Source organism: Dromiciops gliroides, chromosome 1 (assembly GCF_019393635.1).
Source record: "Dromiciops gliroides isolate mDroGli1 chromosome 1, mDroGli1.pri, whole genome shotgun sequence".
NCBI classification, from domain to species: Eukaryota; Metazoa; Chordata; class Mammalia; order Microbiotheria; family Microbiotheriidae; genus Dromiciops; species Dromiciops gliroides.
Window position 1 is genome coordinate 669,434,761 of NC_057861.1, and position 71,745 is coordinate 669,506,505.

Consider the following 71,745-nt stretch of genomic DNA (forward strand, 5'->3'; position numbering starts at 1 on the left):
GAGGAAAGACATTAAGCTCACAGGGCTCCTGATACAATAACCCCAAAAATAGCAATAAAAGAACCCTTGGGGCAGAAAAACACACAAAAATACGGGCTGAGAGTTTTCTCCAGCTATAGATAGATTTCAGGGGGCTGTGCTGGGCCACGAATAAAGCCTAACCCCACAATCAAGGCGATACACTAGACACCTGCCAGAGGAATTTGCCCCAGTGCCTCTGAATCGGCTGCAGCACCGGCGTCTTCTGGAACCGAGCAAGCGGTCGGACTGAACGGCTGGCCTGGGGGGGTAAGTGCAGGGGTACCAGTGGATTGGGGGGAAGGATTCGACTGTCCCACCCCAGCGGGCAACCAGGAAGAAATCCTGAGCGGCGGGAGACCCAGGTGGGGGAGGGGAGCAGGGGAGCAGTTTCATCGGAAGCTGAGAACCACACCACAGAAAGCTTTGCTGGTTGGTTTCTTAGCAAATAGGCCTGAGGTTATCTCTGGACCTGAGAACAGTCCAGGTGAGATTAAAGCCTGCCCCCCCTCAACCCCAAACACCTGGGACACTCTGAAGCTGAGAACAGGAGTGGAGCTGAGAAGCAGCCCCCCCCCCAGTGGAGAGTTAAAATCAAATGAAAGCGAGGCCAGGAAGGCTGAGAAGAAGCCCAACCATCGCCTGGGCCATGCTGTAGCTTGAACAGTGTGTCCTGGAAGCAGAGCCACACTTTAAGAAGTAGTTAAAAGCCAAGAAATAGTAAGCCAGGATGAGCAGGCAGAGAAAACAGAAGACCATCGAAAACTTCTTTCGGGGTAAGGTAGACCACAATACAACCTCAGAAGAAGAAGATAATAACAGGGTCAAAGCTCCAACATCCAAAGCTTCCAAGAAAAATATGAACTGGTCTCAGGCCATGGAAGCTCTCAAAAGGGACTTTGAAGAGAAAGTAGGAGAAATAGAAAGAACATGTAAAGAAAAGGAGGAAAGAATGGAAAGGGAAATGAGGGCGATGAAGGAGAGTCATGAGAAAAAAGTCAACAGTTTGAAAAGCCAAATGGAAAAGGAGATTAAAAAACTGTCTGATGAAAATAACTACCTAAGAATTAGGATTGAACAAATGGAAGCTAGTGACTTTATGAGAAACCAAGACACAGTAAAGCAAATCCAATTGAATGAAAAAATAGAGGGCAATGTGAAATATCTCCTTGGAAAAACAGCTGACCTAGAAAATAAATCTAGGAGAGATAATTTGAAAATCATTGGACTACCTGAAAACTATGACCAAAACAAAAGCTTAGACACCATCCTCCAAGAGATTGTGAGGGAAAATTGCCCTGATATTCTAGAAGCAGAAGCTAAAATAGAAGTTGAAAGAATCCACTGATCACCTCCTGAAAGAGATCCCAAAAGGAAAACCTCCAGGAATATTATAGCCAAATTCCAGAACTCCCAGGTAAAGGAGAAAATACTGCAAGCAGCTAGAAAAAAGGAATTCAAATACTGTGGAGCTCCAATAAGGATAAAGCAAGACCTAGCAGCTTCTACATTAAAGGACCGAAGGGCATGGAATATGATATTTCAGAGGGCAAAGGAACTGGGACTTCAGCCAAAAATCACGTACCCAGCAAAACTGAGTATAATTTTTCAGAGGCAAAAATGGGATTTCAATGAGAAAGAGGTCTTTCAAGCATTTGTGATGAAAAGACCTGAACTGAATAGAAAATCTGACTTTCAAATACAAGATCCTGGAGAAGCATAAAAAGGTAAATAGGAAAAAGACTTCATGAGGGATATTAAAAGATCAAACTGTTTACATTCCTACATGGGAAGATAATACTTTGAAATCATAAGAACTATCTCAGTAAGAAATTCAAGGGCAGCTGGGTGGTGCAGTGGATGGAGCGCCAGCCCTGGACTCAGGAGAACCTGGGTTCAGGTGTGACCTTGGACAATTGACAATTGATGGCTGTGTGACCCTGGGCAAGTCGCTTGGCCCCGGTTGCCTCACCAAAAAACAAAACAAAACAAAACAAAAATTCTTCACAAGAAATTCACAGAAGACAGGGCTAAACTGAATATGAAGGGAAGATATCTGTAAAGCATTTATGTTTTGTTCTTTGTGGGGCAGACAGGGAGGGGTGTCTTATGTCTGGGGCTGGATTTGAGCTTGGGGGGCCTCCTGGGTCCAGGGCTGGTGCTTTCTCCACTGTGCCACCTAGCTAATCCATGACAACATCATTAAAATAGGGTTGAGGTGTAGGAGGAATAAACTGGGGGGGGGAGAAGGGGAGAGATGGTCTGGGGAGAGGTATTTCACATGAAAGAAACAAGAAGAAAGCTTATGGAGGAGAGTAGGAGAGGGGGGAGGAGTTGGGGAGTGAGTGAACCTTAATATCATCAGAATTGGCTCAAAGAAGGACTAACATACATACTCAAGTAGGTATAGTAATATACTTTTGCCCTGGGGGGAGGGAGGGAGAAAGGGGGGGGGAGAAGGGAAGGAGGAAAGGAGGAAAGGGCAAATTGGGGGAGAGAGCAGTAAAAAGCAAAACACTTTCAAGGAAGATGAAGATGTTCTGTATTACTGCATCAGTATGACATATTGAATTGCTTGATCTCATAGGGAGGGTTGAGGAGGGAGGGAGGAAGGAAAATTTAGAACACAGAACTAGCTCAGGGACCCTGATCTCATTGGAGTGGGCTCATGGAGGGAATAGCTTTCATACCCAGTTGGGAGGAGCAATCTATTTAACCCTGCAGGAAAATAGGAGGGGAAGAGGACAAGGAAGGAAGGGTGAAAAAAGGGAGTACAGAGCAAGGGAGAGGATAATCAGAAGTAAGGCACCTCTGGGGAGGAATAGGTAAAAAGAAGATAGAGTAAATGTCATGGGAAGGGAGTGGGATGGAGGGAAATAGTTATGATGATTTATTATAATGGCAAAATGTATGGTACCTACTTTGCTGGGCTTTTGTGAAGAAGATTCTCTGTCAAGCTTAAGGTTAATATAGAGGTTGTGATGAACAGGATGCTATCAGGAAAACCTGGAGAGACCTACATGAGCTGAAGCAGAGTGAAATATACTGTATACAAAATAACAGCAATAGTGGGGGATAATCTGCTGGGAAGCATGTGGTTGTTTTCAGCAAGGCAATGATCCAATGTAACCCTGAGGGACTTATGAAGATTGCAGCCCATCTGCAGAGAAAGAACTGATATCTGAAAACAAATGGAAACACATTTAAAAAAAATTTTTTTTTCATTTCGTCTTTGACAATTCCTTAATCTGAAGTGTTGGTTTTTTTGACTGTTTTCTCTCACAACTAGCTAATATGGGAATTTTCCCATGACTACTCATGTATAACTTATTTTGAATTGATTGAGTTCTTATGGGTGGGGGGTGGAAATGGAGGGAGGAAGAGAAGTTGGAACACAAAGCTTTTTAAAAATTGATGTTAAAATTTTGTTTTTACATATATTTTGGAAAATAAAATTCTATTCAGAATTTTTTTTAAAAAGTGTATATGCAGGGACAGCTAGGTGGCGTAGTGGATAAAGCACCGGTCCTGGATTCAGGAGTACCTGAGTTCAAATCTGGCCTCAGACACTTGACACTTAACTAGCTGTGTGACCCTGGGCAAGTCACTTAACCGTCATTGACCTGCAAAAAAAAAAAAAAAGAAAAAGAAAAGAAAAGAAAAAGAAAAAAAGAAAAGTGTATAGACATTTTCCCTCCCTGAAAACTTGAGTTTGTCAAATATTTGTTAGCATACCCCTCCCTATGTGTGGAAGGCAACACACGAGTTGAAATTGGGAGTCAGGAATTTCCCCTCCTTTTTTAGAAAAAAGTTTAGATTTTTACTAATATCTTTTGTTCTTATATCATCTTCATTTCTGAATATATCCTTCCCCAGTGAATATTTCCCTCTACCTAGTAAACCAACCCTTGTAACCAAAAAACCAAATGAACAAAAATCTAAAAAAAAAAAAAAAGGAGAAAAACAGTTCAGCAAAACTAATGAATATATCAACCAAGCCTGCAGTATTCCATAGTCATAATTCCCCACCTTTACAAAGAATGGGGGGAATGGGGCAGCTAGGTGGCGCAGTGGATAGAGCACCAGCCCTGGATTCAGGAGGAACTGAGTTCAAATCTGGCCTCAGACACTTGACACTTACTAGCTGTGTGACCCAGGGCAAGTCACTTAACCCCAATTGCCTCACCCAAAAAAACCAAAACAAAACAAAACAACAAAGAAGGGAGGAAGGTGCGTTTTCTCATTTCTTTTTTTGGTGACAAGCTTGATTGTTATACTTGCACAGCATTCAGGGGTGATTATTGTTTTTCCTTCCATTTACATTGTAGTCATTGTGTGTTTGATTTAATTGGGTCTGCCTAATTCACTCTCCATCAGTTGATATGTCTCCCCATGTAAGTTTCTCTGCATTCTTCCTACTTATAATTTCTTAAGATGCAGTGATAGTTCATTATGTTCATGTGACATAGTTAATCTAACTATGCCTTAACTGAAGGGCATCTATTTTATTTCTAATTTTTTGCTTCCATAAAAAGTGCCAGCATGGATTTTTTAATGTATACTGGACCTCCTTGGATCTCTGGGCCAAAAAAGTATAAATATTTTAGTCACTTTCTTAGAAAAGTTCCAAATTGTCTTACAGAATAGTTTTACCAATTCATAGGAAAGACAAACTTTCGGAGAAGTGGAGGTTATGGGAGAGAATCTTCTAGGCATGAGGAATAGACCATGCCAGGGTATTGATGCTGAAGATGGAATGTGGGAGCTTATGAGAGCAACAAATGGGATAGTATAGAAGGAGGAGATGAGAGAGGCCAAGACAGAGACTTGAGAAACACCCACAGGTAGTAGGTATAATCTAGATGAAGATCATCTTGTCAGGTAGGAAGAGAACAAGGAGAGAGCGATGTTATGAGAATCTGAAGAGGAAAAAGAATGCAGGAGGAGACAGTTATTGATAGTAGCAAATACTGCTAAGACGTCGAGAAGGATGAGGATTAAGAAGTCATTAGATTTGGGAATGGTGGTTTATTTACTAGCTGTGTGACCCTGGGCAAGTCACTTAACCCCAATTGTCTCACTGAAAAAAAAAAAGGGAATGGTGGTTTATGATTGTGACGGAATACTATCATGCTAGAAGAAATGAAGAGCAGGATGATTTCAGAAAGTCCTGAAAAGACTTACATTAACCGATGCAGAGTGAAATGAGCAGGACTAGGAGAACACTGTACATTGTAACCACAGTTTTTAAGGATGATCCTCTGTGAATGACTTAACTGTTTTCAGCAATCAGCAATGATCCAAGACAATTCCAAAGGATTTATGATGAAAAATGTTATTTACCTCCAGAGAAAGAACTGATGGAATCTGAGTGCAGATTGAAGCATGTTTTTAAAAAACTTTATTGGGGGGAGGGGAGTTGTCTGTGTTTTCTTTCACAACATGACTAATATGGAAATAAAATTTGTATGACTGCACACCTATAACTTTATCAAATTACTTGCCTTCTCTATGATAGGAGGAAGGGAGAGAGGGTGGGAGAGAATTTGGAAACCAAAATTGTAAAAAAAAAAAAAAAGTGAAGGTTAAAACTGTTTTTAACATCTAATTGGAAAAAATAAGATTTTAAAATTCAAGAAGTGATTAGATCTGGTAATTAGGAGATCACTGGTAACTTTGAAGAGAATAGTTTCAGACGAATGATGAAAAGGTTGAGTCAGATTGCAGAGGGTTTATAAATGAGTGAGAGGAGATGAAATGGAGGCACCTAATGTAGACAGCAGGGCAGCTAGGTGGCATAATGGTTAGAGCACGGGGCCTTGAGTCAGGAAGACTCATCTTCCTGAATTTAAATATGGCCTCAGACACTTAGCAGCTATGTGACCCTGGATAAGTCACTTAACCTCGTTTGCCTCACTTCCCCCTGTTTAAAATTAGCTGGAGAAGGAAAAGGCAAATCACTCCAGTATCTTTACCAAGAAAATCCCAATTGGGGTTATGAAGAGTCAGACACAACCAAAAAATGACTGAACAAAACAATGTAGACAAAGAAAGACAAAGACAGCTTTTTTGAGTTTAGTCAAGAAGGGACAGAAAGATATAGGACACTATCAGACTGCTTTCTGTCTTGGGGAGGAGGGAGGGAAGGGAGGGGGGTTGAAAAGAAAAATTTGGAACTAAAAATCCAGTGTAAACAAATATTGAAAACTATCCTTACATGTAATATGTCACTGGAAAATAATAAAAGAAAATTTAAAAAGAAAAAAGATATATGATGATAACTAATGAGGAGGTCAGATCAAGAAACGGGAGATGTGTGACATCAGGGAAGGAGTCAATGGATGATGAGAAATTGAGGGTTAGTGTAAGAGAGTTGAGATATCAGAGGGGCAATCTGCTAGGGAAAACAGGAGGAAATTAGATCAAAGGTGTATGTTAGTGGGTTTGACTTAGCAAGGCAAGGGTGAAAGATGTCTGAATGGTGTAGGATGAGATGGGAGAACAGAGAGCTTTCAGTGAATGGCTTCAAATTCTTTATTGAAGCATGAGGCAAAGTCCTCAACTGAGAGAGTGAGGGGAGGGAGTTTCAGGGGAGGTCTGCAATGTTTGGAACAGTTGCTGTGGTGAGTGGTTAGAGAATCAATTAAAGAGCTGTAAAAGTATTGCCTTGCTACAGTGAGGACCCAGCAAAGGTTATATAACATACATTTGAAGCATACACAATGAACACGGTTTCATGATTTTCTTTCTCTCTGTTCAGCAGTACATGAATAGAAACAAAGAAGGCAGGTGACGGAAGTAATCCAGGTTGGGATTTGGTACAGTAAAATCAATGTGGGATAAGGGGGCAAGGGATGAAAATGTAGAGGATGGTAGAGTTAAAGTGATTTAACAAGGGGTAAAAAAAGGAGGGAAGGGAGGACAGTGCAGATGGTGCAGAGATGATGGATGGTCTGGGAAAGAATGAAGGGGGTGGAGAGATTGGAGGTCATGGTGAGAATGAAGAACAAGAATAGGGTGGGGGCCTACAGAAAGACTAAATGATCAAATATGATCAAACAAAGGGATTTGGGAGATTCATGAACATAGAAGTGGAACAGATGTCAGTGAAGACAACTTCAGGGGTATGACTATCTCTGCGTGTTGCTGAGGGGGAGTGGGAAAGTAGGTCAAGGGAACTGAGAAGATTGAGCAAATGAGAAGTAAAAATGCTTGAGGAGCTACCAGTTTATACACCGAAGTTCTCTGGTACAGGATTAAGTGATGGAGAGAAAGCCTGAATCAGGCACTGAACTCGTTAAGGAAGGAAGTGGAAGGTCCTAAGGGTCAATAGATGCTGTCTGCCAAGATCTGGATTGGGTGATACATTTGTATAGCATGGACCTCAAAGGCAGATGGACAGTTGGGAGGTAGCAGTGGGGATTATCAGGGGTTATGAGTGAAAGTGCCCCCAGCACTAGAATGGGTGGCCAGGCATGCCGTGTCATCAGGAGGAAGACTGGTTTTGGTGATCGAGTGAGGCTGCTCAAGATCTTTCCTCAAGAGCCAACCTCCCCTTTTATAAATGATGGGCATGAGGCCCAGAGATGTAAAGGAACTTGTGAAAAGAACTTTGGGAAATGGAAAGAGCACTGGCGGGGCAGCTAGGTGGCACAGTGGATAAAGCACCGGCCCTGGATTCAGGAGGACCTGAGTTCAAATCCAGCCTCAGACACTTGACACTTACTAGCTGTGTGACCCTGGGCAAGTCACTTAACCCCAATTGCCTCACCAAAAAAAAAAAAAAAAAAGAATGAAAGAATGAAAGAGCACTGTTACGTGGGGCAGGTCATTCTACTTCTCTGAGCACCAATTTCCTCATCTGTAAAATGGGATGAAAAAATGGATGCAAAATACTAATCAAATATCAGCCACTCCTGTTGCTATTGTTGTTGCCCAAGGTCTCACATGGATAAAAGGGAGAAGAGCCAGGGCTTCAGGCTAGATCCTCTGATGCCAAGTCCAAGGGCCTTTAAGGTCCCCTGTACTAGAGGACTCTGTAGATATGGAGAGCTGAGGTGCCCTGTACTAGAAGACTCTAGAAGGATTTCTGAGATTCCCTGCACTAGAGAACTCTAAGGAGCTCTAGGGAGCTCTAGAGGAGTGTATAGAGAGGTAGAGCTGAGGCCCCCTGCACCAGAGGGCTCTATAGGAAGGACACTTTGGGTAGCTACACTTGTTGGGATGCTAACTCTGGTGTCCTTGGGCAAGGCCAGAGCACAGCTGCCCAACCCTAAGGAGCAAGACCTTCCCTGCTGCAGGTAGATGGGGGTCTGCATCATTCACCTCCCCAAGCTTTCTTCCTCCTCCTCCTCCTCCTGCTGCTGCTGCTGCTGCTGCTGCTGCCACTCAGTGAACTGGGTGAAGGTTCCTTGGGGACTGAGTGAAGGAGGGTCCCCAGCCTGGTTATCTCACCTTCCCTCTCTGACCCTCCCTGCTTGTCTGTTATCTGGTTCCCACCTTCCTCATATTCACCTCTCCCAAGAGCTTGGGTCCTGGACTTGGAATGAAGCCCACAGATTTGGGCTTGGGTCCAATCTTTGACAGTTTTGATCTGTGTTGTTTTAGGAAATTTCTATACCTGGAAACATGCCATCAACACTCATGGCCCTTTACCATTTGAGTTTTCTCTTCCTTTCCTCCTTAAAACCCTGCCCCCCCCAACTTCCCTTCCTCATTCTTCTTCCTCTCTTCTTCCCCTTAGGTGGCTCAGACAACAGTACTAAGCCCATAGTTATCTCTGACACCACAACCATCACAAGAGGTCTAGAGTGAATTAGGAATTCTTCCCAAGAGCTGGAATATCTGGCTTGGGGGGAGAATGTGGTCCTGAGGACTAGAATGGAGCTGGAGTTTGGGGGACACAAGTTGCATTGCTAGGAATGGGCATCCTGAGGCAGGGGCAGGGGGAAGTGAGAAGAGGCTATTATGAATCCGCTGGTGGGGGGTGGGAAGTGAATGGACACTGACAATAGCCCTGGGAAAGGCAGGACACCCAGAGGTGCTATTCAGTGATCCAGAGCATGGTCCCTTCTCTCATTGGTGTGAAGGGAGTCTCTCTCCCCCAGGTATTCTCACTAGCAATTAGGGATGGGGGGGGTAACCCCCATGTTTGAAACTCTGGGATTATCTTTGATTTCTCCATCTTTCTTTGCCTGCCATGTCCAAGCCATCTGGAGTCTGCCTCTGAGGTACCCCAGACACCCATCCCCTGTCCCCCATTCTCCCTGCCACAGCATAGCACTGGCTTCCTTCCCAAAGGCCCCATCTATTGCAATCGCTAATCCAGCTGAACTGTCTCCTCTGCCTCTTCCCTCTTATTCACCCCTATATTGCTGCCAGAACGATCCACCGTCTACATTGATCTGGGCATGACACTTTGCTGTGCAAAATATCCTTGAGGGTTCCCTATTGGGTCAGCTGGGCTGTACAGTGGCTAGAGTGCTGGGCCTGGAATCAGAGAGACCTAGGTTCAAATTCAGCTTCAGATACTCGCTAGTTGTGTGACTTCGGACCAAGTCACTTAATTTTGTCTCAAGCTGAGTTCTATCTCTTTTCATAATCACAACAGATAACACTGGAATCATTAAATGAGATAATATGTCACATATTATCTCATTCAATCTTCATGCCGCTCTGTGAGGTAGGTGCTAGTATTATCCCTATTTTTCAGATGGGAAAACTGAGGCTGACAGAGATGAAATTATTTGCCCAGGGTCATACAGTCTTGAGTTGGCTTCTTGCCTCCAGGTTGATCCTCTATCTCCTGTCCTGGACAGCCAGGTACAGTGCCGGAGAACCCCTCCTCCAAGGGAGGGTCCCAAGGGTGCCAGACCTAGCCCAAGTTCCTTTGCACTGAAACATCCCTGTAATAGCAAAGCAGGGAGGAAGCCAGTTGGCATCTCCAGCTCAAGGAAACTCCATGTGCTAGATTCTGTGGCTTCACTTTTATGGCTTTGGGGTAGCAGTTAATTTGCAGGAAGGGCTAGCGTCCTGAGCATGGGCAGATTGCTTCCAGCCTTCTGAAACTGGGTCCCGGAGCCTCAGGGCACGGCTGAGCTAAAACCAGGCAGAAGGTGATGATGACTGGGAGGTGACTCCGAGGGGGCCCATCGACTTTTGGTATATTCCCAGCCTAAACAGTCGATCATCAGTCATCACCAAGACTAGTGGTGCAGTCTCTGCTGTGGGGAAAGGCCAAAACTGGACTTCAGAAAAGGTACATTGTCCCATCCCATTCTTCTCCATCTGGTAGAGCATCGTACAATGAGGGCTGGGAGGGGAGAGAAGAGTCATATTCCCTGCCTTCATGGAAGTCCTGATCTAGAAGTAGTTCTACCCTAGAGGAGTCGCTGGTCCAATTAGAAGGGGATGATCCCAATCCCAGGGAGCTCCCAGTCTGAGAAAGGACAAAAGTCTCCCTTAGGCTGGGAAGCCCCTAGGTCATCCATCTCCCGGTCAGCTTAGTTCAACATTTTCTTAAGTGCCTACTATAGACAAGGCCCTTGGTCTCCTTCAAAATGACTCAATCAAGCAACAAGCATTTATTAATCACCTACTGTGTGTCAGGCACCCTGCTAGGCTCTGGAAATATGAAGACAAAAATGAAATATTCATTGCCTTCTAGGAGTTTACATCCTTTGGGGGAGACTTGCATACATGTTGTGCACACACACAATTATTCAGAAAATGCAAAGTAATTGGCAGGGGGGAGGGGAAGTACTAGTATCTGGGGGGGGGGCGGCACGGAGGTGGGAGTTACCTGTCCCATGTGATGAAAAGCAGAAAGGTCAGTGTCCTCATAGACCCTATCATGTTCAAGATATGATCAGTCCAAAGACGGATGTGGTACAAGGGAGAGTGGGTGAGAGCCTGCGTATGTAAGACTTTAAAGGGCACCAAGAATTTTCTTCACAACCTCCCCAGGAGGTGGGTAGCCCAAGCACTACGCCCCTTTTATAGATGAGTAAACTGAGGTTCAGCAGCTCCCCTGCATTTGTATGGCTAGTGTCAGAGCCACAGCATGTATGTAGGCAGATGTCCTGATTCCCCATCTAGCCCCTTTCCCTTCTTCCTCCCTCTGGCCACATGTGGCCATCGTCACCCATTGGAATGGAAGCACCAGAGAAGAAATGGCCAAGGCAGGTGGTGATGTTGTGGTTGTTGAGTTGTTTCAGTCTGTCTGATTCTTCATGACCCCATTTGCTGTTTTCTCATCAAAGATCCTGGAGTGGTTTGCCATTTCCTTCTCTAGTTTATTTTACAGATAAGGAAACTGAGGCAACAGGGTGAAGTGACTTGCCCAGGGTCACACAGCTAGTATGAGTCTGAGGCCAGATTTGAACTCAGGAAGATGAGTCTTCCTGATTCCAAGCGCAGTGCTCTATCCACTGCCCATGGCAGGTGAGCCTGCAGATTAATAACCAGCATATTTGTAGAGACTCTCTCATCTCCCCAAAGTGGATATTAACCACTGACCACTGCATCTTTGGGTGAGTTGGCCTATTCCCAGGCCACAATAATAAGTGGGAGGAGATATGTGGTCAGTCCATCATCACTTAATACTATGGAATGATCATCCCTAGAAGCTGGGTCCAGCACTAGGCGTAGCAGGGGGAGGCCAGAGAGATGAAGATCCTCTCCTTGTGTACACCTAGAAGGAGGCTGCCCAACAACACCCCCACCACCACCCCCATTCATTTATAAGCACTTTTGGCTCACCCTCCATAGTCGGAGCTTTGTGGCAGATCCCTGCCTCCCCAGAGCTTAGAACATTACTGGGGAGTCAGGACATAGAGAGAACCATACGAGGCTATGTATGGCCCAGAAGTGTACAGGAGAAGGCTAGAGGAGTTAAAAGAGGGAAAGGAGAGAGCTACAGGGCTGGGATGGTCAGCAAAGGCTTGTTGGAGGAAATGAGACTTGAACTGGACAGACCTTAAGAAAGCAGAGAAAGAAAAAAAGGATATTGTCAGGAAAAAGTTGTACAAAAAATATTTATAGCAACTCTTTGTGATGGATAAGAATTGGAAATTGAAGGAATGCCCATCAATTGGGGAATGACTAAACAAGCTGTGGTATATGATTGTAATGGAATATTATTGTTTTATAAGAAATGACAAGCAGGATGACTTCAGAAAGGCCTGGAAAGACCCATATGAACTGATGTATAGTGAAGTGAGCAGAACCAGGAGAACAATGTGCACAGTGACAGCATTATTGTTCTATGAGAAATTGTGAATGACAACTACTCTCAGCAATACAATGATCCAAGATAATGCCAAAAGACTAATGGTGAAGCATACTATCCATCTCCAGAGAAAGAACTGATGTTGATTGAGCACAGACTGAAACATGCTGTTTTACGCTCTTTTTTAAAAATTGAGTCTTTTTGTATAAAATTACTAATATGGTCATGTTTTACATAATTTTGTTTGTTTGTTTGTTTTGGCAGGGCAATGAGGGTTAAGTGACTTGCCCAAGGTCACACAGCTAGTACATGTCAAGTGTCTGAGGCCAGATTTGAACTCAGGACCTCCTGAATCCAAGGCCGGTGCTTTATCCACTGTGCTACCTAGATGCCTCCATGTTTTACATAATTGCACACGGATAACCTATATCTGGTTGCTTGCCACCTCAAGAAGGGGGGCGGGTTGGGGGCAGCTAGGTGGCACAGTGGATAAAGCACCGGCCCTGGATTCAGGAGTACCTGAGTTCAAATCCGGCCTCAGACACTTGGCACTTACTAGCTGTGTGACCCTGGGCAAGTCACTTAACCCTCATTGCCCCGCCAAAAAAAAAAAGAAGGGGGGAGGGTAGGGAGGGAGGGAATGAGAGAGGGATAGAATTTGGAACTCAAAACTTTAAATAAATAAATACAATTTTTAAAAGGAGGATATTATCAGCCCCAGGTCTAGTCAGAGAAAGCGATGGATTAGCATGAATGGAGGTATAAGGGATGGAGTCAAGTGTGCAATATGTGCATGTAATGAGAAGGAGATGAGTTTTGTAGGAGCTGAGGATAATAATTAACATTTATATAGGTTTTCATATATAATAATTTCATGTGATACAACTACCTTAGGGGGTAAGTGGCATCATTATCCCCATTTTACAGAGAAGAAAACTGAGTCAGAGAGAGGGTAAGTGACTTTTTCAGGGTCGTACAACTAATAAGTATCAGAGACAGGATGCAGGCTCAGGTCTTCCTGACTCCAGGTCCGGTGCTCTGTTGTGCTGAATCTGGTGTGAAGCTGGTCTGAACATGCAACTGAGGCAGAGGGTGATTTATCCCTCCAACCCTTTTGCATGAGAATGGTCCTAGCTTTTTAAGAATCAGTTAAAGCAATAGAAAGCATGGTTTGTGTTCCCTGGGATCTCATTCATGCAACAGCAAAGGAAGCCAGTGCCACTGGGTCAAAGGGTACATGTGTGTACATAGTAAAGGGTTGGGGGATGGAGGAAGTGCCTACTAAATGTGCTTTTACACTGTGCTAGGTTCTTGGTTTACAAAAACCATAGTAAAACAGACTCTGCCCTCAAGTAACTTACATTTTAGCAAAGGATCTATCAGGTTTATATATAACTATAGGCTGAATAATTTTTTAAATGAATACAAAATAAACACAAAGGTGTCATTTGTCCTTCATTTTCAAAGAGGACTAATGACATCACAGGTTGATGCCTTGACTTGCCTTTGAATTGGATATAAGTGAGGCAGAGTTGCACAATCATCAGCCTCACCCTCTCTTCCAGGGTCATCAAGGTCCAGTGGCAGGACAAAAGTCAGGATGAAAAAACAAAAGCAAAAACAAAAACTTGGGGCAGCTGGGTAGTGCAGTGGATAGAGCACTGGCCCTGGATTCAGGAGGACCTGAGTTCAAATCTGACCTCAGACCCGTGACACTTACTAGCTGTGTGACCCTGGGCAAGTCACTTAACCCTCATTGCCCTGCAAAAACAAAAACAAACAAACAAAAAAAACAAAGCCCAGGAATTTATATTTATACTAAAAGTATAATGACCCAAACAGGTTGATAGATAGTGCCCTAATTGGATTCCATATGCATCCGGGCACCACATTTTAGGAATACGAAAGAAAAACTCTATCTTTTAGGTTTCAAGTTTCTCAAAGACAATATACCTCTTTATTTCGCTGTGTGTATCTGATATATATATATATATGTACATATATAGTCAAGTCAGTAAATACTGATTGAGCATCTATTACAGGTCAGATATTGTGCTAAGTGCTAGAAATACAAAGAAAGGCAAAAGACAATTGCTATTTACACTTCCAGGTTTACAGTCTAATGGAGGAGTCAACATGTAAACAGCCATGTATAAACAAGATACATTCAAGTTAAATTGAAAATAATGGATGGGGAAAGGTATTGACATCATATGAACACATATGTATGTATATAATATATGTGTATATATTATATATGTATATATTCACACATACAAAATATACAAATATATTTTTCCCAAGCATTGCTGTGTAGAGGGAGATTCAAACTGCAGAATCTCCACCCTGACAATCAAAATGCTCCTTCCCAATTGTCATGCAGTTTATAGTATTCAGAAACAAGGACAAAATTCCACAGTCAAGATTCAACAAGGTTTCAGAGTTTAGGTAACAGTCTTTTATTTATTGAACAGAGGAATCAATACTCTTAAATACCCTGTCATACCCTGGAGAATCATTTTCCTAAAACCAGTGACTCCCCCTTTTATGTGCTGCCTCTGAGGATTTTCCATTTCACCTGGTTAAGAATGAACTCTTTCCTTCTAATTACTTCATGGAGGAGTCCTTCCTGGACTGATCAATCTCTTTCTCTTTAGAAACTGATTAAGCCCCATTCAAAATAACTTGAAAATGCCCAAGGTAGCTGGGAATCATCTACCAAATGATTGATGACTGCTGCTTCACGATGCAAGTTGAGATTTGGCATTGCAACGCCCCTTTAATTTATGCTTTTTCTTGTTATTTCCCTTGAGATTTTAAATCTATTCCTCCTGTTATTACACTGTATAGTTGTATGAAGTATCCCCCTAATTAACTGATAGGTACAGCAACAAATCAATAAATGAATTTAAATAGTTAGAAAAAATGATTTTTTTTTTTTGCGGGGCAATGAGGGTTAAGTGACTTGCTCAGAGTCCCACAGCTATTAAGTATCAAGTGGCTATCGTCAAACACATTATACACAGACATGCATTTTGTATGTAAAACCATTCTATACATACTTGTATTTATCAGTTCTGTCTCTGGATGCAGATAGCATTTTCCTTCATAAGTCCTTTGTGGTTGATTTGGGTATTTATACTAGTCAAAATGACTTAGTCGCTCAAAGTTGTTCTTAAAACAATATTGTTAGGGGCAGCTAGGTGGAGCAGTGGATAAAGCACTGGCCCTGGATTCAGGAGGACCTGAGTTCAAATACGACCTCAGACACTTGACACTTACTAGTTGTATGACCCTGGGCAAGTCACTTAACCCTCATTGTCCCCAAGAAAAAGAAAACAATATTATTGTTAACGTATACAACGTTCTCTTGGTTCTGCCCATTTCACTCTTCATTATTTTGTGTAAGTCTGTCTATCCATGTTTTTCCAAGATCATTGAATTCATCATTTCTTATAGCACAGATTCCATCGCATTCATCTATCACATGTTCAGCCATTTCCACAATTGACAGTTATCCCCGCAATTTCCAGTTCTTTGGCACCACAAAGAAAGCTGCTACAAATATTTTAAACATAATAGGTTCTTTTTCCTTAACCATCTTGGGAAATAGACCTACTAGTGGTATTGCTGGGTCAGAGGGCATAGGCAGTAATAACTCTTTGGGCATAATTCCAGATTGCTCTCCAAAATGGTTGGATCACTTCACAGTTCTATCAACAGTGAATTTAGTGTCTCAGTTTTTCCACATCTCCTCCAACATTTGTTGCTTTTCCCATCAATCATTTTAGTCAATCTGATAGGTATAAAATAATATTTCAAGGTTGTTTTAATGTGCATTTATCTACTCAATAGTGACTTGGAGCATTTTTTCATATGACCATAAATTGTTTTGATTTCTTCATCATAAAACTGCCTGTTCTTATCCTTTGACCATTTATCAGTTGGGGAATGACTCATTTTCTTATAGATTGACAAAGTCCTTTATATATTTGAGATATGAGACCTTTATCTGAGATTCTGTCTATAAAATTTTCCCCCGATTTTCGGCTTTCCTTCTGATCTTGGCTACATTTGTTTTATTTGTATAAAACCTTAATTTAATTTAATGCAATCACAATTATTCATTTTACACCTAATTTTACTATCTCTTGTTTATTCATAAATTGTTCACCTATCCATAAATCTGATAGGTAACATATTCCATGCTCTTCAAGTTTTCTCATAAGAAATCTTTTTGTGGCTAGGTCATGTATCCATTTTGATCTTATCTTGGTAAATGGTATAAGATATTGGTCTATGCTCAATTTCTGCCAGATTACTTTCCAATCCTCCCAATAATTTTTAACAAATGATGAATGCTTATTCCCCAAACTTAGTTCTTTACATTTGTCAAATACAATGTTACTATATTTATTTGCTGCTGTAAATTGTATGTCTACTCTGTTCTACTGATCTAACTTTCTATTTCTTAGCCAGTACTGGATAGTTTAGATAATTACAGTCTTATAATATAGTTTAAGATCTGGTACTGCTCACCTCCTTCCTTTACATTTTTGGTTAGTCATTTTGATATTCTTGACTCTTTGGTCTTCCAAATGAATTTTGTTATTGTTTTCTTCTAATTCTGTAAAATTTTTTTGTAATTTAATTGGGATGGCATTGAATATATAAATTAGTTTAGGTATAATTGTAATTTTTATTATATTGGCCCTGCCTACCCATGAACAATTAATATTTCTCCAATTATCCATCTGATTTTCTTTGTATAAAAAGGTTTTTTTTTAATATAATTTTGTTCATACAGTTCCTGGGTTTGTTTTGGTGGGTGTACTTTCAGGCATTTCATACCATCTTAGAGTTATTTTAAATAGGGTTTTTTGGTTTTTTGTTTGTTTGTTTCATTTTAATTTTTTAAATATTTCTTCTTGCAGAATTTTGTTTGTGATATATGGGAATGCTGATGATTTGTGTGGATTTACTTTATATCCTGCTACTTTGCTAAAAACATTGTTTTGACTTACTTTTTAGTTGAGTCTTTGGGATTTTCCAAATATATAACTACATCATCTACAAAAAGAAAGTTTTATTAGCTCATTATCTATCTGATTCTTTCTAATTCATTTTCCTCTCTTATTGCTATTGCTAAGATTTCCAATACAACGTTGAAAAATATTGGTGACAGTGGGCATCCTTGTTTCACACCTGATCTTACTGAGAAGTCTTCTAGTTTCTCCCTATTAGAAATAATGTTTGCTGATGGTTTTAAGTAGATACTTTTTATTAATTTAAGTAAAAATTCATCCGTGTCTATTCTTTCAAGTGTTTTTAATAAAAATGACTTTTATTTTATCAAAAGCTTTTTCTTCATCTATTGATATAATCATATGATTTAAAAAAACTTTTATTATTGATAAAATCAGTTATGTTAATAGTTTTTTATGTTAAACCATCCCTATATTCATGGTATAAATCCTACTTGGTCATAATGTATAATCATTATAATATATTGTTGTAATCTTTTACCTAGTATTTTATTTAGGATTTTTCTTCCATATTTGTTAATGAAATTGGTTTATAATTTTTTTCTGTCCTTACTCTTCCTGGTTTAGGGATCAGTATCATATTTGCTTCATAAAAGGAGTTTGATAAGATCTCTTCTTTGTCTATTATTCCAAATAACTTATGTAATATTGGAATTACTTAATTGCATGTGTATAACCTATATCTGATTGCTTACCTCCTAGGGAGGGGAGAGGGGAGGGAGGGAAGGAGTTTTGGAACTCAAAACTATAAATGAAAATGTTTATTTAAAAAAAATATTGGGGGGGCAGCTAGGTGGTGCAGTGGATAGAGCACCGGCCCTGGAGTCAGGAGGACCTGAGTTCAAATCCAGCCTCAGACACTTAACACTTACTAGCTGTGTGACCCTGGGAAAGTCACTTAACCCCAATTGCCTCACTTAAAAAAAAAATTGGAATTAGTTGATCTTTAAATGTTTGATAAAATTCACTTGTAGATCTGTCTGGCCCTGTTACTTTTTTCTTAGGAAGCTCATTTATGGCCTGTTTAATTTCTTTTTCTAAAATAGGTCTATTTGGATATTCTATTTCCTCTTCTGCTGATCTATTTATAGAGTATAATCTCTTTATATTTTTGTAAGTATTCTTCCATTTCACTTAAATTGTTGAATTTATTGGCATATAATTGGATAAAAGAACTCTTTCAAATTGCTTTAATTTCATCTTTGTTAGTGACATATTCACCCTTTTCATTTTTAATACTAGTGATTTGGTTTTCTTCTCTCTGTCTTTTTTAAATCAATCTTAGATCATTTTAGAAAGTTGTCACAACCACTTCCTCAGAGTAAGCAAATTCCTGGAGAAGTCCATTATTTGCCTCATCACTTGCCCCAGCTGATCTCTAAATGTTCTGTTGTTTTTATTCCAGACCCACCCTAGCTCCCCCTTCCCAGCACTCCCCAAATAATCCCATAAGCAAGGCTAGTGTACTAAATTTATTCTATATATTAAGGAGGATGAATTAGAACAGAAAGAGGGAAGCTAGCAGACTATTGGGGGAGGGGAGAGGTGAAATGTTTGGTATATACAGTGGAAACCTAGCAGTCAGTGGATTTTTGACTGCAGAATAGGAAGAGACTTCCTGCCTAGATCCCAGAGAGGGGGCAGATAATCAGTGCCTTCTCCTTGGGCTCAGGGCCACTGGGAAGGGAGAATGTTTAGAGATGTGGGTCTCACCCTAACCAGATTCAGTCTGCAACATAAGTGGTCACATCTCCTGTGCTCCACAACCAGGGGTTCTCACACTCTTCCTGGATACAAGCACTGGAAAGGAAATGAGTCCGACACTATCCCACATGAATAAATCTCTCTGTCTCTGTCTCTCTGTCTCTGTCTCTGTCTCTGTCTCTCTCACGAGTTTGCTTCTCTCAAATTTAGTGCCTTTATTTTACATTGGCAGGAAATAAGGCTTTATTATCCATGCTTTTCAAGTAGGGACGTCTTGTCCTGGAGAGACTGGCAGTTACTTTGGGTTTGTAATTTCTTTCTGTTCCTCTTTTCTCAACTCTCATACAACACCCCCTCTTCCTCTCCCTGCTAAAGACATAGCCTCACACTTTTTTGTTGTTGTAGTTACTAACAAACTGGATGCTAAAGGATCCAAGGAGATCTCACCAGGCTGGGATGTTTGTTGTTTTGTTTTTCAGGCATTTTTAGTCGTATCCAACTCTTCATGACCCCATTTGGGGTTTTCTTGGCAAAGATACTAGAGTGGTTTGCCATTTCCTTCTCCAGCTCATTTTACAGATGAGGAAATTGAGGCCAACAGGGTTGAGTGACTTGCCCAGGGTCACACAGCTAGCAAGTATCTGAGGTCACATTTGAACTTGGGAAGATGAGTCTTCCTGATTTCTGGTCTGGTATTCTAGTGTGATACCTTCTTTTCTCCTTCTCTTCACCTCAAAATCCTTTAATATCATCCCCTGCCCATTTTCTTCTCCTTTATTTCATAGTCCTTCTCATCACCAAGGCCAACCCCTCTTCATACACTCTTGGTCTTATCTATCCTTCTTCAACAAGTTGCCCCCATGATCATTCTCTCTCTCTCTCTCTCTCTCTCTCTCTCTCTCTCAGAAATGAGGGTTAAGTGACTTGCCCAGGGTCACACAGCTAGTAAGTATCAAGTGTCTGAGGCCAGATTCTAACTCAGTTTTTCCTGAATCCAGGGCTGGTGCTTTATCCACTGCGCCACCTAGCTGCCCCAATCATTCTCTCTCTACTGGTTCCTTCCTATAAATATGCCTGTGTCCTCACCACCCCCCCCAAATCCTTCTCTAGACCCCTCAAACTATAGTCCTATATTTCTCCTTCCCTTCACAGCCAAATTCCCAGAAAATGCTATCTACACTCATTGTCTTCACTTCTTCTACTCTCCTTCTCTTCTTGGCCCTTTGAAATTGGGCGTCTGACATCACAACTCAACTGAAAAGTCTCCTTTCCAAAGTCAGCAGTGATCCCTTTACTGACAAATCTAAGGGTCTTTTTCTGCAGTCTTCATTTGACACTCTGTCTGACCACTTCTCAGTGTCTTTTGCTGGGTCATCCATCATACATAAAATGGCCTCTAAATGTGGTCACATGCCAAGGCTCAGTCCTAGACCCTCTTCTCTCTGCCTCTGTCTCCCTGACCCCATCAGTTCACATGGATTCAATTATCGTCTATAACAATGGCTCCCACATCTACATAACACCAGCCCTAGGCTCTCTGCTAAGCTCTTGTCTCACATCATGAAATAACTTTTGGACGTTCCACACTGGATGTCCCAAAGGCATCTCAAACTCAATCAATCCATGATAGAAATTAGTATATTTTTCTCCAGACCCGCCCTTCTTTCAAACGTCCATGTTTCTGTCAAGGAACCCCACCATCCAAAGACCTCAAAAAGAAAGTTCTTGACCTCAAAATCCTTGCCACTATCAAATGGTTCAACATCAGAAGCTAATGTTATTTCATTAGTGGAGATGACATGAAAGATGAGACACCCTCATGACCGTGGGATCTTTCTATCTGACTTGAAGCTGAAACCTTCCATAAGTATTATCTCTTCCATGAGATGTGAGCTCCTTGAGAGCACAGATTATTTTACTGTTCTATTCCTATAGTGAGCGCTTAATAAATGCTTCATTAATTAACTAATTCAGCAAATTCCGGTGGCTCCCTAGGATCAGATATAAATGCCTATTGGCATTTAAAGTCCTTTACAACCTGTATGCATCCTACCTTTCCAACTTTGTTATAGATTACTTACCTTCAGTTGGATTGACCCTTTTGTTCCTCCCACACAGCCATCCCTCTCCTACCCGTGTGCCTTGGCTGTGCCACACGCCAGGCATGCATTCCCTCCTTACTTATTTCTCTCAAGAATCCTTCCTAATCCTCTAACTAACAAGGGCTTGCCTGAAACCATATCCTGAATCTATTTAGCATATGCTAATATATGTATGAGGGCATCTAGGTGGCGCTATAGTGCATAAAGCACTGGGCCTGGAGTCAGGAAGACCTGAATTAAAATTTGAACTCAAAACACTTGCTAGCTGTGTGACCCTGGGCAAGTCACTGTACCCTGTTGGCCTCAGTTTCCTCATCTGTAAAATGAGCTGAAGAAGGAAATGACAAACCACTCCAGTGTCTTTGCCAAGAAAACCCCAAATGGGGTCATGAAGAATCAGATAATACGGAAACGACTCAACAATAGATGTATATTTTGTCTCCTCTTCACAGATTGTAAGCACCTTGAAGGCAGGGACTTTTACTTTTGTCTTTGAATGTCCAGCTATGCCTAGTGCAGTGCTTGGCACACAACAAGCACTTAGTAAATGCTTATTGATTGTGTGGTGGGAAGAGCTAGCTAGCTATTCAGGAGCCCAGTGGGCTGGGAGTTCAGAGTCCTGGGTTCTAGTCCTGGCTTTGCCCCCTAACTGACTCCTTTTGCATGAGAAGTGCACCCTCCAGTCAGCCAGCGGGAGATTGTTGCAGGCTAGACCACCCACCCTGACTGGCGCCCCCTATATCCTCAAACGGCTCCAAAGCCTCAAGATGGAGGGGAGGCAGATTGCTGCAGTCCCTGCAGGCATAACCTGGATACCACCCCCCTCCCCAGAGACCCAGTGTGCCCCTGTGGGATCTCCCTGCTCCCAGAAGGCTGGGCACTCAGGAACTCCTCCCCGCTTCACATTCTTCCTGCTGCTGCTGCTGCTGCTGCTGCTGCTGCCTGCCTGGGGTGAGATCTCCCTGCTATCTCACCTCTTCCTGACCTCAATCCTCTTCTGTTATCTCACCTCCTGATCTCTACCCCTAATACATTCTTCCATATTAGCTCATACTCTCCCAGTGATCTCACCTCTTCTCCTAAATCATGCCTCTTGCTCTCTCACTTTCTCCTCTGTCCACTTATCTCACCTCCCCTCTCTCTCTCTTCCAGGTTTTCTCTCCTCTCCTAGTTATCCCCACCCCCTCTGTTGTCTCATCCTCTTTCCCTTCCCAGGTATTTCATCCCAGCCTTCCTGTCTCTCCCTTCCCAATATCACCTCCATTTCACCTTCTCCTAACTGTATGTTTCCTGTTACCTCACTTTTGTCCCAATTCGCCCTCAATCCACCCTTCCTGTTATCTTACTTTCCCTCTGGTTATGTCACTCCCTCCCTGTTATCTCAACACCTCTGGTCCCTTCAGACTCTCCCTTCTTATATCCAAATACTTTATCATATACCCCTTCCCCAATTTAGCTCACAACCTTTTTTCTCTTACCCCTTCCTAGTTTTCTCATTCTCCCAGGTACTTCAGCCTTTCATCTCATCTTTATGTTACCTTCTAAGCTATTTCACCCCTTCCTTGTTAACCCACCTGACTTCATCCACTTAATCCTCAATTCCCTTTTTATCTCAATTTTACTATCATACCTGCACCTATTATCTCACCCTACTCTCCTATTACTCCTCCTCCTTTCCTATTATCTTACCCCTTCTGTTACTTAATTCTTTCCCTGGACATCTCACTCTGCAGGTGAGGTCTCACCTGGATTGCTCTCCTCCCTGCTCCATATTATTTCAATCTCTCTGTTATCTCCCCTCTCCTCACCTCTTTCCCAGTTATTTTACCTGCTCACTATCTCAGCTCTTCACCCCTTCCTTTTATTTATGTTTTATTGTTTTTATTAATTTTATTGAATATTCCCCAGTTACACTGGGGGAGGGGGCAGGGCAATGAGGGTTAAATGACTTGCCCAGGGTCACACACCTAGTGTCAAGTGTCTGAGGCTGAATTTGAACTCAGGTCCTCCTGAATCCAGGGCCAGTGCTTTATCCACTGTGCCACCTAGCTGTCCCCCCCCCTTCCTTTTATTTAACCCTTTCTGGATTTTGGCCCCCTCCTCTTATCTCACTTCCTTTCTCTTATTCCAGCCTCTTCCTGAAATCCAGCCTTCTCCCTGTTAGCTTACCCCTTCCCAGGTAATTTCACAGCCACTGGATTGTAGCATCCCTTCCCTATTTCCTCCTGGCTTTCTGTTATCTTACCCCTTCTCTCTTATCTCTCTCCTCTCAGTTATTGTATTTCCTCTCACCCCATCCTGGTCATCTCATTTCCTTCAATGATCTCATTTCTTATCTCTGTTCTTCTTTCTCCCTACCGTCTAGGTTTCTCTGAAGTTCAACCAAGAGGTGGGTAGGAATCACCTGTCCTGTACAGATGTCTGGGCTCTGGGAGGGGCCTGGGATTTAGGGAGGCCAATCTGTCCTGTCAGGGTGGTAAGACAGGTCCTCCGTTGGGGGTCGCACTTGGAAGATACAAAGAAAATGTGAGTCTGGGGCTCGGGGAATCTCAGGGGCAATCGGACTGTCAAATCTGGCATAATGGGGGAGGTCTATAGAAGTCTAGCATTTGTTTAGCCTAAATAAGAGAAGATTGAGAACAAGAGATCTACCATCCAGGGAAAAGATGTGGAGATTGCATCAGCTGAGCATATTTACCAGGCCCCCATTACAGAAGCAAGGGGTTCTAGGCAGAGGGAAGAAGGGAGTGTTTTCCAGGCATGTGGCACAGCTAGTGCAAAGGCAAGGAGATGGGAAATAGAGTTCTGTGTATGTAGAGCAAAAGAAAGGCGATTTTGGCTAAATTGTAAAGTGGGTCAAGAGAAGCGATATATGTGATAAGGATGGAGAAGTAGGTTAAAGCCAAGTTGTAAAAGACTTTAAAAACCAGACAGGACTCTATATTTGATCCTAGAAGCAATAGGGAGCCACTGTAGTTTATTGAGTAGCTGACCTGCCCTTGAAAAAGATAGCGTTGGCAGCTGTATAGATCATGGATTGGAGAGGAGAAAGATTTGAGGTAGAAAGGTCAATTAGGAAACTATTACAATAGTCCAAGGGAGAAGGGAAGTAAAGGCATTGATTAAGCGCCTTCTATGTGCTTGGTCCTGTGCTAAGCACTTTACAGAAATTTCACTTGCTGGGGAAAAGTAATAAGGGTCTGAGAAAGGGACAGACACAAGAGGTGTCATGGAGGTTGCAACAATGGGAGTTGACAACAGATTGGATATATGAGGTGAGGGAGTGCCCACAGGTGTCTGGGCCTCCATTTGTCCCACTGGTCCGCTCTTCCTAAACCAAAGTAGGAAAGCTCTGGCCATACTTAATTCAGATAAATAATGGGGGTCTGGATCTTATGAATAAACTACTCACCAGGGCTCTTCTTGGCAGTGGTCTCTACAGCAGGAGGGGAATGGGAGACACCAGAACCCAGATTTCCGCACACCCCCTCAGGTCAGAGGTCAGAGCCCAAGCACAGCTGGGGCTGGCCAAGTTTACACTTGCCCAAGCATCTCCTTCCTCCCAAATGACTCCCAAGCCCTCTCACCCACTCTGGCCTTCTATGCACACTTCCCAGGCTCTGCATGGACTCACTCGTCCTAAATGACTGAGGAACTGCTCTGCCACAAGCTGACATTCTCTTGCTCCACAAACTCATTCAGTCCCTTTGATGACAGCCACCAGACCTCTCAGAGCACGCTCCTTTGGAGAACAACACTCATCCCAAAGCTCCTTCTGGTGTCCTAAAATGACCTAAGAATGACAAGTATCCCCTTCAGCCTTAGGGACACTGCATTCCTCAGCCTTTGACATCCTCTTTTCTATCTTCTCCTCTCTGCCTCTGTCTCTCTCTGTCTCTCTTTGCCTCTCTGTCTCTCTCCCCCTCCCTTTTTGTCTCTCTCTGCCTCTGTCTCCGGCCCCCCCCCCCCGTCTCTCTCTCTTTCCTCTTGCTGCTCCTCCTCTCTTCTCTTTCTCTTCTCTCTCCCTTTTTTCTTTCACTTCCTCTCTCACACCAATTCTTTTGTCTATCTCCTTTTTCATCTTTCTCCCATCTTTTTCTCCCTCTCTCTTTTTCTTTCTTCCTCTCTATCTCACTAATTCTCTTCCTTTCTTTACCTCATCCGTCTTTCTCTCTCTTTCTCCTCTCCTTTTCTCTATTTCTCCTTTCCTTCCTGTCTCTTTCTCCCTACCTTCCTCCTGCCTTTCTCTCTTTGCTTCCCTTCCCTTCTCCCCTAGACTGTGGTCGCCCTGATTGGTTGAAGACCACAAATGAACAAGATTCTATGGAGTACAGGTGGCCATGGCAAGTAAGCCTGCGACAGAATCAACGCCACGTGTGTGGAGGGGCCCTCCTGGCTAAGGAATGGGTGGTGACAGCTGCCCACTGCATCAACAGGTGAGTCAGCTGATCAGCCTTGAAACTGCCGACGGGGCCATAGACAGAACAAAGCTTAACACCTATTTTGCAAGAATAAATAGGTGTTGGGGCAGCTAGGTGGCACAGTGGATAAAGCACTGGCCCTGTATTTAGGAGGACCTGAATACAAAGCCAGCCTCAGACACTTGACACTAGCTGTGTGACCCTGGGCAAGTCACTTAACTCTCATTGCCCCGCCCCCCCCCAAAAAGAGTAAATAGATATTAAAATAGGAAGACACCCAAAGGTTATCAGCTCCTCCTCCCCACCCCTCTCTTTTTCTGTCTCTCTCTTCTCTCCTTTTTCCTCTCTGTCTGTCTCTGTCTCTGTCTCTGTGTCATTGTCTCTGTCTCTCTCTGTCCATCTATCTGTCTCTCTGTGTCCTTCTGTCTCTGTCTCTGTCACCATCTCTGTCTCTCTCAGTCTCTGTCTCTGTCTGTCTCTGTCTCTCTCTGTCCATCTGTCTGTCACCATCTCTGTCTCTCTCAATCTCTCTCTGTCTCTCTCTGACTCTGTCTCTGTCTCTGTCAGTCTGTCACCATCTCTGTTTCTGCCTCTCTCTGTTTGTCACCATCTCTGTCTCTCTCAGTCTCTCTCTGTCTCTCCCCTTCCCAGTGGCCCTTCACCGTTGCCCAGACACCTTCACCATCTTCCCCCCAACACCTGTCTTACTCAATTGAGGATAATTTTAGATATTTTATATATCCCGGGTAAAAAAAATCCTACTTATAGGTCTGTGACTGATAGCCAAGCCCCTGAAGGGTGTGGATGGGAGACCCTTGGACACACGGTCACTCACACAATACATGAGACTTCCATGAATCCTGAGCTGTGGCTCTTCTTTGGGAGATAAAGATCTGGTCCTGACTTACAGGGAGCCTTCAGTCCAATTGTAGCTACTCAGAACACACTGAGCACTGACCTCAGGGCATGGCATCATGGGTGAGGAATGAGGGTCAGGACACTTTATCCATCACTGCTGTGAGACAACGTAAAGAGGAACTTGATTATGTCTGAGAAAGCTTCCTGCCGGGACTGAAGCTGCAGTATGGGGGAGGTGGGGTGGTGGAGAGGAAGACCAAGAGCCCACCCAGAGGACAGGGGAAGCCCTCTTCTCCCCCCCCCACTCCTGCTGTTTGCTTTCTTCTCCCACCTGGCACTCTTTCCCGAGGTACCGGTAGAGTGACTGGGGCATCCCCACATGTTAGGCTGGTCCCCAGGTCAAGTTGCATTTAACCTTCTCTCTTTCTCACAGCAATTTCGATTACTCAGTTATGATGGGGGATGTGAATCTTTATCCTAATAACTCCAACACCTTCCAAATAATCCCTGTCTTGGACATCCTCCTTCATCCAAAGTACAAGATTCGCACCTTGATCACTGGGGACATTGCCCTCATCCGCCTGAGTTTCCCCGTGACCTTGACCAAATATATCCAGCCTATTTGTCTGCCTCCCTCTCTGTTTGATTTGAAGATTGGGACCCAATGCTGGGTGACAGGATGGGGTGAAGTGAAAGAAAAATATAAAGGTGAGAAAGGTGAGAAGTGATCCCCCTATGAACTGGGGTAAAGCAGTCCTTTAACCAGGGAGACATGGGTTTGAATCTTGCCTTGGACACTTATTTGCTTTGTGACCTGTCATCCTGGTATTCTAAGTCCTATGATTCTAATGGGTTATAGATGATGCTTAGCAGTTACTCCTGGCAAATCCCAGGACTTCTGAGAGGCCCATAGCCAGGCCAGCTTCTTCATAAATACAATGAAAGGTGCATTGAGAATCAAGGGACCTGGGTTTAAACAAAAGCTCTTTGATGCCAGATAAATCAGCTAACCTCTCTGGGCCTCAGTTTCTTCATCTGTCAAAATGACAGGCTGGTCTAGATACCCTCTAAGTTCTCCTCCAACTCTATGTCTATGGACCTTCTTGTCAGCTCTGTCCTGTCCCAGACTGTTTAGGTTCACAATTGTAGGACTTCCCTGGAACACTGTGGAGACAAGTAGAATGTCAGAAAGGAACTTGGGGGGCCACCAGAAATGATATAATGGAAAAAGCCCAGGATTGTGAGACAGGAGATCTGCCCTTAAGTCCCAACCCTACCATTTATTAACTATGTGCTCCTGCACAGATCTTATCACTTGTTGGTAAAACAAAATTCTAAATGAGATCTATAACCCCTCAAAAGAGTTTGACTCCAACTATTCATACTTGGAAACCAAGTGGATGAACAAAGTTGTGCTGCTGAATGGCCCAATGGAGCTGGCCTATCAGTACATAAATCTTGGACAAATACTGAAGATGGACAATGAAGTTGGCCCAAAACTAAATAGGAAGAGGAGAATGGGCTGGATTCACCTTGGGAACTCGCTCAGTATTTTTGGTTAACTCCAAGACTGCCTGAAATGAAAACTTGCCCCTGTTTTAAAATCAGCATTCTTCTGGTAATATCATATGACCATGAGTCATAGAATACTATAGTCTTTAAGTAGTTAAAGCTCTAAGTCAACCAAATGTCAATGGAGAAGCATATGGTGGGTCTAAGCAACCTCTGGCATGAGTAGCATCTTCCCATAATTGTCTGGTTCCAAGGCTAAGATAAAGTTTTGCTTTCTTCCCTGAAGAATTGTCAAAAGCAATAGAACTGACATAAAGGATATCAGAACAGGGAAGGGGATACAAGAGAGAAGGCTAACCAATGGATGAGAGCCTCTGTGCTCCATTACGTCTGTATAGCTTCAAGAGATCTAGAGAAAGTTCTCCCCACCCCACCCAACACACTAAGTAGAATACTCCAGTCCTCCACCCCCATGGAGGATTATGGGGAGGCTATTGACCAGAATGAGAGGGCATGACTAGGTTAGGACTGGCAGCCACTGGAGGGAGTACCACCATCAGTGAGATCATGGTCACATACAAGCACTGAAGAATTATTATTGCATTATCACCTTACAGGGTGGAGGTAGGGCAAGCATTTTGTAAACAGTGAAAAGTGGCAGAAATGTGAGCATGTATTTTCATTCCTATATCTGCAAAAGGAGAAGGAATTTCATCTCAGGGTAGGTAAAGGGTCTAGTCATTCACAATAACCTTTCCCAACCCCTTCTACTTTATATTTGAGCTACCAGTGCAGGTTTGGTTTGTAGAAAGGCCTTTGGCTCCAAGACATGCCTAGCTCCCTTCATATCCTCTGTGGCTCCTTTGAGAGACCTGACATCTTCCTTAGCTACTGCCTTGCTTTGTGTCCATGGGATGAAATCAGACCAAGGCTTCAGCCAGAAGGCAGAAAGCATTCTTTGCCTTCATCTTTCCCTAAGTCTCACTTTAGTTCCATTATCTTTTTATTTTCCTTTTTTAAGAAAAATATTTTAATTTATAGCTGATCTTTATGTGGTGGCAAGGAATTGGAAGTTGAGGGGATGCCCATCAATTGGGGAATGGCTGGACAGGTTGTGGTATATGAATACAATGGAATACTACTGTGCTGTAAGAAACGATGAGCAGGAGGAGTTCAGAGAAACCTGGAGGGTCTTGCGTGGGCCGATAATGAGTGAGATGAGCAGAACCAGAAGAACATTGTACACAGTATCATCAACATTGAGTGTTGATCTACTGTGATGGACTATATTCTTCTCACCAATGCAATGGTACAGAAGAGTTCCAGGGAACTCATGATAGAAGAGGATCTCCAAATCCAGGAAAAAAAAAAAGAACTATGGAGTATAGATGCTGAATGAACCATACTATTTCTTTTGTTTTTGGTGCTGATGTTTTTTCTATTTTGAGGTTTTTCATCATTGCTCTGATTTTTCTCTTATAACATGACTAATGCAGAAATATGATTAATGTTATTGTGTATGTGTGTGTGTATATATATATATATATATATATAACCTATATCAAATACCTGCTGTCTAGGGGAGGGGGGAGGGAGGGATATAGATATAGATATAGATATAGAGATAGATATAGAGATAGAGATAGAGATAGAGATAGAGATAGAGATAGAGATAGAGATAGAGATAGAGATAGAGATAGAGATAGAGATAGAGATAGAGATAGAGATAGAGATAGAGATATATACAACCTATATCAGAATACCTACTGTCTAGGGGAGGGGGAAGGGAGGGGAGGGAGAGAGAAAAATCTGAAATTGGAAAGCTTGTATAAACAAAAGTTGAGAACTATCTTTACATGTAACGGGAAAAAAATAAAATACTTTATTAATTAAATTAATATCTCTTGGGAGGGTAGGGAAGAAAAGGAAATCCTTGTAACAATTATACATAGTCAAGCAAAGTGAATTCTGACATCGTTTTCTTCCAAGAAAAGTGTCTGAACCTCCTCTCACTACAAAGTGGCAAAGTCAGGCAGCTAGGTAGTGCAGTGGATAAAGCACCAGCCCTGGATTCAGGAGGACCTGAGTTCAAATCCGACCTCAGACACTTGACACTTACCACCTGTGTGACTGTGGGCAAGTCACTTAACCCTCATTGCCCTACCAAAAAGACAAAAAAAACCCCACAAAGTGGTAAAGTCCTTTGAAGACATTCTCAATCATCCCTTCTCATAGTATCAATCCCTGCTTAGTTTCCTATTTGCCCTTTGGTTCAGCACAAAACCATAGAACACATACACTAGGAAGTTGGAACTATGCTAGAGATCATTGAATCAATGAATCCCTTCATTTTACATGTAGAGAAACTGAGGCCCAGAGAAGGGCCATGATTTGCCCAAGGTCATATAGCTACTTAGTGCTGGGTCAGGTCTTGAATTCAAATTGCCTGACCTCCTCAGGGGAGGGGGGGGTCGGGAAATGGGGAAGAGTTTTCCCATTACTCCATGCAATCAGCAAGACTTTATCAAATAGTGTATACGTAGTTGCTTCATAAATATTTACTTAATGAAGGAACGGATGCAAAGGAGTCTCTCTGAAGGATGATGGGGGGGCAGTAGGGGGGGGTGTCACCTTCTGATCACTATATTGTCTTCCCAAGCCAGGTCGACCATTATCCTCAAAGCTCCAGGAGACAAAGGCCTTCGTCGTTAACCACAATAGGTGTGACCAGCTTTACCACATTACTCCTCCTTCTCCCCGATACATCCCTTTTGTCAAGGGAGCTGTGATTTGTGCCGTAAGCCCCCAAAATGAGACTTTATGCCAGGTGGGTTCTCTGCATCTCCTTCTTAGACATGATATTGAGAATAACATTGCTCCCCAGAACAATTATGGAAGACATTATTAAATGGATGGGTTTTGAACCCTTAGAAAGGGAAGTGGTAATCCCTAGGACCTAGCATGAGTTGATTAAGAAAAAAATTATGCCAGACTAGCTTCATTCATTTCCTTTTTTACTTTGATCTCTGAATTATTAGACTCTGCATGTTAGAACATAGTTAGATCACAGGAAAGCATTCTATAATGCTTCTTGAGAAATGTATTTTGGTGGACAAGATAGAGAGAAGAGGGCTGAATGAATGTTATAGTTAAGTTGGTTTAGAACTGTTCGAATGGAAGGATCCAGCAATTGATGGATTGACATCAAATGAGAGGGAAGTCAGAGCTCTATCCTTGGTACCATTTTCTTCAATAATTTTATCAAAGACTTGATCTATGTCATAAATGTCATGCTCATCAACCTTGTGGGTGACAGAGCTGGGGGAGAGAGCTAACATGTAAGATAACTGTCAAAAGGTATTGTAAAGTCCTTTATTTGGGTTCAATAAACCAACAGCACAAGTTGTAACTGGGAAAATAGAAAGTGATCTTGGGGGTTCTTGTGGTCTGCAAGCATGGTACAGGTCAATGATATGACATAGAAGCCAAAAATGCTATTGTGATTTTTAGGGTGCATTAATAGGAACCCAGGGTCCAAAACAAGGGCAGTGAGTCCCACTATTCTTTGCTCTGTTCAGACCACATTTAAAATGGAAACTGACCAGCTAGAGAAAGTCCAGAAAGAAAGAGGCCAGGCTGTTGAGAGGGGAAATGAAGCCATGTAATATTAGAAATTAGTGAAACTATTTATTTAGCTTCAAGAGGAGAAGACTTGGGGAGGAACATAATTATTGTCTTAAAATATTTGAAGGCCTCGCATGTGGAAAAGGTCTTAGATTCATTTTGCTTAGCCCCAGTAGGCAGAATGAAGACCTTCAGGTAGACGTGTAAAGAAGAATGTCACAATAGACTTATCCAGAGATGGGATGAGCAGCCTTAGGAGGTGTTGGATTCTTTATTAGTTAGGAGTGGACCAGATGACCCCTTTATCCCTCAGATTCTATAATTCTAGCTTCCTGTACATACCCATTGCCTTAGATAGGATTGGATACATGACCCCTACTCAGCCGGGGTACAGTGGGAAATGCTGACTTGAGTAGGAAGACTTGGGTTCCAGTATTGGCTATGATTGATTTTCTGGGTTGACCTTAAACAAGTCCATAACCTCTCTGGGCCTCAGCTTTCTCTTCTGCAATATAGAAGGGTTAGACTGGGTGGCCTCTAAGGTCCCTCCCAGCTTTAAATGCAGGATTTTAGTGTTCAGGCCTCATCTCTGCCATTTACTTGGGTGACCTTGTCAGGGTTTGATGTCAGGGTTCTCTCAACTATCAAATGAAAGGTTTATACCAGAGAATCTCCAAGGTCTTATACACTGCTTTAATTGGATAACTCCAGAAACAGACAAATGAGAGTACTCGCCCAAGCCGAGAGTCCCCTAAACATCTTTCCCTGTGGAGGCCCTTTCTCTTAATTCCTCTGGTCCCAGGGGTGATATTGTGGTCCATTGAAGCCACTTTCCCTCCCAACAAGCCCCTCCACAAGGATTCCCATGAGACTCCTGGGGACAGAGGAGGGTGTTCCTCCCCATGCCACCCTCAGTCCCATTTTGAATCCCTTTGTTCTGAATCCAGGGTTCAGCTGGCCTGGAATTCCCAGCCCTGTGGTCCCTGTGGTTAATTCTTCTCTCTTTCCCAAGGGTGATCCTGGAGGGCCCCTTGTCTGTGAAGCTGAAAAGACCTGGATACTGGCAGGGGTGATGAGCTGGGTGAAAAGCTGTACCCAACCAGAGGTGCCAAGTGTTTATGCCCGAGTCAGCAAGTTCTCTAGGTGGATCACAGGCCACATGACGCCCTCAGCCTCCCCTCTCCTGACCTCCTCCTGGATCACTCTCCTTTTTGGGCTGTTGCCCCGTCTTTTCTGAGGGCCCAGGAAACCCTCTCCTCACGTCTCTCCAAGCTCTCCTCAGCCTCCTGTTACCTTGGAAAGCACTTCTTTCACCAGCTTCCTACCCCTTCATGACTCCTACAGCTTCCCTGAGGACTTAACTCCCCTTCCTCAGGTTTCATAGGCCCTCAGGAAGGGAAGCAGTTGAGACAGAGGAAAGTGAATTCCATGGGGAGTGGGTGAGCGAAGGGGTTGCATCAGAAGATAGAGTCACAAACTCATCTGGGGCCTGTGGGGCAGGAGGAAAGGCTGAAGAGAGAAAAGGGCCCCTGGAAGAGGCATGGGGGGGCAGGGCACCATCTTATCAGGAAGTCCCCTGGCTCCCTTGGTTGCCTTGGGGGAACCTCTGAAGAAGAGGCGGGGCAGGAGTGTGCCTCCAGAGTGAGGATGAAGGTACCCATGATTAAACTTGGAGAGAGCAACAAAGAGTCTATTGTCACTTCATTTCCTGGAATGGGGAGGATGGGATGGAGGAGCAAACAGCTGGGAGAACAGACCTTGGCTTCAGTCCAAAAGAAAGGAAAGATCTGGAGTCCCCGAGTGTGGGGCTGGCTCTCAGGACAAGTAAAATGTCTGGAGACCATCGAGTCTGGGATGAAAAGAGGCAAATGGGAAATAGGAAAGCCCAATGCTTTCCAAAACTCAACTTCACAAAACAAGACTAAGGAGGCACGGCTAGATGGCAGGTGATCAGGAAAAGATGGGGGGGGCTCCAAGGGACATGGATCCCAGAATCAACAGTGTGATCTGACAGCCAAGAAAACAAAGGTGATCTTAGTCTATATCAAGGAGGAACAGCTTCCCAGACCTTGGAGGTGATGGTGCCACTGGTCTCTGCCCTGGTCAGACCACATTTGGAGGGTCATGTTCCATTCTGGGTACCAGACTCTGTGATGAGCATCCAGAGGAGAGTGACCAGGGAGGGGATTGGAAACCCTGTCTAAGGAGGAGCTGTTGAAGGAACTGAAGATATTTAGCCCCAAGAAGGGATGGCTTCAAGGGTTTGGAGGACGGTGATGTGGAAGGATAGGTAATGTAGAGCAGTGGGTAGAGAGGCAGGCTGGAAGTCCTGCTTCTGACTGTGTAAGGTAGTAACTTCTCAGTGCCCTAGGCAACCTTCTAAGACAGTAAGTTACAGAGAGGGTGCTAACCTGAACTAATAGAGGCAGTTTCCTCAGCCAATGAAATCATAGGATGCAATAGAAAGAAAGCTTCCTAGACTGGGAGGTAAGAGACCTCAATCCCAGTCCCTGCTTGGCCATAACTTGACGTGTGACCTTGGGAAATCAGTCCCTGCTCTGGACTTCAGTGCATTTCTTGAAATTCTACAATCATGTAAAAGCCCTTTCCTCTCCATTGCACACATTCATAGATAGATATTGAACAAATTATAAACAAAGTGCAATAATATGAGATTGGATGAGGGAGAGATTAATCACTTACACCTTGGGAAGTTGAGGAATCAAGAAGAACTTAATAAAGTAGGCTGTCTACTCTGCTGCCATCTCAGTGTGTTGTCTTGGGTTGGTCACTGTATTTTTCTGGGTTAGTTCATTATTGATGAAATAGGAATTGTGAGTGCAAGTGGAGAGAGGGGGTGGTGCTTGGTGTCTTTATTATATGCATATAGAGGCCTATGAATTTTCTTCCCAGAACTAGTCATTTCTTCCTTTCCTCACTGTCCAAACTCCTGAGTCACTGCAAGACTCACAAGGTGCTATTACCCCCAATTTCCAGATAAAGAAACTGAGGCACAGAGAGGCTTACCCAGGGTCACAGAGCTAGGGAATGTCTGAGGTGAGATTTAGATTTACATCTTTCTAATTTCAAGTCCCATGCTTGGTATACTGTGCCACCTAGCTACTTAATGGCCTGTTTCTAATGCACAGGTCCTGAGGTACAGTGATAGATATTTAACAACTCGTTTCTCAGAAAAACACAACACACTCTTTTTTTAATTAAAAAAAATTTTTTTTTCACAACACACTCTTAAGATTAAGCTGTACTGGGGGCAGCTAGGTGGCTCAGTGATAGCGCACTGGCCCTGGATTCAGGAGGACCTGAGTTCAAATCCAGCCTCAGACACTTGACACTTTACTAGCTGTGTTTCCCTGGGCAAGTCACTTAACCCCAATTGCCTCACAAAAAAAAAAAAAAAGAAGAAGAAAAGAAAAGATTAAGATGTACTGTTAACGTTTTCTCCTTCATTTAAGTCTAGACAATCAACAAATCAATCCCTAATTAGTAGCACTTGCTGAGTTCCAAGGTGTAAACACTTCCACTGAAAATTTAACTAGCAGCCCTCTCAGCTGATAAGTGCAGTAAGTGCTGGCTCCAGCATACCCCTGCATAGATTTGACTATATCCCTGAGGGCAGTTTGCTCCATCCCCTAGCCAAGCACCTTGTATGCAGTAGATGCTTAACAAAAGCTTGTTGAATTGAGTGAGATTGTCACTTCCCTGCTCAAAAAAATCTAATTGCTTCCCATTATCTCTAGGATAAAATATAAATGCATAACCCATCAGTTAAAGCCTTCCACAGTCTAGCTCCCACCTATTTTTACGGCCCTATTTCACCGACAGAAAGGATATAGTTTAAATCTGGCTTGAGATACTTACTAGAAGTCCGTGTTCTACTGGAGGAGAAAATAAGGCCACATACAAATACAATCAGAATAAATAGAAATACAAGGTAGTTGAGGAGGGGGGATACTACCATGACCTAATGCCATGATTTCTGCCTCTCTAGCCTTATCTCATACTATGCCTCCTTGAACACTTAACTCTGCCACCCCTGTGCCTGGAACTATTCCCCGCATCCCACTGCGGGGAATAAAGAGCCAGCAATGGGGGGAGTTGGTGGAAGGAAGCTGCGCCTCACTCGGCTCAGGGAAAACAAGAAAGGCAGCAATTGATCAGAGCCCAGGGAAAATAGCGCTCCTGAAGAGTCCGGGACAAAGCTTGTGGAAGCCATGGGCATGGATTCTATGGGACCCTCCCCGCAAAAGTCAGAGCTTGTGAGAGCCTGGGGAGGAGAGAATGCTAAGAATTCTCCAAACTTAAATAGCAGCCCCCGGATTCTATTTGGACCCTTTCTGGATAATTCACAGGGTCCAGGTCCTGAGGAAGGGCCCATCTCCAGCCCTCTTGGGAGATCGATGGGTCGGCTGTTTAGGGCTGGGCAAAAGAACCAAGGAGGAGAAAGCTCAGGAACATGTCAATGTGGCCAGTGTGACACCCCGGGGCACCGCTCTTTGTTTGCAGGGCTCTGAGGGGGAGGAAGAGGGACGGAGAGAGGGTGGAGGAGGGGGAGGGGGAGGAGGAGGAAGTAGAAAGAGGAATTCTGAGGTCCCCAGCACTCCCAGGGGACTCCATACAGAGGGGATTCTGAGGCCCCCGGCACCAGGGGGCTCTGCAGGGAAAACACTTCCAGGTGCCCCCATCAGGGGGCAGTGCAGGCGGCACTGCGGGGGGCCCCACTAGGGGGCGCTGCAGGCGGCACTGCCGGGTGCCCCCATTAGAGGGCGCTGCAGGAGGCACTGCCGGGTGCCCGGACTAAACTCTGGAGGGCTCAATGGAGAGGATGGCCAGAGGCCCTCAGCTGTGTGGCAGCCGCAGGGTTCTGGGGGCTGTTGGGGCTGGGTTGGGCCCCTCCTCGGGGGGCAGAACTGGGAGGATGTTGGGCCCCGCACGCACGCCTGGGGCGCCCCTGGGCTCCCTGCCCCTCCTGCTCATGCTGCTGTTGCTGCCCGTGGGTGAGAGCCGGCCCCGGGGTGGGGGGTGGGGGGAAGGGCTGCCCCCTGAATCCCCTAACTATGGCCCCCCACCTCCTCTTCTCCTCTCCCCACAGGCTGTGCTGCTGATGAGCCGCCCACCCAGGAGGATGAAACGGGTGAGTGATGGGGAGGCTGGGGGGAGGGTGCCTAGGGCGTGGCCCCTCCCCTTTATCTCCCATCTGGGGGTCCCCAACCAGCCACAACGGCCACCTTCCTCCTTCCCCCTTCCCTGCCCTCCCCTGCCCCAAACCCACAGAGAGGGGGAGGAGGAGGTGTGTGTGTGTGTGGGGGTGCTCTGGCCCCTCCCCTCTCTGGACATTCTGTGTTCTAAGTTCCCTCCCAGCTCTGACATTCTGTGTTCTAAGTTCCCTTCCACCTCAGACATTCTGTGTTCTAAGTTCTTTTCCACCTCAGACATTCTGTGTTCTAAGTTCCCTTCCACCTCAGACATTCTGTGTTTTAAGTTCTTTTCCACCTCTGACATTCTGTGTTTTAAGTTCCCTTCCACCTCTGACATTTTGTTCTAAGTTCCCTTCCACCTCTGACATTTTGTTCTAAGTTCCCTTCCACCTCTGACATTCTGTGTTCCAAGATTCCACGTATGACATGCTATGTAATAAGATCCCATCTAGCTCTGACTCAGTATGATCCTATGATCATAATATGTTAATCAAGAACCTACCCACCCCTGCCCAATCCCAGCTCTCTCAGGGACATTATGAGGGAGGAGTAGGAAGATATGTCCATTTGACATAGGAAAAGACTTCTTACTGATGGTCTTACAGATGGTCCAGGGAGGCCTTAAACCCGTGGTTAGATACTCATTTTCTTCAAGGCCTGAACTCATATAGAATTTGCAAATCAGTAGTAAGAACATGGTGGGTTTCCTGAAGACAAAGTCCAACCACAAGCCCGTACCATTCTGAATAATGCCAGTGGGGTCGGTTAGGTTCAGGGCCCCCCCACCCCCACCCCAGCCTAATGGAGCAGACAAAGTCCTGGACCTTAGGGAGCTTCTTACCTGTGCAAAGATACTGTTCTTCCCTCTACCTTCATGTAGATCCTTAACCTTTCCTGCTATTCCCTTCTCTGCTATGTCTAGCTCTAGTATGGTATGAGGTATCTTGGTCCTAATGGGGAGATGCCCGCAGGGAGCTAGGTCCTGTCTCTAGGATCAAAGGTGCTTCGGCTGTGATCCTGAAACAGTAAAGGAAAGGAGTTCCTTGGATATCATCTAAGTCAACTCCCTCATGCAGATAAGTAAGTAGGGACGCAGAAAGCTTAAAAAATTATTTGCCCATGGCCACACTGTGGGAATCAGCGGTAAGACCTTTTATCCAGCATAAAATATATGGTATAGAAGAGTCGACCACAAATCAGGCAGGTGAATACAGACCACTATAAGTCTTCATAGAGTGACTTCTTTATTTGGCTCAAGGAGAATTCCCAGAATACCCTCATATGACTGTATATCCATAGGGTTGTATGTTCCTAGAAAGGCAGAAGGGACTTTAGTGTCCATTTAGTTCAACTGCCTTATTTTACAGGTGAGGAAACTGAAGAACAGAGAGGTTCAGTGATTGCTTAAGGTCACACAGGTATTAAGGGGCAGAACAGGGATTTAAACTGAGGTCACATGACTCCAAACCCAGGTCTCTTTCTATAATGCCTCTATTCAAATGTAATAAGTGTTTGCTTAATTAATAACAGCTAGGTGGCACCATGGATAGAATACTGGGCTTGGAGTCAGGCAGACTTAGGTTAAAATCCAACCTCAGATACTTCCTAGCTGTGTGACCTTGAGCAACTCACTTAGCCTCTGTTCACCATTGGAAAAGGAAAAGGCAAACCACTCCAGTATCTTTTCCAAGAGGTTCAGGGGTCACAGAGTCAGACATGACCGAAACAACTGAACAACATTTTTATAGTGCTTTAAGGTTTGTGAAGCATCTTACATGTTATCTCATCTGATCCCCACAGTAACCCTGAGAGGTAGGTAACATTATTATCCCCATTTTATAATTGAGGAAACCAAGTCGGAGAGAAGTTACATGACTTGCCCAGAATCACACAGCTAAGAAGTGTCTGTGGCAGGATTTGGAATGCACTAAGCACTGCATCTCCTAGCAGCCTGTGAACAAAATTCAATTGAATGGAAGTCGAATGGTCTCATGAAGTGGAAACAGAAGCTACCTAGCCCAAAGTCCAAACATATGATATCTGGGTTCCCCTCACATCAATATCCCTGTCTGTTAGGATGGACAATCAAAGAGCATGGAGCACCAGTCCCTTAGTAATCACTACCAAGAGCCAAAGATAGCAACAATGACAAGGATGGTAGCATTAGAAATGTCTCCCGTGTCTACTGTCTATGGACTTAGCAAGTCTGACATAGCTATTGCTGAAATCATTATTATCATTTTGCAAATGGAGAAATTGGGGCTCAGAGAGGTTAGAGGATTTGCTTGGTCACAAATAAGTATCAGAACCAGGATTAAGACCTAAGTAATTTGATCTCAAATTCAGGATTTCTTTTTTAACAGCCCTAATAAGAAGGCTATTTCTTGAAGTGGTGACTATTGAATAGGTCTTAAGGGTTGTGGCTTCAGTGGAAGGATGATGACATGGGATTCTGGATCCCCCCCCCCAACACCTCTTCCCCTTCTCATCTCTCTCTTTCAATTCTCTCTCTCTCTCTCTCTCTCTCTCTCTCTCTCTCTCTCTCTCTCTCTCTCTCTCTCTCTCTCTCTCTCTCTCTCTGGCTCAACTCTTTTTCATCTCTCTGTCTCTGTCTTTCTGTGTCTCTATGTCTCTGTCTCTTCTTCTACCACCTCTCTTTCTCTCACCCTTGCTCTCTCACTCTTCCTCTCTCCCCAGGCTGTGGTCATTCCTATCTCTTTGACAGAGTCATAGCCGGAGAGGATGCATTGGCCAAGAAATGGCCATGGCAAGTGAGCATTCAAGAAGGCACGAAGCACCTGTGCGGTGGGTCCATAGTCGCCCCCTTGTGGGTGCTGACAGCTGCTAATTGCGTGAATGTGTGAGTTGAAACATTTCCAAGGCCCTAGGTCTGGATAAATATCATTTGTCTTATAGTGTTGTGCCGAAAATACTTTTTTTAAATTATGAAAGTATTTTATTATTTTCCAGTTACATGTAGAGATAGTTTTTCAACATTTTTTTAATAAGATTTCTGGTATCAAATTTTTCTCCCTCTCTCCCCAAGACAGCAAGTAATCTGATATAGGTTATATATGTACAATAACATTCAATGTATTTCTGCATTAGTCATGTTATAAGAGAAGAATCAGAGCAAAAAGGAAAAAACTTCAAAAAAGAAAAACAACAGCACCAAAACCAAAAGAAATAGTATGGTTCAATTTGCATCCATATTCCACAGTTCCTTTTTTCTGGATTTTCCATCATGAGTGCTTTGGAACTATCATATACTGTTGTATTGCTGAGAAGAATCAAATCTATCACAGTTGATGATACTGTGTATAATGTTCTCCTGGTTCTGCTCATCTCACTCAGCATCAGTTCATGCAAGTCCTTCCAGGTTTCTCTGAACTCCTCCTGCTCATCATTTCTTACAGCACAATAGAATTCTATTACAATCATATACCACAACTTGTTCAGCCATTCCCCAATTGATGGGCAGCCCCTCAATTTCCAATTCCTTGCCTCCACCAAAAGAGCAGCTATAAATATTTTTGTACATGTGGGTCCTTTTTCCCTTTTTGATGATCTCTTTGGGAAAAAGACCTAATAGTGGTATTGCTGGGTCAAAGGGTATGCACAGCTTTATAGCCCTTTGGGCATAAGCAGAAAATACTTTGGAAAGTGTCCTGTGATTCCAAGTCCAGGCCTATTTCCCTCTGGCAGGATAGTTGGGTTACATAGGGGAGGTTGGGTACAAGGAGGATGACTTGGAAAACTGGAAAGAGCCCAGAAAGGTAAAAGTGGATTCTGTGTCACAATTCTGGCAGAGGTAGCTAGAAGTGAAGTTACAGAAAGAGGAAGCGGTGTGGTACTTTATCAATACAGTTGCAGGGTGTGTGTTTAAAGGATCATTTGAGAGGTTGCATCTTTAGTTTCAAACAATGGAGAATCACAGAATCTCAGTAGAAGAGACTTTTAAATCCCCACAGCATCTCCAAGTGGTCATCTACCACCTGCTCAGATGAAGAATTTAAAAAAATCCTCCTTTTTGAGTCAGCCCGCCTACTTTTTGACAACTAGATTTTTAGAATATTGTTAAGACTGTTACGGCAGCTAGGTGGCGCAGTGGAAAGAGCACCAGCCCTGGATTCAGGAGGAGCTGAGTTCAGGTTTGACCTCAGACACTTGACACTTACTAGCTGTGTGACCCTGGACAAGTAACTTAACCCCAATTGTCCTACAAAAGAGAGAGAGAGAGAGACTATTTCTTAAACTTAAAGCCAACCAGTCAACAAACATTTATTTATTAGGCATTTCCAATGTGCCAGGCACAGGGAAACAAAGAAAAGGGAAGAAGAAAAAAATAAACAAATGAACAAGCAGATGAATAAATAAAACACACAACCCAGCTAGTAAGTGCCTGAGGCCTGATTTGAACTTGGTCCTCCTGACTCTTGAGCTGGTGCTCTATGCAGCGCACCAAGGTTGAATTTGATGGCCTCTGAGGTCCCTTCCAACTCTGAGATTCTCTGATTCTGTGTCATCAGTGAATCTGATAAAGCTGATACCTATACCTTCACCCAAGTCATCGTCAAACACATTGAACAGCATCCACAGGCAAATTCCCATGGCTTCACACAAGAGACCTCCCTATCGGATGAGCATTTGTGGGGGGAGGGGGGGCAGCTAGGTGGCGCACTGGAGAAAGCACTGGCCCTGGATTCAGGAGGACCTGAGTTCAAATCCAGCCTCAGACACTTGACACTTACAAGCTGTGTGATCCTATGCAAGTCACTTAACCCTCATTGTCCTGCCCCCCCCCACAAAAAAAATATGGGATAGGAGATGAGCATTTTCTTTTTCTTTCTTTCTTTTTTTTTTGTGTGGGGCAATGAGCAGTAAGTGGCTTGCCCAGAGTCACACAGCTATTAAGTGTCAAGTGTTTGAGGCTGGATTTGAACTCAGGTCCTCCTGAATCCAAGGCCGGTGCTTTATCCACTGCACCACCTAGCTGCGCCCGAAGATGAACATTTTCAACAAATTCTGAATCTTGGTTCTGCTTGATGCCAGCAGTCAAAAACAAGTGTGGTGGTTGGGAAATAAAAGGACACAGATTTTGACTCAATAAAAGGAAGAACTTTCTAATAATCAACACTCTACAATATTGGCACCCTCTGCATTCAGAGTGATTTCCCCATTAATGGTGATATTCAAACATAGTTTGAACGGCCACATACCAGAGAGGCTGTAGAGGTGCTTAAAGGACCTCCTTAAGATTCTGACTGTGAAATCACACCCCCATGCAACATTCTTTTTTTTTTTTCCTTTTTTTGTGGGGCAGTGAGTGTTAAGTGACTTGCCCAGGGTCACAAAGCTAGTAAGTGTCAAGTGTCTTGAGGCAGGATTTGAACTCAGGTCCTCCTGAGTCCAGAGCCAGCGCTTTATCCACTGTGCTACCTAGCTGCCCCCCACGCAACATTCTCAAAAGCCAGGCTGCTGTTGCCTTAATTCAAGTTAGAGATCTTACAACCTGTCTAGTCCAACCCCTCTCGCTTTACATATGAGTAGACTGTGGTCCAAGAGGTTTAATAGCTTACTCAAGGTCCCCAGCTAGCAAATGGTGCAGCCAGGACTCAGGGTCATGTTTATGGATCCACCGCCCCACCGAGTCCAATGCTCCCTTCACTTCCATGTGATGACAACAGTGTTGATGTCTTCCCTCTCTCCAATAGCAACATTACATTTACTATCTTAATGGGGAGCACGATGCTCGATGAAGAAAACTCTGTACATTCTCTCCGGGTCGGGGTCGATCGAGTGGTAATCCATCCCAGTTACCAGGAGAGCAGATATTGGTCGTGGATCGGCCGTGAGAATAACATAGCCCTCATCAAGCTGAATCGGAAGTTGAATTACACCAAGCACATCGCTCCTGTCTGCCTTGCCTCCCCCAAGTTGGAAGTAAGACCTGGGTCCTTCTGCTGGATAACAGGCTGGGGCCAGACCAAAATAGGCGAACCAGGACAGATAGGTGAGGAATCGGGCCCCATGGGAAAAATGCGCCTCCCGTGGTGTGCTTCATTGGCTTGGGTTCTTCTTCCTTAGCTCCTGCATATCCTAGCCCTTCCTCTATCCACTCCAGCTTCTAAGCCCTGCTCACCGCATATATCTCCATCTGCCTCCTTCCTGACTAATCTCATTTTACTTCAAAGGAATCAACCTAACCTACTTCCTGACTAGTCTACTATTTGCCCAGGAAGGGCATTTACCCTTACCTCCTGCGATTCCCTCCCTGTTTCAGTTTGCAGTATCTCAGTCTGCAGACAGGTTCATTTTTGGTATTTGTGTTCCACTCTGTATCCTGTCCATGACCCTCTGCTGTGCCCAGGGTCGCTGCTAGTTCCTAAGCCCCTTCTCTGGCATGTCCCCTGGACAAAATTACGTGTGTCGTGATTTCATCCCAGCACTTTTCTCTGTTCTCCAGTGCCCTCCCTCACTTCCCCATTTAGTAATCCCTCTCCCCTCCTCAGGAAAGCTCACACTAAGGCACAAGGGCCTAAATGGATGTCTTCCTCTCAGGAGCATGTGTTTTTGAGGAGAGAAGGCTGAGTAAGACATGATTTAACAAAAGAAATCATTCTCTAATGATGGGATTTTAGGCCTAAGATTTTTTTTAAATGGAGAGTATTGTGGTTTGTTTGGTTTGGGGGTTTGTTTGGGTTTTTTGGCCCTCTTCAAATCAGTAAACCAATGCTTTAGGTTAAAGGGAGAAGGGCAAGGAAGACCCAAAGGGAGCAGGAGCAGGAGCAGGAGCAGGAGCAGGAGCAGGAGCAGGAGCAGGAGCAGGAGCAGGAGCAGGAAGCCGGGTATACTAGAGGGAACACTATATTTGAGGTGAAAGGATTTGTGTTTCAGTCCTGATGTGAACTCCACCTGGGCCTCAGTTTCCTTATCTGTAAAAAGAGGGGTTGCAGTCAGTGATCTTAGAAGGTGCTTTCTATAGTGCCCAGTATGTGCCAGGCACTATGCTAAGTGCTTTTCAAACGTCATCTCATTTGATCTTCATAGCAACCCTGGGAAATAGGTCCTATTATTATATTTATTTTAGATTGTTGTTGTTATCTAATCCAAGGTGTAACTGAACAAGAATCCCCTTACAGAATCCCTGGAGATTAATTACCCAGCTTCCTCCCTTGAAGGCCTCCCATCTAGTCGGGGACACAAACTCACTGTCTTCCAAGGCAGCTAGCTCCTTTTCCTTTTGGACAGCTTTAGTTGTTAGAAGTTTTCCCTCAGATACAAGAGAGAAATCTTCCTAGTTCCAGACTAGATGTCCTAAATGTAGCAAGCTCTTCAAAGGTCTAGTCTGGCTAATTTGATTCTCCTGGACTGGCTTGGAGCGAGGCTTCTGTGTTCTCTTTCCCTTTTTGACTCCCACTGAACGTTTCTCTTAAGTCCCTGGACTGAGTTCATTGGTCCATTCTACAATCTCAAACTCATTCTGAGCCAACTGAAAAGCCTCTTAAAGGCCTGGCAAACTAGTAAGGAATTACCCATAGTGCTTTACAATCCCTTGGCCAGCTAAGTATTTTATTTCCCCATTCCCGTTAGCAGATAAATAGAACAATTCCCATCCTTTCACAATCAGAATCATTCACTCCAATTCATGGGTTACCCCTCAAAGGCCTGCTTTTATTAGATTGGGAATTAGGTCACCCAAGTATGGCACACTTAGCCTGAGAAGAAACTTAGAGGGGGTAAAGGAAGAGAAGATAGCTGTCTTCAAGCATTGAAAGGCATACCATAGAAACAGGGGATCAGACTGTGGAATGGAGAGGAAGGGATAGAAATGGTCAAGAGAAAGGTTTTGGCTCAATATGAGGACAAACTTCATGATGAAAAAACCCCCAAAGTTGGATGGGCTGCCTTAGGAGGTCACTGTCCTCACTGGAAGACTAGAAGACTAGAAGCAGGGCCTGGTTGGTCACTCGTCAGGGACACTGTTGAGAGGACTCTCCCGCAGGTTCAGGTTGGCCAAAATGCTGGCTCTGAAGTCCCTTCAACACTCATATCCTGTGCCTCTGCATTCAGGACACAGCCCTGCTCCCGCTTCATGGTGGACAGCCTTCCCCATGGTTTTCCAACTTCAGCGGAAGCCAGGGGAGAAAATGGGCCCTGAGGAGTTGGAAAGAACTGTTTGGTGGTGGTACAACAGGAGAGCGGTGGGGGCTCTTTCTTTTCTCTCCCTTTCCTGAACCTTCAACACTGACTCCAATAACTGAAGGAGATTATTAGCACATCCACACTCTAAACACTGGGTGGGCTGGTAGCTACTGAGCGGGCTGTGGGATGTTCTAGTTGAGGGGGAGCATGGCAGGGGATCATGGGACACAGAAGGCTCTAACCCCCGAGGTCTCTCTCACCCAATATCCCCACAGTGCCGCTGTCTCCAATCCTTCAGGAAGCCGAGATCACGGTCATGAGCAACGATGACTGTGACACCCTCTACCATGACATCTCAGAAGTGCCCAGCATTGTCCGAATCATCTCCTCTAACATGATGTGCAGTGATTACTCCCGAGGAAGAGACTTCTGCTATGTGAGTTCTCTGCATGAGACCCAGTGCTCAGCACAGTGCCTGGTACCTAGTAGGTGCTTAATAAATGTCAATTGATTGATTGAGCCATGAAGAGAAACTTTCTTCCTACCTTGGCAGCCACTCCCCAGCCTTGGCTTTCATCTCTCAGGGCACTTGGTCATTTTCAGAGAAGGAGATGGCTTTGGGAGCAGTCATAGGAGCTTAGAATAGACTTAGAAACATCACAAAAGTAAGGGGTCCAGAGACAAATTGTGAATCTCAGAGACTCTGTAAGGCAGCTAGGTGGTGCCATAGCTCATAGAACGCTGGACCTGGAGGCAGGAAGGCCTGAGTTCAAATCCAGCCTCAGACACTTACTAGCTGTGTGACCCTGAACAAGGCACTGAACTGCCTCAGTTTCCTCATTTGTCAAATGGGGATAATAATAGCACCTTCCTCCCAGGATTAAAGTAAGGATAAAATGAGATTACACTCATGAAGCACTTGGCAAATCTTAGGGGTACTATATAAACGGTACTGTTGTTGTTGTTGTTGTTAATAGTCAGCATTACACTACATAAATGCTAGCTGTTATTAGTATTAGTGGTGATAATAATTTTTATTACATTGTCAACAGCTTACATTCATGGTGATGATGATGATACTAATAACTAGCATTTATAAAGTGCCTATTGTGTGCCAGGCACTGTGCTAAGTGCTTTACAAATATTATCTCATTTGATCTTCATAATAACCCTGCAAGGTAGGTCTTATTATTATTCTTATTTTATGTTGTTGTTATTGTTTGTTTTGTTTTGTTTTTAGTGAGGCAATTGGGGTTAAGTGACTTGCCCAGGGTCACACAGCTAGTAAGTGTTAAGTGTCCGAGGCCGGATCCAAACTCAGGTCCTCCTGACTCCAGGGCCGGTGCTCCACCCACTGCGCCACCTAGCTACCCCTATTGTTGTTATTTAATCGAAGGTGTTAACTGAGCAGGAATCCCCTTACAGAATCCCTGGGGATTCGTTATTCAGCCTCTTCCTTTGAAGGCCTCCAATATAATAAGGGAAAACAAACTCACCATCTCCCAAGGCAGCTGGCTCCTTTTTCTTTTGGACAGTTTTAGTTGTTAGGAAGTTTCCCCTCAGATTGCACTAAAATCTGCATCTTTGGCAACTTCGCTAACTACTCAGTTCATTTATTCCCAAACATGTCTTAAATGCCTATTATATAACAATATCCTATGCTCAGCCCTGGGGGTAAAAATAGTAGCTAGCAGTAGACTGCTTTCAAGGAGTTTCCTTTTCTTTTTCTTTTTTAAATTGATAATTTGTTTTATTTTTCCCCAATTACATGTAAAATGATTTTAATATTCTTTTCTACTTGACCTGAGAGCTCTAGAATTTGGCTATAATATTCCTTGGAGTCTTCATTTTGGGATCTCTTTCAGAAGGTGATTGGTAGATTCTTTCCATGTGTATCTGGTTCTAGGATATCAGGGCAATTTTCCTTAATAATTTCTTGAAAGATGATGTCTAGGATTTTTTGATGCTGGCTTTCAGGTAGTCTAATAATTCTTTTTTTGTTGTTTGTTTTTGTTTGTTTTGGTTTTTTTGGTTTTTAGTGAGGCAATTGGGGTTAAGTGACTTGCCCAGGGTCACACAACTAGTAAGTGTTAAGTGTCTGAGGCTGGATATGAACTCAGGTACTCCTGACTCCAGGGCTGGTGCTCTATTCACTGTGCCACCTAGCTGCCCCTAGTCTAATAATTCTTAACTTATCTCTCCTTGATCTATTTTCCAAGTCAGATGTTTTTCCAGTGAGATGTCTCATGTTTTCTTCTATTTCTTTATTCTTTTAATTTTTTTCCTTTATGTCTCATAAAGTCATAAGCTTGCCCAATTCTGATTTTTAAGAAATGATTTTCTTCAGTGAAATTTTTACCTCCTTTTCCCTTTGGCCCACTCTACTTTCCAAGGCATGCTTCTCTGCATTGGATTTTTGTGCCTCTTTTACTATTTGGCCTATTCTGTTTTTTAAGGTGTTATATTTTTCAGTATTTTTTGTGCCTCCTTTACCAAGATACCACCTCCTTTTTCATGATTTTCTTGCATTACTCTTATTTCTCTTCCCAATTTTTCCTCTACCTCTTATTTGACCAAAATCCTTTTTGAGCTCTTCCTTGGCCTGAGGCCAATTTATATTTTTCTTTGAGGCTTTGGATGTAGCAGTTTTGACTTTGTTGTCTTCTGAGTTTGTTTTGATCTTCCCTGTCACCGTAGTAACTTTCTTTTTCTGTCAGGATCTTTTCCTGCTGTTTGCTCTATTTCTAGCCTATTTCTTGATTGTTAACTCTATGCTAAAGAGGGGCTCTGCTTCCAGAGTGGGGGGAGCACTGTTCCTGGCTTCAGGTTTTTTGTGCAGCTGTTTTCAGAGATAATGCTGGTGACCTATGAATTTTTGGTTCTTCCAAGGTGGTGTGATCCAGGGAGAGGTGTTTTTATTGCTCTCCTGTTCTGTGCTTTGCTCTGTGAGTGACCACAGACACTCTTTTCCCCTCTGGAACTGTGACCACGGTTCTGGCTTCAATATGGCTACAAACCCTGATGTGGTAGTACTCCTCCTTGCCCTGAAACCGAGACCCAGAACTGCAACCCAGCTTCAGCTATGGGCAATGCAACAGAGTCCTACCCCTGGTACCAGAAAAGGGACCCCTGTAATTTCCTTCTGACCAGCTATCTGACCCCCTTACTGTCTTCAGGCTGAGAGATCTGCTGCCACTGATTCAGTCACCCCCAAGGCCTGCTGCTGATGCACAGCCTGCGCTGGATTGTGCTCCATTCTCACACGGATGCAATACGCCTTTCCTGCCAACCTCCCAAGTTGTCTTGGACTGGAAAATTGTTCCACCCCATCCTTCTGTGGGTTCTGCCACCCTAGGATTTGTCTTGAGGCATTATTTTTGTTTGAAGGGGTTTGGTGGGGGAGCTCAAGCAGGCACCTGTCTTTTCTCTGCCATCTTGGCTCTGCCTCCAGGAGTCTGCCATTGAGCATGATTTAGGAGTATGATAGAGATAGCTCTCCCTCTGGAGCCAAACAAAACAAAGCTAACTCTTCTTCCAGTCACATCCACCCATTTCCACTTGGTCTTTTCTTCCCCAGGTTATGCACCTAAGGGCATGGCCTCCCTTCTTCTCCTCTTCCCTACCCGGCACCCAGGGGTGAGCAATGTCCTCCAGGTGTGATCTGTCAAAATAGGGCTGAGGAGTACAGGACTCTACTCTCCTTCATGTACACTACAGTTCTCTGAAAGCAGTTCAAGGGCAGCTTGACTCCGTCAGCTGCCTCGATATTTGACTGGCCCACAGTAAACACAGGTCTTTCTCATTGGAACTATTGTCTAGCCACACACCCTTGGCATCCTGAGCTTGTCCAATTCAATGGCATCTATGTCAATTCACTTCAGCAAGATTTTTGTGAAGTACCTACTATGTGCCAGACACTGCATGCAAAGACCAAAATGAGACAGTCTCTGCACCTCAAGGAGCTTAGATTCCATTGGTGGGGGGCGGGGGGGAGGCCAGATACTGCACTTACGCAATTAAAGGCAAGATAGATTCAAAATAAATACAAATTGATTGGAGGGGGCTCTAGCAACCAGGGGGATTTAAAAAGTCCTTTTGCGAAGGTTGCATTTGAGCTGAGCCCAGAGAAAAAGCCAAATGAGGTGAGAAGGAAGAACAGTTCTGGCATAGTGGGTTGGAGCCTGTACAAAGGCACAGAAATGAAAGACAGAATGCTGTGTCGGGCAAAACACAGTTTGCATGAAGGGAAATACATTAAACCTATACAATAGGCAGAAGCAAGATTGTGAAAAGCTTTACCTGACTGGTTTGTACTTTATCCCAGAGCAGGAACAGCCTGAGCTGTTGAGAGCTGGGCTTTAGGAAGTTTAATTTGGAACCTCTATAAAAAAGGAATTGAAGAGGCTGGATGAAGGAAGACCAATTAGAAAGCTATTGCAGTATTCTAGATAAGAGCTGGTAAAGCCATGTGCTAGGGTAGGGTTTATGAGAGTAAAGGAAATGAACTTGAAAAATGCAGTGGAGCTGGAAACAACAAGACTTAGCACCAGATTGTACAGGAGCTCAGTGAGAGAGAAAAGTTGAGGATAACCATATTAATAAAACAGCAACAACAACAACAAAAGTCATATGATTATGTAATAGATGCAGAAAACGTTTTATACAACACCCATTTCTCTTTAAAAAAAAAAGCCTAGAAAGCATAAGAATAAACAGAGCTTTTCTTAAAATGATAAGTAGTATCCATCTAAACCCAAGGGCAAGCATTATCTATAATGGGGATAAGCTAGAAGCCTTTCCAGTAAAATCAGGTATTATGCAAGGATGTCCATTATCACTATTACTATTCAATATTATACTAGAAATCCTAGCTATAGTAATAAGACAAGAAAAGGAAATTGAGGGAATAAGCATAGGCAACAAGGAAACAAAATGATCACTTTTTTGCATATGAGTTTCCTTAAAGAACCCTTGAGTCAACTAAAAATTAATTGAAATAATTAACAACTTCAGTAAAGTTGAAGAATATAAAAAATAAACCCACACAAATCTCCAGCATTTGTGAATATTACCAACAAAATTCAGTAGGAAGAGTTAGAAAGAGGCATTACACTTAAAAAAACCCTCAACACTACCTCTACCATTTTTCATCTAATCTGTTTTTTTTGTTTTCATTTAAAAAATTAAATTATTTTCAATTATCAGACATTATTTTTCCCTCCTTCCCACCTCTGTCCCTGGAAAAAAGAAAGAAAGAAAAAGAAAAATATTCTTGTAACAAATATGCGTGGTCAAGCAAAACAAACTCCCATTTTGGCCTTGTCCAAGAATATGTCCCATTCTACATGTTAGTCAGTCAGCTCTCTGCTAGTCATTTATTAATCACTTATTAAGCACCACCTCTGTGCCAGCCACTGTGCTAAGCACTAGGGATATAAAAAGAAGCAAAAGACAGCCCTTATCCTCAAGAAGATCACAATGTAAAGGGAGGAGGTGGGTGGCATTATCACCACCGCACTGGAATCGATCGTTGTATTGATTAGAGTTCTTACATAAATTCTTATATGTGTATATATAATTATATATAGTCTTTATAAATTGTTTTATAATGTTATTGTTACAGTATCAATTGTTTTTATGCTTCTCGCTTCACTTCAGTCTACCTCAGTTCATATAAGTCTTCCCAGGTTTCTCTGAAACTATCCCCTCCATCATTTCATAAAATGCAATAGCATTCTATCATATTCATATACCATAGCTTGTTCAGTTGTTCTTCAGCTGATGAGCACCCCCTTCATTTCTAGTTTTTTGCCACTACAAAAAGTAGCTACAGATATTTTGGGACATACAGGACCTGATCTATCCATTTTGAATAAGATGAACCCTTCCACTGCGCTTGTCCAGTCAAAAGTACCATCTAACCAAGTCTCAATGATTCCTATGAGATCAAATTTAGACCTTTGTACTAAGATCTCTAGTCCCCTTATTTTGTTCTTACTCATCCTCTGTATCTTGGCATATAGTCATTATTATTCCTGCCTCTCTTCTTAGATATTGTTTCCTATGAATTACTAGTCTTCTCTACTGCTGTTGTTCTTATATTGAACCTGTGACATGACTTAGCAAATACATATATAAATGTGTGTATGTAGATATATGCATATATTTATGTATATATGTGTGCATATACCTATGCATACACTTTATGTATCCATATACATATACGTGCATGTATACATATGTTCACCCTCCTTGATCACTGTCTTGTGATGGCATAGGGGCTTGTGTAGCTCAATGAAACTATGAGCTATGCTGCACAGGGTTACCCAAGGTAGGCAGGTCAGAGTAGAGAGTTATGACAAAAGGTGATCCACTGGAGAGGGAAATAGAAAACCACTCCAGTGTCTTTGCCAAGAAAAACTCCATGGACAGTGTTAAAATGATAGAAGATATAACACAAGAAGATGAGCCCCTCAGGTTGGAAGATGTCTAACACTCTACTGGGGAAGAGCAAAGGACAACCACAAACAGCTCCAGAAAGAAAGAAGCATATGGGCCAAAGCTGAAAGGAAGCTCAGCTGTGAATGTGTCTAGTGACAAAAATCCAATGCTGTAAAGATCACTATTGTATAAGAACCTGGAATGTAAGATCTGTGTAAGTTGGATGTGATCAGACAGGTGATAGAAAGATTAAACATTGACATCTTGGGTGTCAGTGACCTTAAGTGGATGGGAATGGGAGAATTTAATTCAGTTTACATTACATTACCATGGGCAAGAATCCCTTAAAAGGAATGGAGTAGGGGCAGCTAGGTGGCGCAGTGGATAGAGCACCAGCCCTGGAGTCAGGAGGACCTGAGTTCAAATCTGGCCTCAGACACCTGACATTTACTAGCTCTGTGACCCTGGGCAAGTCACTTAACCCCCATGCCCCACAGAAAAAAATAAAAGAAGAAAGAAAGGAAGGAAGGGAGGGAGGGAGGGAGGGAGGGAGGGAGGGAGGGAGGAAGGAAGGAAGGAAGGAAGGAAGGAAGGAAGGAAGGAAGGAAGGAAAGAAAGAAAGAAAGAAAGAAAGAAAGAAAGAAAGAAAGAAAGAAAGAAAGAAAGAAAGAAAGAAAGAAAGAAAGAAAGAAAGAAAGAAAGAAAGAAAGAAAGAAAGAAAGAAAGAAAGAAAGAAAGAAAGAAAGAAAGAAGGAAAGAAAGAAAGAAAGAAATGAAATGAAATGAAATGAAATGAAATGAAATGAAATGAAATGAAATGAAATGAAATGAAATGAAATGAAATGAAATGAAATGGAGTAGCCCTCATAGACAATAAAAAGATAAGAAAAATGATGCTGGGGCATAATCTCGAAAATGACAATATCCGTTTCAATCCAAGGCAAACTGTTCAACATCACAGTAATACAAGCCTCTGCTCCAACTACTAATGCCAAAGAGGCCAAAGTTGATCAGTTCTATGAAGACCTACACATGTTCTAGAAATAACATTTAAAAAGATTTCACATTTATCATAGGGGATTGGAATGCCCAAGTGGAAAATCAAAAGAAAATTGGAATAACAGGCAAGTTTGGCGTTGGACTGCAAAATGAAGCAAGGCAGAGACTGATAGGGTTTTGTCAAGATAACTGGTCACAGCAAACACTCCTTTTCAAAAATTAACTCCACATGTGAATATCTCCAGATGGTCAATATTGAAATCATATTAATTTTATACTTTGCAGCCAAAGGTGGAGAAGCCCTATACATTCAGTTAAGACCTGGAGCTGACTGGATCAGATAATGAATTTCTTATTGAAAAATTTATTTAAACTGAAAAAGTAGGGAAAATCATCAGACCATATTGATATGACCTAAATAACATCCCTTATGACTATGAAGTGGAAGTAATGAATAGATTTCAGGGATTAGATCTGGTAGATAGAGTGCCTAAATAATTATGGACAGGAATTCACAATATTGTACAAGAGGCAACAATGACAACAACAACAACAAGCATCCCAAAGAAAAAGAAGAGAAAGAAAGCAAAATGACTGTCTGATGAGGCTTTACAGATAGCTGAGGAAAGACAGAAAGGGAAAGGAAAAAGGGAAAGATAGACTGAACTGAATGCAGAAATCCAGAGAATATCAAGGAGAGATAAGGTTTTATTAAATGAGCAATGCAAAGAAATAGAAGAAAATAATAGAATGGGAAAGACAAGAGATCTACTTAAGAAAACTAGAGATATCAAGGGAATATTTTATGCAAAAATGAGCATGATAAAAGACAAAAATGATAGGGACTTAACAGAAGTAGAAGAGATTGAGAAGTGGCAAGAATATACAGAACTATGCAAAAAAGATGGTGTGGTTACTGATCTAGAGCCAGATGTCTTAGAGAATGAATGAAGTCAAGTGGATTTTAGGAAACATTGCTAGCAATAAGGCTAGTGGAAATGATGAAATTCCATCTAAGTTATTTAGAACTCTAAAAGAGTGTTGTTAAAGTGCTGCACTCAAGGTACCAGCAAATTTGGAAAACTCAACAGTGGCTACAGGATTGGAAAATATCAGTTTATGTCCCAATCCTAAAGAAGGGTAATGTCAAAGTATATTCAAATTACTGAACAATTGCATTCATTTCACATGGCAATAAGATCATGCTTAAGATTCTGCAAACTAGGATTCAACAGTTACCAGAAGAGCAGGCTGATTTTTGACGAGGCAGAGGAACTAGAGACCAAATTGCCAACATTCACTGAATTATGAAGAAAGCAAGGGAGTTCCAGAAAAACATCTACTTCTGTTTTGTTGACTATACTGAAACCTTTCACTGTATGTATCACAGCAAAATGTGGCGAGTCCTGAAAGAGATAGGAGTACCAGGTCATCTTACTTGTTTCCTGAGAAACCTGTATGAGGGTCAAGAAGTGACAGTTAGAACTGAAGATGGAACAACTGATTGGTTTAAGATTGGAAAAGGAATATTATGAGGCTGTGTATTGTCTATCACCTAATTTATTTAACTTATATACAGAATACATCATGTAAAATACCAGGGTGGATGAATCCAAAGCCAGAATTAAGGTTGCTGGGAGAAATATCAACAACCGCAGTTATGCAGATGATACCACTCTGATGGCAGAAAGTGAAAAAGAATTAAGAAGCTTCTTCTTCTTCTTTTTTTTTTTTTTGGTGAGGCAATTGGGGTTAAGTGACTTGCTCAAGGTCACATGGCTAGTAAGTGTCAAGTGTCTGAGGCCAGATTTGAATTCAGGTCCTCCTGAATCCAGGGTCAGTGCTCTATCCACTGCACCACCTATCTGACCCAAGAAGCTTCTTAATGAGGGTGAAAGAGGAGAGTGTAAAAGCTGGTCTGAAGCTTAACATTAAAAGAAACTAAGATCACAGCAACTGGTCCTATCATGTCCTGGCAAACAGAGGAAGAAGAAATTGAAGTGGTATCAGATTTTATATTCTGAAGACATGAAATGAAAAGATGCTTGTTCCTTGGAAGAAAAATTATGACAAATCTGGACAGCATGCTACAAAGTGGAGACATTGCCTTGCCGACAAAGGTCCATATAGTTAAAGCTATGGTTTTTCCAGTAGTAATGTGTGGCTATGAGCATTGGACTGTAAGGAAATCTGAGCATCACAGAATCAACACTTTTAAATTGTGGTGCTGGAGAAGAGTTTTGAGAGTCCCTTGGACATCAAGGAGGTCAAATCAGCCAATATTTAAAGAAATTAATTCATACTATGCATTGGAAGGGTAAATACTGAAGGTGAAGCTTAAATATTTTGGTTACATAATGAGAAGACAAGATTCATTGAAAAAGATCCTGATCAGGGCAGCTAGATGGTGCAGTGGATAAAGCACCGGCCCTGGATTCAGGAGTACCTGTCTGGCCTCAGACACTTGACACTTACTAGCTGTGTGACCTTGGGCAAGTCACTTAACCCCCATTGCCCCACAAAATTAAAAAAAAATTATTTGAGAAAAAGATCCTGATGTTGGGAAAGGAGAAGGGCATGACAGAGGATGAAATGGATGGATACTGTCATGGAAGCAACAAACATGATCTTGGACAGACTTGGAGAGATAATGGAGGATAGAAGGGCCTGGTGTGCTGTGGTCCATGGGGTCACAAAGAGTCAGACATGACTGAATAACCTGAACAGAAACAACATACATACATACATACATATGTATGTATATATACATATATCTCTAAAAAATATATATGGGGGCAGCTAGGTGGTGCAGTGGATAGAGTACCGGCCCTGGAATCAGGAGGACCTGAGTTCAAATATGGCTTCAGACGCTTAACACTTACTAGCTGTGTGGCCCTGGGAAAGTCACTTAACCACAGTTGCCTCACAAACACACACACACACACACACACACACACACACACACACACACGGATATATCGGCACATGTATCCTCACCTCTCCATCTCTTGTAGAAGGACCTCAGTTAGATTTACAAGACTCCAGGCAAAAATGTTCTTCCTGGTCCTCATTTGGTACATTTTGTCCCTAGCCAAGAGCCCATCTCTCCTGTCTCTCAATACTTAGTTCAAATGTTCAACCTTCATCCCCGTTTTATTGTCCAGCTATTCACTTTCCAAATCTACCCTTTACCTCCTCAAGCTCTTACTTGCAATCAGAAGAAGAGATGAAGACATCACCTCTGCTCCTCAAGTCATGAGATTCTTGCCTATAACCTTGTGATCCCATAGCAATGCCTTCCAATTTCTTCTGACAATGTCTTTCATCCCTGAATGAATCATCAGTAAGGGCTACTGCTTCATAGACTTGAAAAATCTCAGAAGGCCGTCAGGTCTTATATATGACAGCAGACATCCCTAATGGTCTTGCCAATATAATTATAATAATGATGATGATAGCTAACATTTATAGAGTGTTGACTATGTGCCAGATATTGTGCCAAGTACTTTATAAATATTATCTAATTGGATTCTAAAAACAACGGTGAAAGGTAGGTGCTCCCCCATTTTATTACCCCCATTTTACAGATGAGGAAACCGAGACAGAGGTTAAGTGACTTGTCAAGGATCATACAGCTAGTAAGTGTCTGAGGCTGGATTTGAACTCGGGGCTTTCTGACTCCAAGCCCACCACTCTGTGCTCTATGTCTCCACCTAGCTGCCTCATGTAAGAGCATTTATCAGCGGTCCCATGTTCATCTGTTTCCTCTGGTCTGCTTGATGAAATGATAGATGTTGGGGCAGGTGACAGATAATAAGATGTAAGGGTGGACCCCTTTCAGATTATGAATAATCCATTTGCCTCTTGTACTGACCATTAGGTGCAAGCAATCAGTGACTGGCTGAGAGGATCAGCTATGCCCTTTGTGGTGTAGATAAAAAGAGAATTGACCCCATTCTGAGAGAGTGAAGAGAATCAGTTATGGAGGACAAAGCAGACCTTGAGTTCACACTTCCCTTTTTTCCTTGCACCTTTGATAGAGTGACCCTCCCCTCACAGCTGGTGATGGTGCCTTGCAGTGGGGAATCTATGGCAGAATCCAGAGGCAGTAAGAGGAGGGAGGTGTGGTGCCTGCAGTTGAAATCTCATTCTCTTCAACAATGCCATGTGCTTCACTACAAGACACCATGACAGCCCCCTCCAGTCTTCCCCAATGAGTCAGGCACCAGCCACCTCTACTCTCTGTTTCTGGAGGCTCCTGAAGAATGCTTTTCTGTAGCCAGATTTGGGGACTTTCCCCAAACCCACTGGATTTCTTCTAGTGGGCCTGGAGCAAACAGTGCGGTGTCATCTTAGAGTTGTAGGCACATACAGCACAACCATGCACACCATCCCTGTCTCCCACCCATGCTCATCTGCTGCCCAGACATCCATCTGCACCATGAGCTCCACTCTGCAAGGCCGTGCAGGCCTCGGCTCATCTCACTTCCTGGCTCTCACTAATAACTGCCTTTCACCTCTCTCTCCACAGGGGGATGATGGGAGCCCGCTGGTCTGTGAAATTGACAACACGTGGTTCCAAGCAGGGATAGTGAGCTGGACCCTGGGGTGTGCTCATCTGGAGACCCCAGGTGTCTATTCCCGGGTCAGCGAGTACTCCAACTGGATAGAGCGGGAGATAGCAGAGCTGAGCTATGCCAGCTCCACCCTCAGGGCTGCCTCCTGGATCATACCCTTCTCCCTGCTATTGCCCATTTGTCTCGTGATGACCCTGTGAACTCCTCTGCTCACCTTCTCTGAATTCCTTCTCGCCTCCCTCCCCCCCCCCCCAAGTCCTCTACTATCTCTGGCCGCTTTCTTTCACTTCCCTCCAGGACCTCCTGAATTCCTTCTGCTTCCCTGAGGATTTCACTCCCCCTCCTTAGCCTCATAACCTCTAACATGATTGAGGCTCAGGAGGTTGTGGCTGAGGTTGGAGGATTGATTTCCAAGGCTGAATGGGCAGATCAAGGAGCTATCTGAAGATATCTGTGGCAAGTTGGACAGGAGGTGGGACCAGAGGGAAAAGAGTAACTCCTTGTGAAAGGATAGGAAACCAGGGTTCAGGGGTTAGGATATTTGGGTCACATGGGCCATTATGAAGAGAAGGGAAAAACCCTAAGGCCCTTAGAGAACTTTGGAGAAGGGGATAATCAGAAAGAATGGTTCCAGAAATTGATAGGAAGATGATAGCCATTCAGCTCAAGCAGAAGGAGCCACAGGTAATCAGGGTGGGGGTGGGGAGGAGGGTCTGGTACATGAGTGCCCACTCATGCTAAACAGAGAGAGATCCATATAGGACTGTGTCTTACATATAGCAGGGACTCAATAAATTCATGTTCATTGATGAATTGTTTGATTCTGTCTTCTTCAAACACACACACTGACCAACGAGGAGGTGCCCTTTCTTAAGCCCACTGGACCTCTCTCTTCTGGGATTGATTGTGATGTAAGAGTTATACCAGAGTGTCTTGTTTGTGTTCGATTATAGAAAGCCCAAATGTCAGAGCTGGGATAGCCCTTAGAATATAAAACAAAAATAGCAGAGCTGGAAGGTACCATAGAGATCACCTACTTCTATTGCTTCCTCTAACAAATGAAAAAATTAAGGCGCAGAAAAATGTTTTGCCCAAAGCTCATCCAATGAATTAGTGGCATTGCTGAGATTAGAACCTAGGTCTCCTGATTCAAGGCATCATGAGATTTTGAAGAGGCTCTTTACCACCTCCACCCAAGGACATGAAGAAGAAATTCAGTTCCCTCCATCATAGGGCACTCTTGTGATTCCCCATCTTTCTTGGCTGCCTCTTCTTCAAAAGCTTTCCTCCTACCCTCCCTGGGCCATCCTGTGCACACACAGTTCAGATGCACCATTCATCTTTACTACAACATGAGAAGATCTTTAGGGGGCCAGGGGAGAGATGACTAGATGCAGGTGAAGTCACATGTATAGTCTTTATCCCTCTATTGGCCTGACTCAGTACTCAGACATTAATCATTTCTTCCAAAGTATCCTGGCCAGCATCTACTGTTCACCAGTAGATTCCTTCCCCATGTCTTTTCCCTTGGAGTTATGGTTTAGCTGGGTAATCCCATTTCAAGAAGGGATTACAGACTGTCCAGAGTGAAAGTTTAATGAAATAGTTGCAAATGATCCTGATGAGAAAGAACAGAGGTAGACATCTAAAGAGACCAAATGTGGCTGCCCAGGGAATTCTCAGATGTGCTCAGAGCCAAGCAGAACAGGCAAAAAAGATGAAAGAAGAGGGACATAACCAAAGATGAGTACCAGAAGATGAGGGAGGCTGGTAAGAACAGAACAGGAAAGGCTAAAGCCTAGGGTAGAAGAAAGGCCTGAGAAAACAGAAAGGAACAAAAAGAGGTTTGGGTGAGCTTTTTGGGAGAGAAAAGGCCAAGAAGGTAAGTAACCCACTGGTCTCTTGAGGGAAAGAAAATAGCAGCTCAGCTCTTATGGAATGGATAGATGGATGGGTGGGTGGGTGGCTGGCTGGCTGGCTGGATGGACGGATGGATGGATGGATGGATGAAGAAGTATTTATTAAGCACTTATTATGTGCAAAGCACTGTGCTAAGTGCTGGAGAGACACATAGAAAATCTGAGGCTGTCCCTGCTCCCAAGAAGCTTACAACAATGGGGGAGATAACACATATAGGACATTTCCACTAGAAATCAGATGACAAGGTGCCATGGTCAGTCCTTATTGGGCAGCCACAAAGCAGATGTTAAAGCATCTTCTTTCATATCATTTCCACTGATAAAAACCATATCTACTGATGAACCATTTCCACGATGCCCAGGACTCTAGTGGTGGGAGCTTTCTGTAACTGGTTGCTGAGGAGTCAGGGGCTACAGTACCTACAGAGGCTGTTACCAGGTCATAACAACAAAAGGGCTGTTCCCCTGCTGGTCTAGAATGGAGACCAAGCAGTGGTTGGTCAGTGGTTGGGGGTGGTAAGGAGGGAGAGTCCTCTCTCTTTGGGGATTGCTCCCTTCCAATGCTGGCAATGGAGCCCAGCATGGAAGCAGGAGCAGTGCTGGGGGGCACTGCTCTCCTCAGGGATCTAGGGCTCAGAGTCCGGGACTCTCTATCAAGGTCCATTCTCTTCACAACTATTCGAGCTACAGCCAAGGGTTGGCAAGCCACCCTGACTGATAATAATAATAATGATAATGACTAACATTTATATGGTCCTTTATGGTTTCCAAAGTACTTTATAAATATGATCTCTTAATAATAATATTAATATATAACACTTATATAGCTCTTACTATGTGTCAGGCACTGTGCTAAGTGCTTTACAATTATTACGTCATTTGATCCTCACAACGACCCTGGGAGGTAGGTGCTGTTACTATCCCCATTTAACAGATGAAGAAACTGGGGTAAATGGCTTAAATAACTTGTCCATATTCTCACAACAACCTAGAGAGGCAAGTGCTATTATTATTCCCATTTAACAGATGAAGAAATTGAGGCAGGCAGTTCAGTGACTTGCCCAAGGTCACACAGCTAGTCAGTTGCTCAGGCTACATCTGAACTCAGCACTCTAACCACTGTGGCTGACTAGTGATATTCAAGGTGGTATTCTACCATTACCTTAGAGGGTACCAATTCTGAGCTTCTCCTCTTCCCCATCCATAACAGCAAGATCTCCTAGCACTAACACAAGGTTCACAGTTTTCAAGGTTGGGAACAAGAGGAAGAATAAACATAGTTTAGATCAAAGGTTCTTTACCGGTCTCCAAAGACACCTTGGAGGTTATGGATGGATTTCAGGGGGTCCATGAATTTGTGTGTCTGTCTATCTATTCGTCTGCCTGTCTGTCTTTATCTGTCTGTCTGTCTCTTTATCTGTCTTTTTGTCTGTCTGTCTTTATCTGTCTCTTTGTCTATCTTTCTGTCTCTATGTCTATCTGTCTCTTTATGTATCTGTCTATATCTATCTATTTTTCTATATAATTGGTTTCCTTTGTAAATCTATGCAGTTTATTTTGTATATTTCAAGACATTATTCTGAGAAGGGACCTGTTGGCTTCACCAGCACAGAGGAACAGAAGTGAAAAGATTTTAATAATAATAATAACTAATATCTATATAGTACTTACTATGTGCCAGGCACTATGCTAAACACTTTTATGATTATTATCTCTTTTGGTACTCCCAACAACACCAGGAGGTAGGTACTATATTACCCCCATTTTACAGATGAGGAAACTGAGGCAAACAGGGTTAAGTGACTTGAGCAGGGTCACACGGCTAGTTAGAGTCTGAGGCCACATTTGAACTCATGAAGAGAAGTCAGGTCTCGCTGACTCGAGATCCAGCGCTGTATCCACTGTGCCATAAGCATGAAATTAGTAGTTGAGGGGTAACTAGGTGACGCAGTGGATAGAGCACTGACCCTGGAGTCAGGAGTACCTGAGTTCAAATCCAGCCTCAGACACTTAACACTTACTAGCTGTGTGACCCTGGGCAAGTCACTTAACCCCAATTGCCTCACCAAAAAAAAAAAAAAAGAAGAAAGAAAGAAATTGGTAGTTGAGACCTGGGTTCCAATTCTGGCTCAGCAATCTTTTTTTTTTTTTAATACCTGGGTGACTGTGGGCAAGTTAGATGCTCCTAGAAGCTCCTAGCTTAGAAAATATTTAGTGGGATCTCTGCCTAATATGCAGTAATCCTACACATTTGCCAGTCATGCGAGTGATGGGGAGCTAGCCAGTTTACCACCTCAAAGGAGTAGCCCATCCCACTTCTGGTCAGCCCTAATCATTAGATCATTGGGCAATTCTTCCTCATATCAAGCTGAAATCAGCTTCCCTGCCACTTTCGACCATCACTGTTGTCTTCTAGAGCCAAGACCGAGTTTAATTCTAGAGAAGAATATAACAAGAGTAGAATTGGGAAGGATTTTGCAGAAGAGGAAACTGAGGCCCAGAAAGGTTACTCGGCCAAGGTCATAGAAATACCAAGTAAAAGAGCCAGGATTCAAATTAAGGTCCCATAACTCCAAATTCTGCTCCCTTTCCCAGATGTTGTGCCACTTGAAGATGATGATCATCCCTCCCTCCCTCCCCAAGTCACCTCTATTCTCAGGGGTAAATATGCCCCATTCCTTCAAGCAATCTTTATAGAAAGTGGTTTCTTGGCTCCCCACCATCCTGACCATGTTCCCCTGGATTTGCCCCAGTCTCTTCTCTGCTCAGGGGCAGCTAGGTGGCGCAGTGGATAGAGCAGCAGGCCTGGGATCAGGAAGACCTGAGTTCAAATCTAGTCCTCAGACACTTACTAGCTGTATGACCCTGGGCAAGTCACTTAATCCTGTTTGCTTCAGTTTCCTCATCTGTAAAATGAGCTGGAGAAAGAAATGGAAAACCATTCCAGTATCTTTGCCAAGAAAACTCCAAATGGGGTTGTTAAGAGTTGGACACGACTAAAACAACTTAACAACAAAAACATCTCTTCTCAGAACCTCAGTTTATTTATCTGAAAAAAAAAAAGGGCTAGAAGTTCTTGGCCCTACCTACCTCATGGAGCACTCAAGAAAAGCAAATGGCAAATCTGAAAATGCTGTGGATATGGGAGCTAATGTTATTTTAATAGGAACCAAATCAATTTATGTCTCTTAGCTCAGAGGGTCTACACCTGAGGCTATAGAAAGCCCCTGAAAATGTAATTGCCACCTGCAGTCAGTGATCTCAGAGAAATCGTGTCAAATGGGAAAGGTATAGCAGGTGTGGGAAAGGGCAAACATTCTCCTTGTTTAAAAAAAAAAAAATCCAGAAAATATAAGTGGGTGAACTTGACCTTGATCAGCAGCAACATTTTAAAAGGGATTATTATTATTCAAGGGACAGATTCCCAGGTCTCCCCACCCCTTACTGGGTGAGGCACAAAGGAAGGAGGCTGTCAATGTTTATTGAATGGATTAATGAATAAAGGAATGAGGTTAGGACTCAGTCTGTCTGGTGGTAAGCGTTCATTCTGTGACTGCGGTTAAGACTCACTTCCATGGCCAAAGCTAGAGCTAAGTCTGTAGCTTTGGTGAGTCTGTGGCCAGGGACAGGACTCAGTCTGTGGTCTGTAGTAATAATAACAGGAGATATTCATGGGTATTGCTGTAAGGTCCGCAAACCGTTTTCCATACGTGATATGATTCAAGCTTCATAATCGACCTGTGGAATGGGTGCTGTCAGTATTGATATTCCCATTTTACAGACAGGAAAGTAAAAAGTCCAGAAAAGTTCAGGGAGTATTCAAAGCCATACAGCAAGTAAACATCAGAAATGGGTTTCATTCTAGGTCTTTTCTGATTCTACACTGTGATGGGGCTTAGGATTCAGTCTGGGTCCAGGAGAAAGATTTAGTCTCTGAGATAACCACTGAGCTAACTAGTTCATAGCTAGGAGTTTGGAATAATCACACACACTCACACACACACACACACACACACACACACACACAAAACCCCACCATCCCTGGATCCCAATCCCTTACCTCATAAAAGAAAGCATCTCTGTGATCTTATAAACTACCTTCTCTCTCCTTTCTTGGGGCCCATTTACTACCTACTTGCTCCTCTTGGCACAGATCCAGCCCAAACATGCCCCGTGAAATACCCCCCTTTTCTACCCCTCTGCACAGCACCCCCTCACCCCTACCTCCTGTCCTTGCTCTTCCTTCCCTTCTCTCCCCACCTCCTGCCATCCTGTGAGGCCCTCAGAGGTCTCCAATCCCTCCCTCCACCCCCACAGGCCTGTCTGGAATCATTTATCTCCCACTTCTGCAGACACACTCCCCGCCACGGAAGGGGCCAGGCTCAGGCTCCCCACAGCCTCTTGTGGTCAATTGACTTTAAATTGAACTTCATCTAGAGATCACGAGAACTTTAAAACTCTGTAAGGAAGGGGGCGGTGACCAGGGGGCGGTCATGGAAATACATGGGACTGGGAGGCAGGAAGCTTGGGTTCTAGTCTCAGTTATTCTGATAATGCACTGTGTGACCTTGAGAAAGTCACTGCCTTTCTCAGAGCTCAGTTTCCCCCTCTGTCAAATGTGAGCCTTGAGTCAAGGTCTCTTCTTCTTCTTCTTCTTTTTTTTAGTGAGGCAATTGGGGTTAAGTGACTTGCCCAGGGTCACACAGTTAGTAAGTATTAAGTGTCTGAGGCTGGATTTGAACTCAGGTACTCCTGACTCCAGGGCCAGTGCTCTATCCACTGCGCCACCTAGCTGCCTCTCAAGGTTTCTTCTAACTCTATGACATGTCTGGACTCTTACCCCTTTCTATAGGAAGCCTACCTGTGACTCAGAAACAAGTACCCAGCTGGCAGTAGCGAGTCTACATGGCTGTTTGCCTCAGTCTCCTCATCTGTAATATGGAGATAGTAATACCACCCACCTCTCAGGGTTGTTATGAGGATCAAATGAGATAATATTTGTAAAAAGAAAAAAAACCTATTTAACTCAGTACCTGGCATATAGACACTATATAAATATAAATACATAAATTTTTCCCTTCCTAGGGAAATGCAATTTTTTCATTCATCTTTGTTTTGGGAGGGAGACAGAAGGGAATCTTGATAGAGTAAAATGAGTTTTCTTGTCTTGGAGTAAGGAAACCTGTATTCTTTCTGACCCTCCCTGTCTGTGTACCTTGGATAAGTCATTTCACTCCTAGGAGCCTCCATTTCCTTCTCTGTAAAATGGAAGATGATAACCCTGGGCCCCCCAGTTGCAGATGTATGGGAAGAGTAGGGCCTGAGCGGCACACAATGGGCAGGTGCAGGTGGTTACAATTGACACTATTGGAAGGAACAACCACGTCTATGAGACTGCAGATCCATTGGGATTATCCTTGCACTGTCCAATTCATTATATAAATGTTAAATGTCATTATTATTAATAATTAGTATTATATCATGGACCCAAAGACTATTGATATAAAAGAGATGGCCCTCTGGTTCAGGAAGAAGCTCAGAAAAACACAGGGCCATTTCCCAAAGGCTGTCTGGTTCTTCTTATTTCTTCTTCTTCCTTTTTGTGGGACAGTGAGGGTTAAGTGACTTGCCTGGGGTCACATAGCTAGTAAGTGTCAAGTGTCTGAGGCTGGATTTGAACTCAGGTCCTCCTGAATCCAGGGCCAGTGCTTTATTCACTGCGCCACCTAGCTGCCCCTCCTTATCTTCTTTTCAACACCAATACTATGGTAATGTTTGTTACATGACTGTGAGTCATAAAACACTGAGGAGCATGCTAGGAAAACTCAAGGAAAGTCCCCAGTACATGAGATGGGCCCCATCTAGTGACTCTGTGGGAATACACGAATAAGAGCTGTACAGGATGGGTAAGCATGGATGGATCACAGACACTTGACACTTACTAGCTGTGTGACCCTGGGCAAGTCACTTAACCCTCATTGCCCCATAAAAACAAAACAAAACAAAAAAATGAGATGGATATAATAAATAATAATTTGTTTAAAAAAGAATATCCCCATGGATTTGATCACAGATTCATTAGAATGCCATTGATGCCCCCTAAAAGTAGCTGTTGGTGCAATGTATTGAGGTCTTGGCTCTAACCCTAAACTCTCTCTTCCTCTTTACCGTGGCTTTAACTAGGATCCGTCTTCTGCCTGCGCTATGCTGGGTGTGGCTGCCCAGCCTTGAGTTACCTGACCCTAGGTGGCAATCTCTATGCACCTGCTCTCCTACCTGTGTGATGCATTTCTGCCGCCTCTCACCAGGTCTGCCCTCACTCCCTACCCCCAGCACAAGGGAAAGAGAATTTATGAAAATAACAATAATAAGCTCAGTTGCTCTGAAAGGCATTGAAATGAGCCATTTTATGGGGCATCTAGGTGGCACAGTGGATAGAGCACCGGCCCTGGAGTCAGGAGGACCTGAGTTCAAATCCGACCTCAGAGACTTAACACTTACTAGCTGTGTGACCCTGGGCAAGTCACTTAACCCCAATTGCCTCACAAAAAAAAAAAAAAGAAAGAAATGAGCCATTTTAAAGTCTGCATATACGTATCTTATTTCTCCTCCTATGTTGTTATTACGTGATCATTCGATCCTTGAGGAGAATTGTATATTTAGAGCTGGGAGGGGGCCCCAGGGGCCATCCAGGTCAACTCCCTTAGTCAAGTAGGCAAGCAGTCAGTCAACAAGCATTTATTAGGAGTCTATTATGCACGAGGCACTGTGCTAAGCTCCAGGGGTACAAAGGCAAAAGCTGCCCATGGCCTTGAGGAGCTCACAGTCATGTAATAACCAAGTACTGAGAAGATAGGGCTGTCCCAAAGATCTTAGTGTGACCCTGGGCAAGTCACTCAACCTTCATTGCCCCACAAAAAAAAAAAAAGAATGACGCTGGTCAACTCAGCTTCCCCCCTCTTGGGCCTCAATTTCTTCCCCTGGAAAGCAAAGGAAATGATCCCCAAGGGTCCTCTTGGCTCTGATACGATGCTTTAAAGATTTGTTGTCAGGCCCTTTATGGTCGCTCCCCCCAGAGTATCTGCTTGTTGCAAGGGTTACCATTTCCCATGCCCCCCCACCCCCAAATTTTGCAGCCTGGGATCAGGCTTCTTGGCTTCTCGGAAGTTGAGTGAAGAAACTAAAAAGTCAACTAGAAAGTTATCACAGGCTGACTTCCTCATAGAAGGTGGGGTGGAATAAGGAGTGGGGTGGGTCAGTAGCAGCTTTTGTCTCCCCCTCAAGGGGCAGTTTCCGGCCCCCTCCATCAACTGAATCCCCAGAATGAGTACCCAGAATGCTCCGTGTGTTTGTGCTCTGGGCTTCTAAAAAGCTGACTGTGCACATGTTACACCACCAAGGATGGAGGAACAGGAGGAGGGACACCCCAGGGAATGTTTGTTCAGAAAAGGACTGTGGTCTCAGGGAGGGAGAAGAAACCCTAAGCCCCCAGCAGGGAGGGGGGGGGGACAGCCGCAGAAAGCTATCCCTGCATTAGAAATAAGCTGATGAAAGGCCTCCTTAAGGGGCTGAGTCTGAGTACTTCCATTTCTTCAAGCAGGTCCCCTCCAGAGATGCCCCCAAACAGACTGACAATTCTCTCCTGGCTGAGCTACTGATTTGTGGTTTATGGGACTTCTGTTCCCAAATCTACCCCTTTCTGGATTGTTATCTTAGGTGAATTTCTTCCCCTCTCTGAGTCTGTTCAACCTCCTCTATGACTGGTGACCTCCAGCTTGACATCCCAAATCCCATATTCTAAGATCCTCCCCAACTCTGACATTCTATTTGCAACAAATGAATGAAAACGCATTTTTGTTTGTTTTTTGCGGGGCAATGAGGGTTAAGTGACTTGCCCAGGGTCACACAGCTAGTTAAGTGTGTCTGAGGCTGGATTTGAACTCAGGTCCTCCTGAATCCAAGGCCAGTACTTTATCCACTGCACCACCTAGCTGCCCCTGAAAAAGCATTTTTAAAGCATTGTACTAAATTCTGGGACACGGAAAGAAAAAGCAAGACAGCCCTTGCTCTCACCTTCTTAAGGGGGCAACAGAGGTGTGTTGGGGGGCAGGGTGAGGCAGGGAACAACACGTACAGGAGGTTTCAACTGCAAAACAGATGGGAAAGACCTGTGGTCTTTAGCGGACAGGGACAAAGCAGATCACGGTGCATCTGCTCTAATGTCATGTGCACTGATAAAACCAGATCGGCTTCAGATGTTATAGGGGGAGTGCCAAAGGCTTTGAGGGTAGGAGCATTTTTTCTTTCTTTCTTTCTTTTTTTTTTTTTGGTGAGGCAATTGGGGCTCTTGGGATTACCTGATCACCAGTAGCAATTGTTTAGCAGGTGATGGTGGTGGCATCAAGGATGGTGGATCCATTCTCCACAAGGGTTGCCCTTCTCATCGAGGAAGGCCAGAAGCAGGGCTGGCGGTCTGGGGTGAGGCAGGAGGAGGGGAGGCAGGAGGAATGAAGAGGAGGGGGCAAATCCCCTCTGGATTTGACATCCTATGATCTGTATCCTCAGGTCCCTCACAATTCTAATAGACTCTGACATTATGTGATTCTATCCAGGTGTCCACTGGGGAAGATAACGGTTAGTCCTAACTCTACAAACAGCATGGTGTCAGGCTCTCTGCATTCATCCAGGGTTCCTGCAGCTCCCAGAGATAAGATCATGGGTATCCCCTTTCCCCCAGTTCCCCCAGAGGTGCCTTGTACGGGTCTGTCCTGGAAGATAAGAGAGTAATATGACCCTTAAATAGGTCATGAGAACGCTGCTGGTACTTTTCCTTCCCAGCCTCCTTGGGGGCAGAAAACCTCTCTGCACCAGAAAAGGCTGGAGGTAGGTGATGCGAGAAGTCTGTACTTCATACAGAAGGTTCCCAGGGGCAGTGTACAAAGTCCCACCTCCAAGGCAGAAAGAGGGGGGCTGTGAGTGACTTCAAAGGGCAGACCACCAGAGCTGTTTCTACCATCTTGGAGGGAGGTTTTAGACGATAAAACCAGTCATTGCACCTTCTATCCAGAGCCCCTCTGAATGAGCTAAGGACCAAACAGCTGGTCTGAGCTCTAAGACAAGGACAAATAATCCCAATTGTAAACTTTATCCAAGTTTCATACAAGTCAAATTTCCCCCCCTGGGGAGCTAAGGGGAGAGGGGAGGAAAGGAGTGCAACTTACAATCAGAATGATGTGGTATTTATTGGTCCCCTGTTCATATACAATTCTTGCAAGAAGCCCCAAAGAGGGGGCAGCTGGGTGGTGCAGTGGATAAAGCACTGGGCCTGGATTCAGGAGGACCTGAGTTCAAATCCAGATTCAGACACTTGACACTTACTAGCTGTGTGACCCTGGGCAAGTCATTTAACCCTCATTGCCCTGCAAAAAAAAAAAAAAAGTCCCAAGGACCCAAGCCAGCAATGGAGGGGAAGAGTTGAATTTTCACCAGATGCAGGATAGATCAAATACAAAACATGGCCTATCTTCTGGGAGACAATGGGCTTGAAGGCAGACTGTCCATCACATACTAATACCTCTAGGAGGTGTAGTCTGGCATAAAGTATCAACTGACATCCTTGTAGGATTCATTTTTAAAGGTGAGTTTTTAAAGGACCCACCCATATAAATGCCTCCATTAAAGTCCAAACTTCAGGTTTAACCTACTTGAGTTTATGCCCATTAGCCATGCCCACTGCTAGGTTGTTTGTCATATGCTTCCCTTGCAGCAGTGCTTCTTGTGACTGACCATGCCATCTTGGGTAAGGTCCAAACTTCTCAGACCACCCTCTTCACTCTGTCTCCAATCTGAATTTATGGCCAGATTTCCTACTACTTCTCACAGACTCTCTTCTCCAAAGAGCCCCTTCTCCTTCCATTTGGAATATGCCCCACCCCCACCCTACTTCTATAAAAATCCCATTCATCATTCATTCATTCATTCAATAGATTTTTATTAAATGCAAACTGTGTACCTGGGGTACTGAGGGAGATAAGATGAATACAGCGTCCTCATGACTCTACAGGCATTTACTTCAATAAGCATTTATTAAGCACTCCCTGCTTGGCGAAATACAAAGCTTAAAAAACCCCACACTCCTGACCCTGGGGAGCTGGCGGTGAGTAGGGCGACAAGACACCAACACAAATAACCACAATACACAGAATTCTGTGAAGAGTACACAAGAGAGGCACAAGTGCTATGTGATGTCCAAAGGGACATTGAGGCAGGGGTGAGGGCGTCAGGAAGGGCTTCCAGGAGGAAGGCTTTGAACTTTTCATGGAGTCTGACGATGATGCCATCAGCTCTCTCCCTTCTTGTCTCCACCCTGATTCCCTGTGAGCTTTTCATTGAAAGAGCTGTTCTCCATTCCTTCATGAGCAACTCATGAGACTTGTCCTTGGTCACATAGTGCATTTCAGAAGAAGGATTTGAAGCTGCCATCTTGACTCCCAGCATGTCACCTCTTATGCCACGCTGCCCCTCCAAGAGGAAGCCTGGCGATCTCCCTCATGGGGTTGTGACACAAAGTGCTTCGTTACTTCTAAAGAGATCTTGAAATGGGAGTTTCCATCATCCGTTTCCCCCGCCACCCCCCACCCTCATGGAGAACAGAGCGGGTCCTGGAATGGACAAGATCTGGGGGTTGTTGGAGATAGAACAAGGAAGGACGCGGAGGAAATCGGGCCATGTGATGGCTTTGCTTGGGCCATCTGACTGGGGAAGAGGTCAGATTCTTGGAAGAGAGCCCTAGAAACAACCCTGGACCAGAAACCAGGAGTCCTGGGTTCTAGGTTTGTGTCTGCTGCTGACTTGCCATCACAAGTGACCTTGGGCAAGTCCTTTCCCCTCCTTTCTCTGTCAAATAAGGGGGTTGGGCCTGTGACTTCTAGAGCCCCTCTGGACATTCTCTGAGTCTGTGAGGTACACGGGGGTCAGGGGGGCCCTTCATTTCTTGCCCTCTTTCTTCTCATCTTCCTCCACCTTGATGGCTACCGTGTCCACAGTATCCTTCTTCTTCTTCTTTTTGTCACCTGTTGGGGAGAGAAGGGTAATGGAAGGGAGGGAAGAGGACATGGGGAAGAGGAGGTGAACAAAGGATTGGTCCCCTGTTCATATACAATTCTTGCAAGAAGCCCATTGGGGCATAACGTTTTATGAGCTCCCTCAATAACTGTGTGTGTGTCTTTCTGTCTCTCTGTCTCTGTATCTCTGTGTCTCTGACTCTCTCTCTCTCTCTGTGTCTCTATGTCTCTGTGTCTCTGTGTCTGTGTCTGTGTCTGTCTCTCTCACCTGCTTTTATACTTTCCAAATCACTTCCCCATATATACTGTTATTCAAGTCTCACAACCCCTCCCCCATGGGGAGTTATAGAGCAGCTGTCATTTTCCACATTTTCAACAGGAGGAAACTGAGGCTCAGGGAGAGGAAATCATAGGAACATTGGATGCTAGAAGGAAGGGGCCTCAGAGTCCATAGGGTTTGATTCTTTCATCTTATAGAGAATAATAACTAGTACTTACTTTGCACCAGGCACTGTGCTAAGCACCCTACAATTATTATCTCATTGGATCCTCCCAACAACTTTGGGAGGTAGGTGCTATTATTACCCCCCCCATTTTACAGACAAGGAAACTGAGGCAAACAGTAACTTGTTAAGTAACTTAACAAACTTAAGTAACTTGTTGTTAAGTAACTTAAGTTAAGTAACTTGCCCAGGGTTTCAGAGCCAGTAAGTTTCTGAAGTCAGATTTGAACTCCAGGCCTAGCACTCTATTCACCACACCATATCACTGCCCCTTGAGTAAACTGAGGCCCAGGGAGATGAAGTCACACAGGTGAGTACTCTAATTCCAATCACACAGCTTGAAAGGAACTATGGCCTAGGGCCTGGGTCTAGGACCTGGTTTTTCCTATAAACTACAATTAACCCCACCATTCTCTGATCCTCACCCCTTTTTCTTACCTGCCGGCCATTTGAAAGATCTTCTTGAGATGGGCAGGAGGATGTCTGAGCCACCCAGGACAGAGGGATGGTCTCTAGGAACGAGGACCCTACTGATCACCTCCTTCCCATGAAGGCCCACATCAAGCGAGACCTTCTTTGGCTCTGACCACAATGCCATCTGCCTCTCCCTCATTCTGTACTCTGGGGATGAGGGTACCCAGGGCTGGGTGTCCGGCTCGCACAAACTTTTCACAGAACCTGACAATGGTGCCATTGTCTCTCAGCCTTCTCACCCCCCCAATTCCCGTACCCCTTCCATAGATTTCTTCCTTCATATCTGCTGCTCTTCTTTACTTTCTCCCACTTTTCTATGCCTTTTTTTAAAAGGATTGTGACATGTACAGGACACAAAGGCACAGAATCATTATCATTACTGGAGGTCCCCTGGTCTAGTCCCCCACCTCTGGCTAAGCCAACATTATAATTCTAAAACCACAGAGTCCTGGGTCTTCCTAGACCTCTGCTCTCAACCCTCTCAAATCCCTAGAGTTTAGAACATTCTCTCTGGGCCTCAGTTTCTTAATCTATAAAATAAAAGGTTAAGGGGCAGCTAGGTAGCGCAGTGGATGGAGCACCGGCCCTGGAGTCAGGAGGACCTGAGTTCAAATCCAGCCTCAGACACCTAACAGTAACTAGCTGTGTGACCCTGGGCAAGTCACTTAATCCCAATTGCCCTGCAAAAAAAAAATAAATAAAAAATAAAAAATAAAAGGTTAAGCTATTTAATATAGAACTAATATACATAGACTGTATAGTATGCATAACATATAACATCTAGCTATAAGCTTATCTAACATGGCTAACTAAAGTTCATTCCTTCCAGCTCTAACATTCCATGTTCTATATTCCAAGATCCCTAACTCTAAAGATCTGACTCCATGGCCCTAGA

At 43.7% G+C, this 71,745-nt stretch overlaps 2 protein-coding genes across 2 annotated transcripts; both read left to right on the forward strand.

Moving 5' to 3' along the window:
- Positions 1-10,900: 10,900 nt before the first annotated feature.
- LOC122753418 (putative serine protease 45) lies at positions 10,901-32,750 on the forward strand. The gene is made up of 6 exons (XM_044000808.1): positions 10,901-10,921; positions 21,770-22,049; positions 25,375-25,534; positions 26,811-27,085; positions 30,553-30,716; positions 32,526-32,750. Exons 1-6 carry the CDS (start codon positions 10,901-10,903, stop codon positions 32,748-32,750), a joined length of 1,125 nt encoding a protein of 374 aa, XP_043856743.1.
- A 3,625-nt stretch (positions 32,751-36,375) lies between these two features.
- Positions 36,376-57,555, forward strand: LOC122736886 (putative serine protease 45). The gene is made up of 6 exons (XM_043979291.1): positions 36,376-36,528; positions 36,624-36,665; positions 39,427-39,589; positions 42,444-42,742; positions 45,150-45,310; positions 56,846-57,555. Exons 1-6 carry the CDS (start codon positions 36,450-36,452, stop codon positions 57,089-57,091), a joined length of 990 nt encoding a protein of 329 aa, XP_043835226.1. The 5' UTR covers positions 36,376-36,449; the 3' UTR covers positions 57,092-57,555.
- Positions 57,556-71,745: the final 14,190 nt, after the last annotated feature.

What these genes read in the sequence shown, in the direction of transcription:
- LOC122753418 (XM_044000808.1), top strand. Translation starts at nt 10,901, where the DNA reads ATGTGGTACAAGGGAGAGTGG. An exon ending in GCTGCTGCTGCCTGCCTGGG is followed by an intron (nt 22,050 to 25,374) that starts GTGAGATCTCCC and finishes CTTCTCCCCTAG; the next exon opens with ACTGTGGTCGCCCTGATTGG. An exon ending in AAAATGAGACTTTATGCCAG is followed by an intron (nt 30,717 to 32,525) that starts GTGGGTTCTCTG and finishes CTCTTTCCCAAG; the next exon opens with GGTGATCCTGGAGGGCCCCT.
- LOC122736886 (XM_043979291.1), top strand. Translation starts at nt 36,450, where the DNA reads ATGTTGGGCCCCGCACGCACGCCTGGGGCGCCCCTGGGCTCCCTGCCC. An exon ending in AGGCGAACCAGGACAGATAG is followed by an intron (nt 42,743 to 45,149) that starts GTGAGGAATCGG and finishes ATATCCCCACAG; the next exon opens with TGCCGCTGTCTCCAATCCTT. An exon ending in GAGGAAGAGACTTCTGCTAT is followed by an intron (nt 45,311 to 56,845) that starts GTGAGTTCTCTG and finishes CTCTCTCCACAG; the next exon opens with GGGGATGATGGGAGCCCGCT.